This window comes from Mustela lutreola, chromosome 1 (genome assembly GCF_030435805.1).
Source record: "Mustela lutreola isolate mMusLut2 chromosome 1, mMusLut2.pri, whole genome shotgun sequence".
Taxonomy (NCBI): Eukaryota; Metazoa; Chordata; class Mammalia; order Carnivora; family Mustelidae; genus Mustela; species Mustela lutreola.
The window spans coordinates 234,180,346-234,237,396 of NC_081290.1; the positions used below are offsets into that span (position 1 = coordinate 234,180,346).

A 57,051-nucleotide genomic window follows, 5' to 3' on the forward strand; every position below is an offset into this window, starting at 1 on the left:
CAGTGTAATTGTCTCCTGCAAACCCCCCTTACCACTGACCAACCTCTAGAAGAGTAACACGCATGATCAGATTGGAGCCATTGGAAGTTCATGGTGACTGACTTTACCTGAGCTTTCAAAACAGCTCCAACTATTTTCACATTTCTCTCACTTTCATTATTGTGCTGAGACATGGTGTTAGGAAACTATAATAAGGACCTCCCTGACTAAGTATACTGTTCAGATGCTGTCCCCTAATTATAGTGAAAATCTTTTATTACTTTCTGCATTTCTTCAGGAAGCAGAACTTCCTGCTGTGATGCTGAAGAGGAAACTTCTTCTATTTGACTTTAGAAGGTGTAACACCAGATGGCTTTTTCCTGCCTCATTTCTTACTCACCTGAACAAGGTGCTCTCACTGCCAGTCCCTCCACCATGCAGGGTTCATTACCACATTCAAATAAGAAAATCAAATCTGTGTGAAGGGAAAATAATTAGGTCTATGCTGTGCTTCCTCAAACTTCAGGGAGAACCTTGCTGATATCAACATTGTAGTGAAGATCCTAGATACTCCAAAAAGCAAGACAATGTTTATGTGCACTGACTGGTCAATTGTTAAGAGTTGAATAGTTCTCCCCCCTCCAAAATCATATGTTGAAGTTGTAATCCTCAGTACCTCTGAATATGACCTTATTTGGAAATAGGGTCATTAAAGATGTAGTTAGTTAAGATGTAGTCATGGTGGAGTAGGGTCCTAGAGTGGATCTTACTCCAATATGACTGGTGTCTATATAAAAAGGGCAAATTTGGACATGGGGATATAAACAGAAATGGAGTACCATGAGGATATGAAGACAGAGCTCTAGATGATGTGCCTACAAGACACAGTTTCCAGTAAACCAGCAGAAGGCAGGAGAGAGGCACTGAGTAGATTCACCTTCATAGCCAAGAGAAGAAACCAACCTGGCTGATATTTCAATCCTGGCCTCCTAAGCTCCAGAACTATGATACAGTATATTTCTGTTGTTTAAGCTTTTCAGTTTGTGGTACTTTGTTATGGCAGCCTTAGCAACCTAATACAACAATAAATATATTTTTATCCCTTATTTTAAATGTTCATCTATAAATAATTGTATCCACATGAGCCATGGATTTTTAAGTATAATTTTAATAAGTTTTTTTTAATCTAGACAGGGATCCTACAGTGTCTTGCATATCTTAGGGGTGGTCTTGTATTTATGTAAGGATAGATCAATACATTATTCAAGAAATGATAATAAAGCAGAATAGCTCCAAGTACAGTAAATTTCCAATGGAGATCATTGCAGTTCAGCGACAGAAAAATGTCCTGGTGCTAAACTAATTATCTGTATAAAATAGAATGAATCTGAACTCTTACTTCCATGTGAAAAATCATTATTTTGAGCTATAATATTAGCCTAAATTTGAGCGCTGAAAGTATAAAGATTCTAAAAGAAGAAATAGAATAATATTGTCATGAACTTGAGGAATGCAAAGATTTCTTAGTCTACAAAAATCATAGGTATAAAAGAAGAAAATCAATGATGAACTTCATCAAAGTAAAAAAATCAATTTGAAAAGATAGCATTATAAATTTGAAAAGGTGAGTCAGAGGGGGAGAGAGTATTCATAATACATATAACTGAAAAATAAAGTTCCACAATCAATTAACTGAAAGACAAGTAACTCATTAAAATTTTATGCAAATGATTTAAACAAGCACTTCACAAAAGGCAGTAGATGAATGGTAATATAAACAGGAAAAGTGCTCTACATTTATTGCATGAGGAAATAAAAAATCAAATCAGAATGAGATACCAATACCAACTTATTAATATAACAAAAATCAAATACTTTAATAGCAGTAAGTAGTGTTGAAATTGGGGCACCTGGGTGACTCAGATGGTTAAACGTCTGCCTTTGGCTCAGGTCATGATCTCAGGGTCCTGGGATCAAGCCCTGTGTTGGCTTCCCTGCTCATCGGGGTCTGCTTCTCTCTCCCCACTCCTGTTCTCTCTCTCTTTCTCTCTCTCTCTCAAATACATAAATAAAGTCTTTTTTTAAAAAGTATTGGCAGAATTGTGGGTCAATTAGAACATTCAGACACTGAGTACAACCACTTCAGGAACCTTTGGCAATTTCTAAGAAAGGTGAGCATGAGCATCTCTTTGGCCGAGCAACCCCATTTCTACTTCATACCACAAATGTTTTGTTTTTATTTACACACCAAGAATGTCAGAGGGTGTAGTAGCTGTCTACATAATAGCTAAGATGTGAAAACAACTCAAATCTGTCAATTGGAGGTTAAACAAATTTGCTGCCTCTATCCATTTAAACACTACTGAGTGAAGAAGGAAAAAGAATGAACAACAAAAAGGTATATATAGACACAACATTGTAGAATTTCAAGGTACCAAGAATTAAAAAGTAGAGCTTAAAAGCATTAGAGTAGAGAAAAGATGACCTACAAAAAAGGCAAGAAAGTTCAGTTTTGGTTTACAGAGGCCTATCTGTGAATAGGTGAGATGGGTTTGTTTCTGTATGCTAAATTGTATTCTAATGGTTTTAAAACTACTGAATTACTGATTCTATACAACAACCCAATGAAATAGGTATCAACATTTTACAGGTAGAGAAAGCAAGACACTGTGGAGTTAAGTTTTTACAGTGTAGGCATACAGAACCAAAATCTTATCTCCAGTTTTATTCACTGTATTAAACTAAACCTTAAAAATGTTTAGAGAAAATTATTACAGCCTGACAATTTTACATACAACCAATCCATTAATAAAATGTAAAAGTAAAAAGTAATTTTTTTTAGAAAGGGAGGAGCAAAGAAAATTTATAATTTTCCCCTTCCTTTTTTTTTCTTTTCTTCTTCAGAGATTTTATTTATTTGAGAGCAGCAGCAGCAGAGGGAGAGGGAAAAGCAGACTCCCCACTGAGCAGGGAGCCTAATGCAGAACTGGATCCCAGGGTCCTGGGATCATGACATGAGCAAAAGTCAGAAGCTTAACTGGCTGAGCCACCCAGGTGCCCCTGCATTCTTTTCTTTTCTTTTTTTCCTTCCTTTTTTTTTTTTTTTTTTAGTAAAACCAGAGTGTGTCCTTCAGCAAAATAAAGTAAATATCCAATTGCCAACCAAGTACAAGTGAAAATGATTCAGGGGTGCCGTGTAACTTAATCCAAGGAAAGCAGCAATCTGATATGCCTTTAAAAAGTGCAGAATGTATTAAAGCCTTGCAAAATGGAAGGTGATTTGAATTTCAGAGAAACAGAAAGATGTCCTAGAAAACCGTGGTACAGTGTGAAGTCAAGGGAAATTTGACATAATTATGGGCAACTGAATCAGTGGAAAAGGAAAGAATTGATTTTAATGTTGATGAATATGTGCTGGTGACGTAAGATGCTACGTCATTCTTTTTTAGTCACACCCTGTAGTCTAGATTCTGTGTTGAATAATGTGTATTTAATCTTTTCAAACAGAATTTTTTTAAATTTTTTCAACTTATTTATTTTCAGAAAAACAGTATTCATTATTTTTGCACCACACCCAGTGCTCCATGCAATCCGTGCCCTCTATAATACCCACCACTGGTACCCTGACCTCCCATCCCCCGCCACTTCAAACCCCTCAGATTGTTTTTGAGAGTCCATAGTCTCTCATGATTCACCTCCCCAGAATTTATTTGTTTTAAGGTTCAAACAACTGAAATATATGTAATATTTATTCACAGCTCTAAGACTGTATAAATGTATAAATGTAAATTTATATAGCTTATCCAGGCAAGGATTATGCTGTAGGTGACTGAATTCAGGAATGGAGAAGGGATAGAAGGAGGAAGTGTGCGAGTGTATTTCTTGCCCTCAGCCTACATCGCGGTAAAAGGATCTGAAGTAATGCTTACGCTAAGTGAAATAAGTCAAGCAGAGAAAGACAAGTATCAGATGGCTTCACTCATATGTGGAAAATAAGGAACAGTGTAGAGAACCATAGGGGAAGGGAGGGGAAACTGCACGGGAAGAAATCAGAGAGGGAGACAAACCGTGAGAGACTCTGGACTCTGGGAAAGGAACTGGGGGTAACAGAGGGAGGGGGTGGGGAATGGGGTCACTGGCTGATGGTGTAAGGAGGACACATGGTGTGATGAGCACTTGGTGTTATGAATTGTTGAACACTGCATCGAAAACGAATGATGTACTATATGTTGGCCAATTGAGCATAGTAGCAAAAAATAAAATACAGGTAATGGAGAAAAAATGTTTATGTTTATTGAAAAATATTTAAATGATTAAAAGTTAACAAATAATTTTAAAAATAATTACAAGAGACAGTAAACATATTATTTCGACCTGCTTCAGTCTAGTGTGAGGAGCCTCCTAGGACAGCCTAGTCTGCACAGCTGGAATCATGCTGCTCATCTGATTACAGTATCTCAAAGCCCCAGGGGTCTCCTGGCAGCAGGGCTGGCTTACATGCTGAGCTCCTTATAGAAGCCCAGGTCCATGAGCAATCCACATGCATGCATGGCTGGGCAGTGAGGGAGAAGGGCAACTCTCCCTCTGCTGGGAGCCAGGTAAGATGCCAGGAGCAGAAAGAGCAGCCCAGAGAGAGGGAGGGACTGTTGAGAGCTAATCTGGAGGGTCAGGAGGGAAAGGGGCAGTGGGAGGCATGGGCTAGGCAGGTACTGAGAAGAATAGGACTGCAAATCAGAGGCACAAGAGTACAGAAAATGGGAAGAGCAGTGTGGAGATGCAGCTGCAAGCTGAATGTTGAGGGAATTAAGTGAGATATCAGCAGCAAGTTTGCAAACAAATAGTTACTCCCTGGAGAAAAACACTCAGTTAGGTCAAGGAAATGGAGTGAATTGTGATTCTGTGTGTCCCCAATTTGACATTTATTATAAATTTTATTGTTTCAGTCAGCTTTTGCATTTGACTGATTTCTATATCCCCATTTGCTAGAAAATAAGCTTTTTGAGTTATTTCACTTAACATCATCTCCTCCCTTTTACAGGACCCTGGTAGTCTGAGGTTTCTAATGGCTGTCTTCACAGAAGCCATTTATTTTGAGAAAGAAGCACTTCAGATACAATTTGACCAATCATCACGGACAGATGAAAATAGGCAGATTAGGGTTTAGCTTTAAATAAAGGTCAAGGTTTACAGATGAGGGATCTTAAATGGGAATGGGTCACCAAGGTCTTACCTCCCATCAATACTGGAGTCAGGACACCTAGTTTCACCTTTATGCTACTGCGCCAGAATAACACATCCTCATGTCCACCATGTCCTTCATGACTGAAACCTCTGGACACAGAAATCTACTTAATGTTATGTTTGCTATTCCCAACTCCCACACCATTGATCAAACCACAGACTGTCATCAGACAAGCAACAGACACACAATCTAGTTTGATGAGCAGGCAGCAGCATTCTTTGGTTTTGGCTTTCTAATGCATGTATGATATGCCGTACTTTTCATTTTGTTCACGGGCATCTTTTGCAATCAATAGCATTAAAATCCGATGCAGTGTTCCTTGTTAATATTTTACTTAATGCTTTGATTTTTTCTCTTATTTATTTTCATATTATTGTAAGGTTTTTGTCTTTCCTTGAAGTTCTTAATCTAAATGCAGAAATCTGGGGCGCCTGGGTGGCTCAGTGGGTTAAGCCGCTGCCTTCGGCTCGGGTCATGATCTCAGGGTCCTGGGATCGAGTCCCACATCAGGCTCTCTGCTCAGCAGGGAGCCTGCTTCCTCCTCTCTCTCTCTGCCTGCCTCTCTGCCTACTTGTGATCTCTCTCTGTCGAATAAATAAATAAAATCTTTAAAAAAAAAATCTAAATGCAGAAATCTGTGTGCGATAGGGATATTTTAATATTTTTATAATTTGTTAGCCAATTGACCAATCATCATGTATCACATATCAGTTCTTTTTTCTAGTGATGTAGGAGGCCCTTGTCATCATATTTTTTATCCTCATTCACACATTTTTTTTGAAATGCTATTTTTTTCTGGGGATATATATTTTTAAACCTTTGGCCATATTATGTTTTGCTATTATAATTACTTTATAATACATTTTAACGTATCAAAGAACAAGTCACCTCTCTTTGTCATTTTCAATATTATACTGAATTTATTTGCATATTTATTGTACCTAATACATTTAGGATGCATTTGTCCCTATGCATTAAAAACTCTTGTGATTGAGAATGGTTTAATTTATGAGAATATTCATGGGAGAATTCACATCTTTTCACTACTGAACATTCCTATCTTCAAGAAAGAAACAAAGGACTTTCTGTATGTTCTTCAATAAATTTTAGAGACCTCTTCTGTCTCTGCCAGACAAAGAAATTTGTTATACCAGTATGGTTATAGTTTCATGGCTATTGTAAATAAACCCTTATTTTTACAAAATTTCCTCAGTAGTTAATTCTTTGAACAGGAATAGCTATTAATTTCTGATATTAATCTATATAGTCACTTGGGCGAACTCTATTTTTAGAGTTTTTGGTCCATTCTTTTAGATTTTTGAGGTAAAGAGTCAATGAAAAATTAAATAAAGTCTTTGAAAAATTTCTTTTCAAAAGTAACATTCGGCTTTACTTGTCTTTTCTCATTTACTAAGACTTTTTTGTAGAATGTTGAATAGTGGTTGTGATAGTAGAAATGTTTATCTTTTACTGATTTTCATAGAAATGTTTTTAATAGGTCACCAGTAAATATGTTTGCTCCAAATTTCTAGAAGGTGTCTTTCATTCAGGAACACATTTCCTTTCTAAATATTAAGATGTTTATCTTGTATTGCCATTGAATTTTCTAGTGTTTTCCTCATTTCTTGATCGGGTTTTTCCCTGCATTAATCTTTTGTATAGCCATACCATTAATAGTTTTCTTAAGTTGAATAATTCTTTCATTCCTAAGACAAAGTCCACTGTTTCAAAGTGCAGTATTCTTTAAAAGCACAGTTACATCTGGCCTGCTAAAAAGTTATTTATAATGTGTACATGTGTCATCCTAAGTAATTAGATGACTAGCTTTCCATCTGTTTATGTGTTCGAGAATAGGGCTTTTGAACCTCAGCCCTGTTAACATCGTGGGCTGGGTAGTTCTTTGTCGTCTTGTGTATTTTAGGATGTAGGCATCAACCCACTAGATGCTAGTGGCACTGGCTCCCCAGTTGTGCAACCAAAACTGTCTGCCGTCATTGCCAAATGCTCCTTGCTGGAGGACCAGAATTCCCTTTTTTTTACTCTACTAGAATTTGTTGAAGGATAGAAATACTCTACTTCTTTTTTCCTCATTTTACTTAAAATTTGGTTGTGGGAGTTTTCCTCATCATTGACACTTCCTCTCTGTTGGCTTTGCTTTCTTGAACTAGTTTGGTGATTGATGTTTTTCTATAAAGTTGTCCATTTTGTATCTGTTGCCAAATATATTGTTTTACTTATGAATACCATGCTTTTATATTTGAAGTTTTGTTTCTCCATACTTTTGTTTTCCTTTTCATTTCTCATGCAGTTAATCACACTTTTTCTAAAATTTTCTTGACTGCTCTTGAAACAAGTTTGCATATTTTCTCTTTAAGTAATCAAGTTTGGTATCACTGTTAACTCATTCATTTGTGCTCTTAATCTTTGTTAACTGCTTCTCATATTTATTTACATATTTTCTGAGCATCTTACATTGAAAACAGAAACATTTACCTCTTTGTTTTCTAATAAACATATATTCTTCAGAGTACACATGCACTCTGATATCTTGCCCTAGAGATTCTCATATGTGGTTATCTCATTTTTATACAGTTTCAAGAATTGTTTTTCTCATTTTTATTTTTCTGGCATAGAGAAGATGCTTAGTAATAGGAAGTTGTTATTGCTTTGAAGCCCTTTTCATTTTGTATTTATAATACATTATTATTATCTGTAGGTTAATTAATAGACTAGGTTATACAGTATGATGATATGAAAGAGATTAGTTTGTGCTTAAATACAGAAGAGGTGGAAGAAGAAAGTCAGTAGAGTTTGAGTAGGAGGGACTTGATGATTGATTGGGAAAAATGTAAATGTACAGGACAAGTCCCAGAGTTCGGATTTAGAGAATTGGTTAATTTTTATAAAAATTATAAGCTTTATTCAGAATATGTAGGAGTAAGAACACTTATAGGAGGAAATGTTAAATTTGGTTTTGAAATACTGAATTTGATTTACTCATGAGAAACACGTATGGCAAAGTTTGGAAGGAAGTTCTAATCTTTAAGAACCTGGAAACAATAGCTGCCTTTAAATACCTATTTGAATTTTTTGATTAGATAAGTGAAAGATGAAACTGTGAAAATGGGCAAGATAGGTTTTTAAATGACTCAAGAATGGGCAAAGGGCAGATGCCTGAAGGATTCCAAAGTTAAGGTTCTTTGGGTGCGGGGTGGGAAGCCAGAGAGAGAAATTGCTGAGTGGTGGGAGACGAGTAATAGAGACTAGTGCCAATACGTGAGGAGAGAAAGTTTCCAGGAAGAAAGTACCCTCAGCATAATATGTGAATGTGTCACATAAATGAGTCAACCGAATCTGGCAATTCTATTTTGTTGTTATTTCCATAGAATCGGCAACTGACTCTCTGGCCCTCGGCACACAGCGACGATCAGTGATAAAATTCCTTGCTCCAGAAGCCTAAGGAGATTTGTGTCTACATAATTCATAGGGAATTACCCTGAAACTTAAGACTGTACTCCAGAGATGCCGCACTGACCAAAATGTGTCTCTGGAAGGCACAAATCTGAAAAATATTTGGCAGGGACATTTTGTCAGACTAATGTAGAGGTTCCTCCTCGGTTTCTTCAGCATTACTGAATGAATGCCTTGGAGTCATATATGCAGGTTCCGACTGCAGCTTTTCTGATTATTGAGGAAAATTACTTAATTCCTTTGACCATCAGTTTCCTCATAAAAATATTAGGGATAACAACTTTTTGTATTTCATTGGATGATTGTGATGATTTGATGAGGTTACTTATGCATATGAAGATGGTTGTATCTGGCACATGGCATGTGTTCAAGAAGTGATGGCTGTTAGGTATGGTTCTTTGTGTTTGAGGAACAACCTATACCATACATCAAAATGCAGTGCTTACTGCGCTACTTTAAAATAATGGTAATGTTTGCATTTCTATCTCTTTCTTCCTTCCTTTCCTCCTTTCCTCTCCTCACTGTCTCTCAACTTCTCCCCCCACCCTTCATGCCTGCCTTCCTTCCTCTATCTTTTCTTTCCCTCTCTCTTTTTTTTCTTTCTGCACCTTTGTGTTATATATGGTTTCTCTCAACGATTAGGTAGTGCTTTATAAAGTTAACCTTGGGCAATTAATTTTTGGTTCTGTGTTCTCATATGCAAAATATACCACTATCTACCTCCTAGAGTTGGTGTTTGGATGAAATTACATAATGCATATAAAATGCCAAAAGGACAGAGAACTTTCAACAAATGGATGTTATAATTATTTTTGTTAGGGTGGTAGTTTGGATCACCTTGCCTTCACATTTATAAATGTGTGTGTTGGGGATGTTTTTGGCATTCTTCTGAGTGCTCAGAAAAAACTAATAATATTCACATTTCAAATGTGACTTGATTTTTCAGAGCTTTATTTCAGGATTAATAATTTATTTTAAAAAATTGGTGAAAATCATTGTTGTTATTTGTAATCTGAAACTAATACAACACTGTAGGTTATTTATACTTTAGTAAAAAAGTACTGGAAACCAATTTTCTCATATTGTTTAAGTATTCTACTATGAACTTTTACATGCAGGGATGACTTAATTGTGATGTTTATGGTCACCAAATAGAATTACAGACTTAAGAACATCTGATCTCTGGGATGCCTGGGTGGCTCAGTGCGTTAAACCTCTGCCTTTAGCTCAGGTCATTATCTCAGGGTCCTGGGATCAAGTCCTGCATTGGGCTCTCTGCTTGGCAGGAAGTCTGCTTCCCCCTCTCTCTGCCTGTCTCTCTGTCTACTTGTGATCTCTGTCTGTCAAATAAATAAATAAAATCTTAAAAAAAAAAAAAAAGAACATCTGATGAGGCATCACTTGGGGAATCTTCTCTTTTCAATGCATGATGAGAGGCATGGAGAGAAGCATCCAGTACTGGAAATCTCAGAAAAAAATAAAATTCTTAGAGAATCAGCAGTAGTAATTCATTGAATGTAAGGAGGCCAGGAAGATATTCTAAATGATAGCTATGAATTTCTTACATGTTATGTTTGATTATTCAAATATCCCTGTCTTCTCAGTCCCTCAATATGTTGGCCCTTAATAATACCAATGTTCAACCTCTGACCTTCTTCCTGACGGGCATCCCAGGCCTGAAAGCAGCCCAGGTTTGGATCTCCATCCCTTTTTGTCTCCTGTATGTCATCGCCCTCTCTGGGAACAGCATGATCCTATTTGTGGTCCTCCGTGAGCAAAACCTCCATGAACCCATGTATTATTTCCTCTCTATGCTTTCAGCCACGGACCTGAGCTTATCCCTGTGCACCCTTTCCACTACCCTTGGTGTCTTCTGGTTTGAAGCTCGAGAAATCACCTTAAACGCCTGCATTGCCCAGATGTTCTTTCTCCATGGATTTACTTTCATGGAGTCTGGGGTTCTGCTGGCCATGGCCTTTGATCGTTTTGTAGCCATCTGTAATCCACTGAGATACACCACCGTTCTCACCAATGCCAGGATTGCCCAGATTGGGATGAGCATATTGATAAGAAACATTGCTGTCATGTTACCCGTGGTGCTCTTTGTTAAAAAGCTGTCTTTCTGCAGTGCTGTGGTCCTTTCACATTCTTACTGCTACCATGTTGATCTCATTCAGCTGTCTTGTACAGACAACAGAATCAACAGCATCCTTGGTCTGTTTGCAATTTTCTCCACAACAGGGTTTGACTGCCCTTGCATCTTGCTGTCCTATGTACTGATCATCCGATCTGTTCTCAGCATTGCCTCCTCAGAGGGGCGGCTAAAAGCCTTCAACACCTGCATATCCCACATCAGTGCTGTTGCCATCTTCTACATCCCCCTCATCAGCTTGTCTCTTGTCCATCGCTATGGCCATTCAGCACCTGCATTTGTCCACACCATCATGGCGAATGTCTTCCTTCTCATTCCTCCTGTGCTCAACCCTATCATCTACAGTGTGAAGACTAAGCAGATTCGAAAGGCTATTACCAAGGTCTTAATTCAGAAGCAGCAACAAATCTAATCACTAGTTATCTCAGAATAGAGAGAATGCCATTTGTAAATGAGTGCTTCCATAGACTGGGGTAATTTTCCCTATTCTGTACCTTGATGTTCTTCTAACAACCTTAAGCTAAGTAACTTACAGAATGCATGGTATTTGCTTATGTTCCTTCTCAATAAGTCCCCATTAATATCACCTAAATTATGCTTTGTTTTCAAGGCAAAGTGAGATAATGTATGTAAACAACTCTTCATATGTGCAAATAGTATGAACCTGAATAAATATTCATTCAGACTGCATGCAATTTAAAAAGTCGAAATTTAATGTAGGAAAGTTTGTTATTAAACTGTTCTTTTCTGAATTATATCCAAAGGGCACTTTAATTAAATTTCTTTTCTTATAGTTCTTGGTTAACTCTAAAAATAGTCATTCGATAGAGTGTATCTTACTAGCATATTAATGTAGTTCTACACTGGATTGTATACAGGTAGTTATTTTGCCCTTTCTATGTGTAGGATCATACATGATGTCATACAAAATGCCATATCAAATGCTCAGGGTCAGTCCTGCTGCTGTTAGCAGAATGTTAAAAGCGGATAATAACATTACTAACAACCCAGAAATAAAGATTACACAATTTTTCCTAAAATTAACCTTGATAAATGGGAATTTATACTTTTGGCTCATATTTTATCTCCCTCTCTTCCATTTTGACTTCATCTGTGAGCCCACTGGATCAGGAATAGTATAACAAAGCCTGCTGATATTTACATGTATTCTTTCCATCTTATTATTGTTTCTCCTCTGAGGTGGGTACAGTTTTGTGGATGTTAGCATGAGATACAAGGACTTTCACCCTCTGTGTCCACTTTAGTATGTATTTTGCATACATCTTCTACAGACTTTTTTATCTCTCTTCTTTTGAGTTTGCTAGTTCCATTCACTGAGCAACTAGCCAAGCCTTTTAGCAAAGTACAAAAGTCCACGTATAATCACATACCTTAGACAACCTCTCTTTCTACACAAAGTCTACAACCACTGTCCATCATGAGAACTGTCCTTCATCACTTTTTCTTTTCTTTTTTTTCTCTTTATGGTCATTCATGTATGAGGCTGTTGTGCCACTGTATTCTACGTCTGGTACCAACGCTTAGTACCAACTTGTCCACCAATCCATCCATAAACAAAGCCTGAATATTTTCCTTCTCTTCCAGTAACTTATCAGAACCTTCAGTGAGGCCATGAATGTGAATTAATGGAGACACATCTATAAGACATTGATAAACGTCATGGAATTCTGGGACAACTGTTCACAAACTTAATTTGGGCTTACATGGACTTTGTACTTTATCTTTCCTACCGTAATGGTTTCAACTTCACTGATATGCTAACATGAAAATTTTCCCAGCACATAAGTGTGATATAACCAATTTTATACTTAGGGCTCTGCAGACTAGCCACAGGTGAAAAATCATTGTGTTCACTGTGACATAAAATTTGTCCATAATTCCATTAATCATCTTGCCCCAATAATCTCATACTTTAATCAAAAAAGAACATGATGGAAAGTTTGGTAGCCTATTATCAGTGAGAGATGATATCCCATGTCTAACAGTCCTCAAGGAATTTGGGTATTCTCCTTTCCTCAATGAAAAAGTACATTTATAAGTGGGCACATTTAATTTTGTAAGTACATTTTAAACCTGTGAATTTACTAAGGTTTTTCTTGGTGAAGCTTGCAAAACCTAGTCTATCCTCTGGGAGTGCCAAGAAAGGTGCCAAGACTCTGAGCTCTGGGTGCCAGACAAGCTTATGATCGCTGGGCACTGCTGGAACTGGGATATAGACACAGTGCCTTTTGTAGGACTATAACATATTTCCATGTGAGGCTCAGGTGGGGATAGCTCCAGGCTGCCCTTTTGAGATGCAGGTTGGGTGGCCAATTCACTAGATAGCTAGCCCTGTGCTGCCTTGATTTGTATACACATGCCCAAGGCTAAGGAGAAGAGGTAGGAGATGTTCCCTCAGCTGGAAGCCTGTTACATACTGTCTGGGCCTCTGGTTATGTCCCTGTTGCTCCAGTGAAAAACAGAGAACTTGCCCAGTGGCTATACTGGAGGAAGTTGTGAACTGCTGGAACTGAGCACTGAAGAAACACACAGTGCCAAGCAATGGAAAAATAGCATGTTCTGTGGTAGTCTGGCCAACACAGCACACAGAAACCAAGAAGAGAAAACTCCTTCTCCCTCCAGTGTTCCTTCACTGCCTTCCACTGATGCATCTTAATACTGTGTCAGCTGACAAAAGACAAGTATGTACAGAGTCCCAACACCATCATCATAGAACAGGTAAAAAGGAAGTTGGAGCTGAGAGATAGTAAATCAATAATGAGCCAGTCACCTTTATGGGTGACTATGGACCATACCTGCAGACCCAAGGCTGAAACCTTATCAAATACATCTCATGATAGTCCTTCCAGGAAAACAAGGAGGGAACCATTCATCCATTGGATCTCATTTACCATTGATCAGTATTTATCCTATGAGTTGTTCATTTCCCCCATACTTCCTCACATGTATGAATGCCAAGTGAATACCTGAGAATGTGTCATTCCTCAGTGTCTGCCCTGGGGCAAGAAGCAGGAGGAGCACAGTGCAGGTCTAAGGCAAGAGGTTACCATGTTCTCCCTTTGTGGAGCCAACCAATGAGTGATGCGTCTGTTTGTTGCCACCTTGACTGGACAATAAGCCCACAAGATTTGGTGTGGTACACTTAAAATGAAGTTGAATCATGACATAACTCAAACCCTGATGTTCTCATCAGGAGAGGCTATAGGTTGATAGAAGGCTGGTGCCTCCAAGTAAGGTTTGGGCCTTCTCTCCTGTTGAACTGAAAAGTCACCTTTGTTCTTTTCTGGTGCAAATGTTACTTCCCCCATTTAATTCCATAAATCAATTAGGGTGGTTTACTTACCAACTTATATTTCTTCATTTTTTTTTTAAATGTCATAGAGGAGAAATGGTTCAGAAAAGCTTTCCATGAGCCATGTGTTTTAGAAAAGATGGAGGTAGTTCCAGGACAAGGAGAAATGTTCAATAAGCAGGTAAAGCCCATAGACGTGTTCTCAGAGAGGGCTGCTGAGAGCAACTCCTTTTATAAGGAATATTTGTCATTGTGAAATTCAGTACTTTTTACATTAAAATTATAATATTAACAATAGATTAAAAAAATTAAAAAAGTGAAGAAATGGAGGAGGAGGAGCTGGGGCAGCAATTTAAACAGGAAGAGGATAATGCATTTTATTTGATTTTTTACCTAAATTTTCTTAGGTGAATTTGCCTTTTACCTATATTTAGCCCTTCTAGAGGGAGAGTTGTCACTGCCTTGCTCCCTGAAAATACAAAACAGAACAAAACACCAGTGTGTGTGTGTGTGTGTGTGTGTGTGTGTGTGTGTGTGTAGTTGGTTGCTTTTCCTCCTGATGACATTAAAGCCATTTCTGGATTTAGGGATGAAGGAATGTTCAATTCAGAATGATGCAGATATATGTCAAGGAATGCTGGGAGGATGTAACATAGACATAATTGAGCCATATAATTCCATTATGATCCTAGACAGATGCTGGATTAAATATATCCAGATTAAGAATTTTTAATTCTTTATTTAATGCTCTGATTATAATATGTTTATATACTAGAATATGGAAAATCACTTTTCACAATCAAATTATAAGCCTCTTTTTTCCAGTTTTCTGCCTGACCAATGCTGATGACCAGCTCTCACCTCTAGCACATCTCCTTTTATATTAACCTGAGGACCAAGTGATCATTGTAGGCTTATGTAAATTGGTTCAGTTATTTCTTGTTTCTTTTTTTCATGCTGATGGTGTTTAACTAGATCTTATTTTCTATTCTGTCTTTGAAAATCATATGGAATTCTGAATGTACCACTGGAATTATACTTTTTATTTCCAATTTTCAAAGTTGAGGGCTGAATAAGAATTGGTAATTCTGACATCAACGGTCTAAGATACCATAATGTTTGTGATTCTGGCTTGCTTTCTGTTTTATGAGATGAAATGTCTTCACTGGGCAAAAAATGTGAAGGGACTAGATATAAGACAACAAAGAAGAGGAGTCAATGGTAAATCTGAAAGCTTGTGACCTACCTAAATTCACTCACATTTAAAAATAGACGTTGTGATGACAAAACAGAACCTATCATCTGTGGGGAGAATTCCACATAAGGTCTGTGATAGTCTTAGACTGAGACTATTAAGGCATACACTTATTGTTGGAGACATAGCTGGGTATAGTCCACCTTACCAGTGTCTGAGATAGGCTCTCCTCAAAGCCTGTACCTAATGTAGGAACAGAATCTCAAGAGTTAATTAAATCTATGTGAGTCAGAGCCTGCTTTCTGCATTTCTTAGGTGAGCCTGTTATTGACAGACGGTGATGAAGTTAGATAGTTGTTTTGTTTTGTTTTGTTGTCAGGGGATTAAGTGCCTGTTAATTCCCAGGAGGATATGCCTATGCTAGGAAAGAGTATGAGGGTCTATTTAAGAATATGGATTCCCAACATGGTGCTGGAGCAGAGAAGTTACCGAACCTGGCGAGTCTGAAGCCTTTTCACCCTTGTTCTTGGTTAAAGAACCCAGGAGCCTGGTAGGTGTCTTAGAGACTCAAAGTAAATTTCCCCAAGATTATTTTATGTTTCCTAGAGAAAATTCTGCAATTTATAGAGATCAACCTTATGCCTTTGAGAAAGCTAGAGGTAAAAATGCTTCATAGTTTGTTCAGCCTAAGGGACCAAACTATATTTGGGACAGCACTGAGAGCTGAAAAGTTAGGGAACATATGTGGGATGGGGTACATCTTTGTATTTGCATGATGAACACAGGTGAAAAGACAATGTTGCTAATAGTAAGTCATTCCTTTAGTACCTGAGTTAGGCTGGTAGCTTGTCAGGAAGACCTCAAACATGGAATCTTAGAAATCACCATTTTTTAAAAGATTTTATTTATTTATTTGAGAGACAGAGTGAGAGAGAGCATAAGCAGGGTGAGTGGCAGAAGGAGAAGCAGATCCTCCACTGAAAAGGAAGCCCAACATGGGGCTTGATCCCAGGACACTGGGATCATGACCTGAACCAAAGACAGACAGTTAACAAGCTGAGGCATCCAGGCTCCCCTGAAATGACCATTTTGAGGAAACTTTTGACTAAGAATGGATAAAAAGTATATTATCACTTTTCTCGCTGTGAATCCCACTCCCCTGACAAAGACAGTGTCAGCTGCATTATGGGGGCTTTTTTGGTGTAGAGCTATTAAAAAGAAAGCTACCTGAGGTGTGAGTAATGCTGGCACCAAGAACATGAGCAGGATCAAGCCCAAAAACCAGAGATAAGAACCTGAATTGGTCACCAGTCTGAAATGCAGACATTGAACAGCCAAGAGCAATGGCAGAGGATGCAAGAACAGGGAAAGGAGGGCAAGAACCATGGCCATCCTGAGCTGGGCCAATAGCAACTGCATGGAAACAATGTATTTAAAGCACCTACAAATTGCAACTGTGGTATGTGCAACTGGGGTATGTGCTTCTTGCCAAGGAAATACTCCCTCGATGCTGCGTATGAGAGGGGAGACAAAATAGACGCACAGTACTGAAATATGTTCTCCTCATTTAGCCTCTTCACTTCTCCTTATGACACACCCTACATGCCACAAATTGTCATCGTCTCTATCTTGAGTCAATTTGAGGCAAATGTCCTTCAAAATTTTGGCAGCCGAGAGTAGAGCTAGAAACTGTTCTCCCCTTCACTGTTTTCTAGTTTCACCCTTCACCCTGTAATTTGTTCCTTCTGGATGTACTCCCTCTTTCTCCATCCTTGACAAGAAATACTTCTTAACTCCCCACAAAAGAATCAATGCTTGTGCCTGGCCATTCCCTTCTCACCACTTATTCTGAGGTACTAGGTGGCAGCTCACCACCTAGAGTATGACAGCTGGTGTCAGAAGAGTCCTTCCTCAGCTCCCTGAGGTGCTTGCTCACTCAGACTGCCTCAGGCTACAGTAATGTGCTGGTGAATAGTGTTTGGCCCTGGAGATCTCCGGGTGGTTTATGGTTCTGGGAGTGGTGTTGTGTAAGACAATTTGGAGGTGAGAAGAATTAAAAGAATATAGAAAAGTATAGAGCATTGTCCTGTGTTTTTGCAATTCTTTTGGGAATTTTGGGAAAATTTAAAATACTTGTGTATTTGCTTTATGTGTTATTGGCTTTTTCAAAAATGAAAACTAAGACATTACTCTTAAATTTGGAGTTCTCTTTGACCATTGCTCCATTCCCAGCACACTCATTCTACTGTGATTGTTTGTGTCTGTGTGCTTGTGCCTGGATGCATAATTTTCTAGCACGTGGGTCAAGAAACTATTTCCTGTAAATAGCCAGAAAGTAAATATTTTAGACTTTTCAGGCCACATACCTGTCTCTGTCATATATCCTTTTTCTTTTCCTCTTTAAAAACACTTTTTAAAAATATTTTTAAAACTCTCACAGATTGTACAAAAACAAGGCATAGGTTGAATTTGGCTCAGCATATTAGTTTGTCAAACTCTGTGGTAGATCCATTTTATATTTTCACACACATGTATCATGAACAATAATATAAGAGGTATCCTTTAACTACTATTGCTATAGCATCTGTGATTTGCTTGAGTATGTGACCAATGACCACATTCAGGATGTTATAGTTTTTCCAGATTCAATGTACCCCAACTTAGTTTACTTGATGCATAAATCTCAAAAATGATAGTTTTAATAAAAAAGGTTATCAGAACACCTCGTTGCTTCCAAGCTATCAAGTTGTTCAGAAGGATATCAAGGAATGAAGATATAGTTGAATAGTATGAAAGTCTCAAGTGAATATCATGAAGAACCCATTTAAATCTACTCTGTGTTCTTCTTTATATAAAAAAAGTTATATTATATTATTGTTTGATACCTAAAGATGAGCTATATGTAATTTACCTGGCAACTGAACTTAATTGTATTCAGTAAATACAACTAAGAGAATTTCTGTTTATTGTTGATGTTATTTATCTACCAGGAGCATATAAATGAAAGACCTGTTTGTGATGTTTGCTCTCAATACCTCAGAAGTTGAAATATCCACCTTCCTGTTGATTGGGATCCCAGGGCTTGAGCATATGCACATTTGGATCTCCATCCCCATCTGTTTTATGTACCTCCTGGCCATCCTGGGCAACTGCACCATCCTCTTTGTCATCAAGACAGAGCCTTCCCTGCATGAGCCAATGTACTATTTTCTCTCCATGTTGGCCCTATCTGACCTGGGCTTGTCTTTCTCTTCTCTTCCCTCCATGCTGAAGATCTTCTTGTTCAATGCTTTGGAGATTTCTGCTGATGCATGTATTGCCCAGGAATTTTTCATCCATGGATTCACAGACATGGAATCTTCGGTGCTTCTAATCATGTCCTTTGATCGCTTTCTAGCTATTCGCACCCCCCTGAGGTATAGCTCCATTCTTACCAGCTCCAGAGTTTTGCATATCGGACTGACATTTGCTATCAAAAGCATGTTACTAGTTCTTCCTCTTCCTTTCACTTTAAAGAGACTCAGGTACTGTAATAAACGCCTGCTCTCACACTCCTATTGCCTCCACCAGGATGTCATGAAACTGGCCTGCTCTGACAATAGGGTTAACTTTTACTATGGTCTGTTTGTTGCACTCTGCATGATGTCAGACAGCATGTTCATTGCAGTTTCCTACGTCTTCATCCTGAAGACCGTATTGGGTATTGCATCCCATGGGGAGCGACTTAAAGCTCTTAATACCTGTGTGTCCCACATCTGTGCTGTGCTTATCTTCTATGTGCCCATCATCACTTTGGCTACCATGCACCGCTTCGCCAAGCATAAATCCCCGTTGGCTATGATTCTGATAGCTGATGCATTCTTGTTGGTACCACCTTTGATGAACCCCATTGTGTATTGTGTAAAAACTCGGCAGATTAGAGTAAAAGTCTTGGAAAAACTGAGTCTAAAGTCTAAATGATGGGGCAGACATGGAAGTTCCATTTTTTCTACAATACATTATCTTAGGAGCAGGGCAATATTTCTTTCAAAGAGGAGGTGTTTCCTTTTACTTCATAGTTCTAAAGTTATATTGATTAATTAGCCAAACAATCATTTAATCCCTAAAGGGGATCTAATATACCACAGCATATCTGATTTTGAGGAAGAGGAGGCCTCTGTTTCAGAGAGTAGATAAGAATCCTTTTGTTACTGTTTGGGGGATTGATGGCCTCTATGTTGAAGTGTAATGAACAGCAAGAAACAGAAGCTTCTAAGGAAGAACTACGATAAGCAGCCCTAAACAGTGACTGGGCAAGCGCTGCAAGGTTCTGGAGCCATTTAGCATCTTTGTATTTGCTTTCCTTATTTGATCCTTTTTTGTGTGTGATTTACATTAAGCCCTTAATATATCTAAGTTGTTTTAAATATGTTCTCTTCCTTGCTACTCAAAGTGTGGTACACTGCTCAGAAGCATAAGCATCGCCTGGAACGTAACTAGAATTGCAGAATCTCATGCTCTGTTTCAAGCCCATTAAGTGATAACCTGCATTTTACCATGACCTTAGATGATTGGTATGCACATTAATGTTTGGGAAAGAAAACTTGTGGGGGGCAATGTGAAAGGGGAACCTAGAGAGTGTGTTTTTGACTGAAGCCAGATTGGGAGGAAATTATAGGAGGAAATTACAGGTGACCATTGGCATTTGGCAGCATTTCTAGTAACAGCAAGGGGCTGAGTCCTTGGGGCACAATCAATGGAGACCCAGAGGCATCTTTCATATCATACATATGTCTCTCTCAGTGACTACAAAATGAATTTCCAGAGAAAAGAGTTGTGAATTATTCAACTTTGAAAGTTTTCTCACGATAAAATACCTTGGTAGATGTCTATCAGTTTGAACTAAAAGAATAGTCTGAAGTTTTGCTGGTGTAGAGATTCAGGGGTCAACCTAGACTCAACTCACCTCTGCACTCTCTGCACCTCTTACCAGAAGCTGACATTGACAGGAAATGTAAGGGCTCTTTGTGAGAGCCAGAGAATACCATTAGGTACCGATAACTGTCAAGACACAACACAGAATCTGTACCACTGTGGTGAAACAGACATCCAAACAACTTTCTTATCTGAGCCTCCCTGGACCCACCTGTCACTTCCTGACATTGTAAATGGAGCCAGATCTGAGTACTCCAAGGACACCTAATAAGAAAGTGTCAACAGAGAAGATTTAGGAGCTATGAAGCTATGATCCCTTTATTTAAAGGATCAGAGTCCAGGATTACTGGTAATCAATAGGATATAAAGTAGCTCCAGATGGGGGGATTTAGAAGTCAACTTATAAAAGAAAGACTAAAAAGGCCCTATCAGGGATAACATGTCCTCTAAACCTTTTATCTTGATAACTTAGTCCTGCCAGGGGGCTGGCCAGAGGAGTAAAAAGGCTAAAGACTCAGCCAGGAAACCAGTTTTCTGGTTTTGGCTATGCCATTTTCTGGCTATGTGTTCTTGAGAAAATTCCTTCCTTCCTTCCTTCCCTCCCTCCTTCCTTCTTTCCTGCCTTCTTTCAGATTTTTATTTATTTATTTGTCAGAGAGAAAGAGAGAGAGAACAAGCAGTGGGGAGGGACAGAGGCAAAGGGAGAAGCAGGCTCCCTGCTGAGCAAGGAGCCTGATGCAGGACTCGATCCCAGGACCCTGGGATCATTGACCTGAGCCGAAGGCAGCCACTTAACTGACTGAGCCATTCTGGTGTCCTCTCAAAATTACTTTCTCTGTGTTGTGTATTATGATAGATTTCATATATACTTTGTAATTAAAAAATAATTCCTTCTTTCCACATTGTATGGATTACTATGTTAATCTTTTTAAAAGCCATAAAATCCAAAAATAATCTTCAGACAAATGTGTTTAGACAAGATAACACTCTATCTCTAAAAATAGAGATTTACAAGTTATCTTAAAAGTAGGAAGATAGGGTAGTACGAGGTCTACATTCCCATGTGGAAACAGTAGGAACCCACTGAGAGGTCCCCACCATTATAGTCTGAAGATGGGTTTCCTCCACTTAGTGCTATTATTACCTAGTTCTTCTAGGTATTTAAGCCTATGATCCCTGTTATGAATTCTTGCTTGCTTTCTCATTCTCTTTCTTGTTCTCTTTCTTACACACACACACACACACACACACACACACACACGTATTCTGGCTATAGGTCTGAAGTCTTTGTTTAGCTTTGTTTAGCAATGGAGCCAGCCCAGAGACCTGAATTTTGCAATGCTTTTCCTGGTTTTCAGTTTCCACCAACTGCCCTGTATCACTGTTACATTTTGTTTGTCATTGTAAACATTCCTGCTAATACATTCCTCTATTCCCCTGTGTAAGCACTTTTCCTCAAACCTGTCAGGTGATTTGCAGAAAGAACAGTGTCCCCTGACTGGCCAAGATGGTACTACCAACTACTGGACACTTGAAGACTGACATGATTAAGTGGTTGTGTCCCTGAACAGGAGACAACATGAAAAAGAAAAGTTCTATGTTGCCCTGCACTAATAAACAGATGGGTAGGTTTAGTTTGTCTCCTGCTGAATTACTAAGGTCCATGCAAAAATTCTTTCAGCTGACCCCAAGTTGTGGTTTTCCTTCAATAAAATGAGGTGGTATAAGCTGAAAGAATCTTCTAGCTGTAAAGTTCTTTTTTCACACTGAGTATGCATAGAAGGTTTAAATATGGTTATTTTTAATTTCATCCAGTCCAAACAACTACCATTTATTGAATATCTCTTATGTTCAGACACCTTGATAAAGTGACTTGACTTTGGGGCACCTGGATGGCTCAGACAGTTAAGCATCTGCCTCTGGCTCAGGTCATGGTCCAGGGGTCCTGGGATGGAGCTCCCACTCAGGTTCCCTGCTCACTGGGGAGCCTGCTTTTCCCTCTCCTTCTGCCTCTCCCCCTGCTTGTGCTCACACTCTCTCTCTGTTAAATAAATTAATAATTTTTTTTTTTTAAAGGGACATGATTTCATGCAGTCCTTACTATGCCTATTTTGTTAACATAAGAACAACTGCGGACAAAGTGCACAGGAAGTCATGAAGTGAGAATTCAAAACTAGGCCTGTGCGACTTCCAACCCTTTACATGACTGCACTCTCAGTAAATAAATGAGAAGCTGGAGGTGGGAAGAAAGCGTAACTTTGGGAAAAGCAGGGTTTCTCAGAGACCACATTCCTGTTAGCTCAAGACCAGGCTGGCATAAGTTGTATGAATAGTAGGGAAAAATTACCAGTCACATGTTTTTACTTATATATGCTATATACAAATACAATCCAAAAATAAAACCTATAATTCATATGCCAATTTGGTAAAGTAGACATTAAAGCAAGATAAAAATGTTATTTCTCAATCTAACATTATGTGTGTGGAAATAGAAATAGCGAAATATTTTCTTTATAAGAGCAACAGAATACATTTTAAAACTATAGAAATAAATTTAACACAAATAATTTTATTGAAAATTTTTAAAAAGTTAATAAATGAAACATCTATCATATATTCTTGGATGTGAATGTTTATCATCATAAATGTTGATTCTCTTACATTTAATCTATAAAAATAATGTAATTCTTGTTAAGATTCCAAAACTCTTGTTGTTTTACGAGAGGGAGATCAGTCAGACTAAGAGGCTACACTAATAGATCAATGATATGTGATTATATACATGACACATATATATCAAAATCCATGATAAGGTCTGTAAAATAATGTATATACGTATGAAGAGGGCATCAAATATTTCTGTCTTCTGGTTTCTCTGCTGTGTAACTGTTTAACTCCTCCAGTTTCCTCAGCTGTTGGGATATAGATGTGGTGGGGAAAATTAACAACAACAAAACAACAACAGACACACATTTGAGTGGCTGTGGCAAGACCTAGATCCTGGCCGCTTTGTGCCATGGGTCTGTAGTGTAACAGTGGGTAGACCACTGCCATTCTCTGGAGCTTGTAAGTTTTCCTTAATATACACATGTACACTTGCAAGGACAGGGAGGGCATCCATGTATATGAGCTTATGTGTGCCTGAGTGACCATTTCAGGCACAGTGAGCTGAGTTCTTATCATGGAAACCTTTGCACTAGGTAGTCTTGAGCCACCAAATGTGGAGGGGCACCCTCCTCATTGAGCACAAGCGACCTTCTTGGGCTGTAACCTCTTGAGTATTCTCTCTCTAATCTCCTTCATCTTGACACTGTAGAGAATAGGGTTTATCAGTGGAGGAAGCAGGAAGTGGACATAGGAGAGGAGAGTATGGGCAGGCTGAGGTACTGGCACCTGGAGACGGTCAATGAGGGCCAGGAGGATCATGGGCACGTAGAAGAGGAGCACAGCAGAGAGGTGGGCTGCACAGGTTTGACCAGCCTTCCAGCGATCCTCGCTGGATCCCAAACCTTGCAACACCCTGCCAATTAGGCCATAGGAGAAGAAAATAAGCAGGGGATCTAATCCCATGGCTGACAGAACCACAAAGAGGCTGTAGACTGCACTCCAAGCTCCTGGGCAGGCCAAATGGACTATATCTGGGTGCAAGCAGTAAGAATGGGTCAGAACCTGTGGGTGGCAGTAGGGCATGTGGGCCAGGAGGAATGGCAGGGGCAGATGGAGACCCAGGCATCGGAAAGCAATAGCCAGGCCAATCTTGCTAACGACATCATTGGTGAGGAGCGTTGGATAGTGGAGAGGGCGGCAGATGGCTAGTGCTCGATCTAAGGCCATAGCGAGCAAAACAGAGGACTCCATGACAGAAAAGACATGGACAAAGAACATCTGTAGAAGGCACGCTGATGCAGGGACAGCATGGACACCAGCAAAGGCAAGACCCAGCAGGGTGGGCATCAGGGCTGTGGCCAAGCCAACGTCAGACACACTCAGCAGGAAGAGGAAGAAGTACATTGGGCGGTGCAAGGTGGAATCCAGGGCAATGACCCAGAGGATAGTACTGTTGCCCAGGGCAGAGAGAAGGTAGATGGTGATGAGTGGTATCGTCCACCAGGAGGGTACAGCTGACAGACCTGGCATGCCCACCAACAAGAAGGTGGGGGCCATTGAAGTGTTATTAGGGGCTGTATGGTTGGGGAATGTTGACATAGTTCTGGATCCACTTTGAACTCTGGAATCTGGAAAGAGATTGGAAAGATTTAATTAATATTTTGACACATTTGCATGATACTATCTAAAACAGTCTGCCTCCTCCTTCCCCAGGCCCCAGCACACACATGCTTTCATGTTCCCTCCCTTCCCTGCATACACATATATTCTAATATCTATACCATACTCATCTCTTACCTTGGCAGTTTTTCTAAAGCTGTCCTTAAATCTGTTTCTCTCGGTAGACTGTTTCCCGACTTTCCTTTAACCCTGCCTTTTCTTGTAGCTTTTCCCTAACTCATGTTCTGTCATCAATGGCAAACACCTGCAAGGGGGTCTGTATTCCTATAAATACCTTTTTGGCTCCCCTCAACTCTAGACATTCTGACTTCTGTGTTGCCTTAACACACTCACATTTCAGTGGACTTTCATGCTCTCATTAAAGTCATCTTTAATGTTGGGAGCCATGAGGCCTGGTCAAGGGCATTGCCCCACAAAGTTAAGTTTTGAACTGTTGAAGAAGGCCTAATCCTGCCGAGGGCCAGATAGCCCCACAGATAAGCATGGTCTGACAATCTCTTGCCTTTTTCTCTGATCCCCGTGTCTCTCTCAAATTAAGAACCCCTTGCTCATCTGCTGCAAACATCTCTCAGTCTTGTGGGCCAGAGTAACTTCAAGGAGGTAAATTATTCTGTACCTAGGACCATGGAGAACTTTAGATGTGTACCGCAGTAGACAGTTTCCTCCCCAGGTTGTTGTTTGTCCCAGGATTTCACAGCTGAGCCATTGATATAATACCCTGCCTCCTGCAAAGGTAACGCCTTCTCATTCCTACTTCTCTTCTATATACTTAGTTTCTCTAGATAGCTTCTCGTTTTCTATTAACCTATATCTTGTTTTCCTGAAGACCCCAGAATAAGTTACCAAAAAGCTCATATCTGTGCTACCTCCCATGGCTTTCAAGAAGCAAGACCCTGTCCCCCATCCCTGGCTCCAGTCTATACCATCGTAGCTTAACTAGAATAACGTGTGCTGAAAAAAGAGAAATTGTCTGATGAGTACTTGAGTCCTTTGATGTCCTTTGCACAAATGTAACCCCCAAGTAAACTGCCTATATAAGAAGCTCTAAAATCAGAATAAAGTGGAGATGCCTGACTACTGACCAGAACTCGCTGTGTGGTTCTCTCATTCCTCTCGCCGACATGGCCCTTCCTTCAGGGACACCTGGAACTGCCGAGGCTGGACCCGCCGAGGCTGGACCCCGGTACTTTAATTACTCCTTTAGTACTAAATCAAGGGGCACTCATATTTTCTAAACTAATGTATTTCTCAATGACCTTTGGCTGTTATGAATCCAGTTTCTCCTTTTTTTTTTTTTTTAAAATTCTACCTCTCAGAAGTTAACTGCTCAGTTCACCTTGCTGTGTTCTATCCATGGTATATCTTGGCATTTTTGAGAGGTTTTTATTTGGGTCTCTTCTTTTTCTTCAGTGGTCTTATCTACACTCAATGACTTTATACCTGAACTCTGTAGCCTGATGAATCACAAATATATCCCCTTAGATCATTGTATTTTCTCTTTACCCTGGAAATCTCTACCCTTATAGAGATATAAAAATAAATATATTTTTATATAAAAAAATATATATATTTTTATATAAAAATATAATAAATATATTTTTATATAAAAATATAAAAATAAATATATCCCATTTATTTTTATTTTATTTTATTTTAGAGAGAGAGCAGATCTGGGGAGGGAGAGAGGAAGAGGGATAGACAGAGGGAGCGGGAGAAGCAGACGCCCTGCTCAGCAGGGAGTCCTAAGTGGGGCTCTATCCCAGGACCCCGGATCATGATCTGAGCCAAAGGAAGATGCTTAACCAACTGAGCTGCTCAGGTGCCCCTGTCCCATTTATTTTAAACTCAAATAACGCAAAACAGATCTTCACAAATGAATCTTAAAATCTCTTACAGTTTCCTCAGGAGACAGTGGTAAGGAAATTGCAACAATGACAAAGGAAAAAAGAAAAAAGGGAACATATCTTGATTTTCTAAGTCAGCTGTGATACTGCCACTCCCCAATTTCCCAAAATAAAGGCCCCACAATTAACCTCACTTCACATATAATGTCCAAATATTTTGTCTAATTTCAGCAAGAAGGACTGAGCACACACAGTCTTATCTCCTTCCTTCAGTCAAATGCCCCGAAAAGTTAGAACTGAAATTCCAGACAAAGGACCACGAAATTGTGATGTGGGGAAAAGAAAAACAAAAACATGCTAAGTTATGTTCTTAGGGGAATAATATGAATTAAATTAATGCAATGTATAATTATAATAATTATAAAACATAAATATAATACATAATACATAAATATAGTTACATTTATGTATTATAATCATAATTATAAATTAAATTAATAATTAAATAAAATATGTAAATCCATTAATTTTAATAATCTTAACATTTTAACATTGATTTAAAATTTAATTAATTATATTAATAGTGATTCAATTGATGTCAATTTGATTAATATTAATTTAATTCAATAATTTAATATTTAATGATTAATTTAATATTATTAATAACTTAATATTAAATAATTTTAATAATTCTAATAAATTGATTAAAATTAACAAATTGATGATGTATAAATTGTATTATATAAATTATATTAATTATGTGAATTATATATTTATATATACATAATTATATAGATATAAATGATTTATAATAATATATTATATATATTAAACATGCATTATATATTATATATATAATATAATCTGAAAATACAATCTGAATACAATACAATCTGAAAATAAAATTAAGAAAATTTTATTCACAATAACATCAAAAATTTTAAAATAGGAATAAATTTCACAAATAATATACTGTTGTACACAGAAAACTATGAAACAATGCTGAGAAATTAAAGAACCTCCAAAATGGAAAGACATTCTGTATTTATGGATTGGAAGACTCGATATAGTCAATATAGTTAAAATATTTATAAATATGGAATATTTAGGTATCTCTCAATTATCTCCCAAATCACCTATAGTTTCAACAATACACCTAACAAAGGGCCAGAGGTTTTTTGTAAAAACTGCTCAGCTTATCTTAAAGTTTATATGGAAATGGTATGGAATTAGAGGAGCCAAAATTATTTGGGAAGAGAAAAAACAAAGTTGGGAAAGTTATACTACCTAACTTCAAAATTTATACTCAAGACAGTGCGTAAAGACAAATATACAGACCTATGGAATAGAATAGAGAGCCTGGAAGTGAGCTCAGGTATATATGTCTACTGATCTTCAAAGATGTCAAGAATATGCAATGGAGAGGAAGATCTCCTTAAAAATTGGTGTTGGGGGACACCTGGGTGGCTCAGTTGGTTAAGCAGCTGCCTTTGGCTCAGGTCATGATCCCAGCATCCTGGGATCGAGTCCCACATCGGGCTCCTTGCTCAGCAGGGAGCCTGCTTCTCCCTCTGCCTCTGCCTGCCATTCTGTCTGCCTGTGCTGGCTCTCTCTCCCTCTCTCTCTGATAAATAAATAAAATCTTAAAAAAAAAAATTGGTGTTGGCAGAACTGATATCTATATGCAAAATAATTAAATCGTACTTGTATCTTATACCATACATAAAAATCAATTAAAAATAGCTTAAAGATTTAAACATAAAATCTTTAAATCTTTAAATCTTTATGTTTAAATTTAAACATAAAGTCTGAAACTGTGGAAGAAAACATAAGGGAAAAGCTTTATGACATTGGAATTGGCAGTAATTTCTTTTTATTTTTTTAAGATTTGTTTGCTTATTTTAGAGAGTGAGTGCATGAGCAGAGGGAGAGGCAGAGGGAGAAGAAGTGGGAGAGAGAGAGGGTAGCAGACTCCCTGCTGAGTCGGAAGCCCACTGTGGGACTGGGTCTCAGGACCCCAAGATCATAACCTGAGCAGAAACCAAGAGTCTTACTTAACAACTGAGCCACCCAGGCACCCCTTGCAGTAATTTCTTCTATATGACACCAAAACACAAATAGCAAAAGCAAAATTAGACAAATGAAACTACATCAAACTTAAAACTTCTGCACAGCAAAAGAAACAGTCAACAGAGTGAGAAGTCAGCCTAAATAAAAGGGAAAATGTTTGCAGACTGTATCTGATAAGGGTTTAATATCTAAAATACATAAGAAACTCCTACAACTTAATTACAAAAAACAAATCAATTTTTAAAAGACAAAAGAACTGAACAGACATTTTTCTAAAGAATACATGGAAATGGCAAACAGGTATATAGAAAGATGCTCAACATCACTAATCATCAGGGAAATGCAAATTAAAACCATAATTAGAGATCAATTCACACCTGTTAGGATGTCTGTTAGAAAAAAAAAATAATGATGATGAGTTGGTCACAATAGAGTAATTGGAACCCTTATAACTTCATATGCCTAGTTATGTAAAACGGTGCAGCCAGTATAGAAAATGGTATGGTCCTTCCTCAAAAAAATTAAAAACAGGATTATCATATGATCCAACCCTCCTGCTTTTGGTTGTATATTCAAAAGAATTGAAATCAGAATCTTAAAGAATATCTGCTCTCCTGTCTGCACTGCAGCATTCTTCACAATAGCTAATCTATGGAAATGACCTAAATGTCCATCAGTGGATGGATGAATGGATAAAGAGAAAGTGGTGTATACATACAATGGAATATTATTCTGCCTTAAAAATGCAGGAAATCCTGCCATATGCTGCAATGGGGATGGCTCTGGAGGACTTTATGCTGAGTGAAATAAGCCTTGTTGTTACAGAAGGACCAATCCTGCATGATTCACTTGTATGAAGTATAGTCAAACTTAGAGAAGAAAATGGTGGCTTCCAGAATCTGAGGTGGAGGGAGATCAGGAATGAATGTTCAATGAGTATAAAGTTTCAGTTATGTAAGATGAATAAATTCTAGAGATCTTCTTACAACACTGTGTTTATAGTTAACTTAAAATTTTTTCAAGAGGTTAGATCTCATGTTAAGTGTTCTAACAACAACAACAACAACAAAAAGAATCACAACAACAACAAAATCTCATAACAATGGTACCATATAGGGGTTGAAAAATAAGGGAAAGAATGGGACAGAGTGTCCCAGAATGGGACAACATTTGCCACTTAAATTACTAAAAAGTTTAAATTTGGAATATTTAAGGAACTACAAATAAGACAGAGATGGGCAATCTGATGTAAAAATCTAGCAAAATATGAGATGTTATTTTATATAGGAATATATATTGGGAGTGCTTGGGTGGCTCAGTTGGTTCAGTCTGCCTTCAGCTCAGGTCACCATTCCAGTGGCTCTCTGCACAGTGGGGTTCCGCTTCTCCCTCTCCCTCTGCTCCTCCCCCTCCTTGTGCTCTCCTTGTGCACTCTCTCTCTCAAATAAATTAAAAAAAAAATCTTACAAAAAAATGGAATATATTTAAATATTAAAGAAATGTGTAATTCTCTTAGTGGTTACTAAGAGAATACATATTTACAAAATGATAAAACATTTTTTACCTGTCGTGTGAGATAAAATAATAAAATTTGATAAAATTATATGCTAGAAAAGATATTAAAAGACTGCTCTTAACCAAGGCTGTCAACTATAAAATTTTATACCTCTTTTGGGAGCAATTTGGTACATTTCATCAAAATAAAAAATTTACTTAACCTACAATTCTAGTTCTTGTTCTATCTGAGAGAAAGACCCATATGCATGAAGAGACAAAGTATTTTTTGTTTGCAAGAGGAGAACATAAGTAGAATAGAGTTCTTCATAATTCTCATATTCTGATAACTAATCAGAGAAATGGTCATGGTGCATAGTAGTTTTAATGGTTAAGAGTGAAAATATATTGTTGAGTTAAAACATATGCATGATGATTTATTCATTATGGTATCATCTATGTTTTAAAAGGCCCCTAATGCTATCCCCCAGAGAGCTACATTTGTGTCTAAGTGCCTAGAAGTCCTGGACAGATTTGCATTACTTGATTTGATTAAAGAAGTAATGGGGGAAATAAGAGGACTAATACTTAATTGAAGATAGGATTCAAAGATGACTTTGGCCTTAACCTCAACACATTAATTTTTCTTGGAAAGGTATATTCTCATACCAAATGAGTAACTATAAATTACTTAGAATAACTCCATTGTCTCATCTCAATCTTTTCTTCTGTAACCACTTTTACTCATAAACAGTGTTTTGGGTTTTGCTAAGGTTTCCTGCTGCCAGTTCTTCTGCCTTCCAAACCTTCCTCCACATAGATATCACAGTGTTCTTTCTAATTTGCAGTCTGGTAATGTGGCTGTGGCTTCTTTCCTTTAAGCCCTCTGATTTTGTACTGCTTTAAAATAAAAACCACACTTTTTTTTGGTCATAGAAACCTCTTCACCATCTGGCCCCAAACAACCTTTTACTGCTTAACTCATTTCTGTTCTACTTCTACACATGCATTTTAGCCTTCCAGGGCTATTACGATTCCTCAGAGATACCGTTAATTTTCACAAGTACAAAAAAAATACATTTTGTAAGTAGAAGGTCCTCCTCTCTCATATGTATCAAGTTCCAACTCAGACAACCCCTGCTGACCGCCTTTTCTCAAACAGGCTCTGGGCTAGATTATTTACCCTCTCTTATCACAGGGTAGCACATTCTCTGATACAGTCCTTAATTATTCTCAATTACTAATATTTCTTTCTATGCCTTCTTCAATGGAACAAATAAAGAGATGGTTGATTATTTCATTCATTGTTGTGAATCCAGTTCTTGGTTTGTATTAAACTACACATAAATATGCTTCATAAACCTTTTATACTTCCATTTTACACATTTGCAATTCTTTTTCTCTAAATTTTCTCGTGGATTTGATCCCTCTTTCCGAAATGCCCACTTAGTTTTATTCTTCTATAAACTGTCAACTTTCTCAAAGTCTTCCCATACACCCCTCATGTACGTACACCTCATATTAGTTTCTCCAAAATATTATTCTTTTCTTCAGTGGTGTCCTTTCTTCTCAGTGTGCTTCTAGTCCCCACCCTCTTGGAGTCTCTACCTCTGCCTGATGGAACCCCTCGATGGAGCCGCTTCAAAGTGGCTAGGCTTGCAATGCGGAGCACAGAGGTGGCTCCTGAATCCTACCCATTTCACAGAACATTCCTGCTCATGAGAAACAAGCTAGGCAAGCTAGGTAGTGGATAGACTTGATAAAGGCAAAGCAGGAAGAAGTCTGGGACAGATGTGTTTTGGAAAAAACCTCTGAGGCTTTTATGGGAATATTTAAAGCTCCGTGTGGGACCTTCATATTTGACAGGTTTACTCCTTCCCAGAATTTTGAAAGTGCTCTCATGTACACCTAACGAGCATACAAGAAGCACCTGTGCTTTCTGCCATTTACACTATTCAAACACAAAAAGGTGCTTACATTTGGTAGTTGATGTGTATTCCCACACGTAACAGACATATATGCACACACTCACACACATGCACACCCACGCAAACACACACTTAATCACTTTGATACCAGAAACACTCATGTAAAGAAGGTTTATATTCACTGACAGAAATATTTTCGAGGCCAATGCATATCAAACTAACAGGTATTCAAATAAAAATGTAACTTACACATACATTCAAGGGGGCAGAAATGTGTATATGCTCATTCCCTGAGATAGAAGCACTTCTGAATACCTCCTGATAGAAATGCGTGTCTCAGGGAAAAGGCGTGTGGAAGCAGAAGTGCCTGTAAGTGCGTGTATGTTGTCATCTACGCACTCATCTCCACCAACTGTGGATGCCAAATGCTCTTCACCAATCTTTTGCCACCACACCCAGTCAAAAATAGGTAAATTTAAAGATTCAGTCATTCTCCAAAACAGCAAATGAGTAACCTTTCTCTCCTCACAGACACACATATTCACCAAAAGTTCACAAACGTCCCTTCAATATGCAACCGCATGCCTCCATCATGCATATATATGGTGTGTATGTGTGTGTGTGTGTGTGTATATATACATCTGTATGTATCAGAAATATATATCATACATTTCATATATATGTGATATATATAGATATATATCTATATATATCAGAAATGCAGAGAACCGTAAACATACATCTTGAGTCCCATCTCACATCACACAATTAGGCAACTTTATTTTACTTCATGTATCTGATATATTGCTACAAAGGTAAGTAAACTCCCTTTTTCTCAAACGGAAATCTTGCTCTCTATAGATTTAATTCTATGACTCAAACCTTAAAGTGCAGGCATTGTCACCAAAATGTGTATAAACACCGAATGCTGTTTTGGGGGAGAGAAGAAAGGTTTTATTCATTACCAGATTCACTGCCTTCTATCTGAAAGACAGATGGAAATAGGATATTTGGTTATAGAGCAGGTTTCATGCTGGTGTCATGGAGAGATCTGAGCAGCCACACAGGGATAAGAGTATTATGGGCAAATTTGCTCACTTTACATATGTGTCCTACATCTAGTCCTGGCAATTGGGGCCCTCACCATAATTCTCTCGCTATTTACCAGCATTGAAGATTGTATGTCAGATAGAGTCTGTGGTTGCTGATGAATGCTGCAGTATTCGATGGCTTCAAGAAGTGGCCAATGTGTGATGATTTAGAGCATCAGCTCTCTAGCAGTTGGCCCTTAGGGGGTAAAATAGAGTAGGAAGAAATGGCTAAGACAGTGGATTTGTCTCCAAGGCAATAATTGCCCCTCCATATCCTGAGAGGCCCCCTGGGGGCCTCTGGACTGTACTGAAGGAGATCTCTTTAGTGCTGAGCACCAAGCAATCCACTGGAAACTGGTGGTATATCCCATGGATAACCACTTAACAAAGTATGAGATCAAATCAGGTACATTATTGAATACTGATATGCTAAGAGACCTATGCACATCAGGAGCACAAGAAAAACAAACATAGATGTGGGAGGGAGGAATAAAACAATCTAGGGAAGAGGAATGATTAGATAAGTTGGCCTAAATTTAGAAAATAACCTTCCATGTTCTTAGTCTCAAATCTTGGTGGATAGTTGGAATATAAGGCAACGATCAGTTCTCCTGATCCCTATAGCCAGGTGATTGCTCAGGCTGTGTCTTTACTGGACAGATAGAGCTTTGCCCTGAAGAATATGGAAACAAAAGACCTTGGCAGGTTATTATTGGGCAAGGTAAGCAAAAAATCAGGCCATATGTGGGGGACAGCAGATACCACCACTGAATTTTTGAGGTCCCCCAATTCCACCATCCAGAGTTTTGGTCACCAGTAAACTTAAAACTTCACTATGCAGTTTGGAAACATCCTTCCGTGATCTATTTGGTCAGCAACGTCTGTTCCATATGACCTCCTCATTCTAAAGCATGATGTTAAATACTCAGTCCCAATTCCAAATAGACCGCACGCTTGGTCATGTCCTTGACTTTGCACCGACAGTTACCGTCCCTTCTCTCCAGTTTTCCATCTCAGGAAACGAATTTTCCTTACTAGAACTCAGATGCTACCAGCTCCCACAGGCCTTCTATTGTATTGCTCCCTCCCAGTGAATCACTCTCTCTTCTATTACTCTGTGCACCCCTCTCCCATAAGCAAGTGCACTACTGGAACTCTTCCCCTGCCTTCCTACTGCTCTGTGAGCTAACTGAAGACAAGTACGATCTTTTGCATTTTCATCCCTGTAATAACATCTTTCCATTAGACATGAAATCAGTTTGTTGAATTCCATGAATGTTTTAAAGAGTCATCTTAGGTAAAAAATGTGTTTCACTGCCCAGATTCTGAGCGCCATGGTTCCCTCCCTTCTATAGAGGGCACCATGATTTTCTGATCTCTCCACCGGTTCCATCCCAATCCTTTAGCCCCCGACTACCTACCGGCTCTTCAAAAATTGAAGAAACTTTCTGAGAATGGTCAAATTCTTTGCCCTATTTCCTTTCTATCCTTTCAGGCTCAGAAACAGAAACTGCCACACCTATTTCTCCCTCCTCCTCCCTCTTTCTTGTTTCACCTCCACTCACTGTGCACGCCTCATTTATTTTATCACTCTCACCCTGAGTCTTTTTGTCCCTCCCCAAACCTGCTTCTCCCTTTTTGCAGTTCACTCACCACACTTGGTTCTCCCAGTGACCCTCACACACTTTGATGTTCTAGTAGACTGACTCAGGTGTACTCTTTCTGCAACTCTTATTGTAGCCCATCTGGGCGAGTGGGTGGGGTGTGGGTTACAAGAAAGGTGAGCCCAGGTGTCCAACCTCTTATTGCCTGAGCCCCATGGGGAGCCTCAGTGAGAATGCTGTGGTTATTAAGGGCCAGTTGTTCTGCCCAGAGGAAGTACCATGATGACCTTTGAACTGCAGCGGGAATGGAAGAGTCCCATCATCCTTAACATCCAGTCCTGTCATCATAGCCTGTGAAGCAGGTTCCCCTCTACCCCATACTAATCCTGAGCATCTTGTCCTTATAGGTCCTGGTGTTGTGTCTCACTCTGGCCTGTCTGCTCTTTGACCATTACCACAACCTCTCCCCAGCCTTTTTTTCAGAGAGCAGATAATGAGCCCTAGAGAGTGCCCCAGGCTCAGTCCACAGGGACACCTTCTGGTTTTGTTGCTTGTTTCTGTTTTAACTAATTGTCCTTAGCTCAGTGGGGTACCACATGGTGCTAATGGCTCTAAGGTCACAGGTTCTATCTCTGCAGAGCTCATTTAGTCATTTTGCTTTGCATCCTCAGGCTAAGCCCTAAATCAATTCAAAGACTACAGGGGTAGAGAATGGTCTCTTATCTTTGTGACAGTTTCGTCCCCATCCCTGGCCACATGCACACTGCTATCCATAAAGTCAACTCTCTCTGAAATACAACAGCTAGCTGACTGGACCCCCTCATTCCTCTGACCCAGTCATTTTGGCTCACTCTCTTTCTCTCTCTTTCCTTCTCTCTTTCTTTTCTGTACTTCGCATTTTCTCATTCTCCCTGCCATTTCTTGTTCTTTATAGATGCCGTGTTTTCTCATAGATCAGATATCACCAGGCAACCTGCTCCCCATGCCAGCTTGTAGCTTTTCCTTCACACCCTGGACATAATCAGCCCAAATCTCCATAAATGCTCATTGTGTGCCATGCTGTCCGCTGCTCCTCCCCTCCCAGAGAACTTCCAGGGTGCTTTTGTTCCTGTAATCCCTGCAGCAGACCTGGGTAACCAGATCCCAGCTCTTGGGTTTACCCAGCGCATCCCTGTTACTTCTACTCCCTTTCAGGAGATGCTGCCTTAATCTCCTATCCCCAGGGCACAGCTACACTTCTCCTGGACTCAGGTTACCCTCCTCAGAACTCCTTCCAGCAATTCCAGCAGGTGTGATCTGTTGGACCTAAAGCTGCCCTCAAACTCTGCAGCCCAAGTTTAACCCCATGGTGAATGGATCTGAAGACATGGACAAAGTCAGTCTTAGCACCTCAAACACCTGCAACTCCATAACCAGGTCCTGTCTCAGGCTCCCTGATTGGTTCAGTGAATGATTTTATATCTTTCTGTCATCCTGGGATCCAGGGCTGCCTCTTCTCTGACCTCTAAATCATAGGAAGAGCCTCATATCTATCTGTACTCTGGTTTCCCGGATCTTCAGGATAGCCATTTATTCATGTGATAAATGAACAGATGGCTTACTAGGCTGGAGGAAGGGACAAAATTAAACCATCCTTGGGTCCCTCCTTTTCTTAGATCAACATGTGTGTCATTGGATTTTATGTTTTAGGAGCCCACAGTATGGTGCTGTGTCTTTCTGATTTAGACTGTCTTGGTAAAAATCCTCACTTTGCCGCTTTCTAGCTGTAAGGCTGTGGACAAGCTACTTCACACATCTCTGGGCTTCCGTTTCCTCATCAAGAAAAAGAATTAGGATGAAATGTGAGTGAGGTATCCAGTTAAAGATAGCTGGGAGATACTGGGAGATACTGGGAGATAGCTTAAACAAGTGCTGGAGATTAAGGAGTGCACTTGCTCTGATGAACACTGGGTGTTGTTTGTAAATGTTGAATCACTACATTGTACACCTGAAACTAATATTACACGGTGTGTTAACTAACTGGAATTTAAATAAAACCTGAAAAAAAGATTCAGCAAATACCATTTTTGCTCACTGTCAATGTTGCCACAGAAATGTAGCAATTAGAACAAGAATCCATGCTAAATTTCATGACAAATTCTCAGATTGGATATCCACCAGTACAAGCTGACTACACGGCAACTATTTAACATTTGCTGGGAGGGAAGGAGTAAGCAAATGCTATGCTAGTGTTTGTAGGGGCCAGCAGCAGGCTGCCAAAATGTACCACAATGGCATCCTGGATATTTTGAAGTGAAACTACCTGGGTAACAGCCAGTGCAGGGACACTCAGACACTTTTCTGTCACTCCTAAAAGCAGGAAATATATTTCCCAACTGAAGAACAGGACATCCCTATCACCAAAGATAGAAACTTTAAAGCTGAGAAAGCTTCAAAAATAAACCTTGCTACTTTTTTACTACTAATAAAGTAAATTTCACTTACTGAAAATTTCACTTCCTTAAACTCCAAAATATCTGTTTTGTTTATTCTGCTAACTTCTCACACATTTATTTTCTCTCTGTATGAAATGTATAAAAACTGCCTACCTTGGTCATTTGTTTGGATCTCAATTTCATTATTATGCCTGTGTGCTCTTAATGAAATGTAGGGGTTTTCTTCTGTCAATCTGTTTCATGTAAATTTAACTCTTAAGTCTAGCAAGAAGAACCTTGGACAAAGGAAAATTTGTTCCTCCTCTTCATAATCTATCTAGGTAACCTCATTGCTCCCAAATAAGCTAGTATTCCCAAAAATATATGTGACAATGGAATTCAACATCTTTGCTAGGAAAAGAACATATCTACAGCCCAAGTGAGTGGACTAATAGAAAAAACAAACCAGACTTAGTCTGTAGGCTCTCTAACTCATTGGCTGTTGACTGGCTATCACTTTCCTGTATTAGAAGCTGCTCTTATGTGTGTGGTCTACTCCTCTTTCAAAGCCCATAATGGCATGTTGAATCCAACACATTTTCATGGGCAAAACTCTCAGTATATTGAAAATACAAGGTGAATTTCCATACTCTCATAAAGGACATCTATAACTAACATTATAATTAATGATGAAAGACTTAATATTTTCTCCCCAAGATTGGGGGAAAAGGCAGGAGCATATGCTGTCATCATTCTTGTACAACATTTTGCTGGAAGTCCTATTCAGTACAATGAGGGTATATAGAATGCATACAGAAACATAGATTGGAAGGGATAAATACATAACTGTGTATTCACAGATAGCATGACAGTCTATATTTAAAACCCCCCAAGAAATCTGTGAGAAGGTTCTAGAAACTTAAAGGCAAGTTTAGCAAGATGACAGGATATAAGGTAATATAAACAAATCAGTGATATTTCTACATGCTAGCAATGAGTAATGAAAAGTGGATTTTGTTAAAGTACCATTTATAATAGCACCAAAACGACACACCAGGGTATGTAGCTAATGAAATTTGTGCAGGGTTGTTATGCTGAAACTATAAAACATTGCTATTAAAAAAAAAATGAGATGACCTAAATAAATGGTGAAAATGAACACTTTTTAAGGTACCATTTCTATACAGATTGTTCTAAAGATTTAATGTAATGCCAATCTAAATCCCAGCCATGTTTTTGTAGACCTGTGTAAGCTGATTCTAATTTGTTTACCTTGGGTACCTGGGTGGTTCTTTATTTCTGCTCAAGTCATGACCTCAGAGTTGTGGGATTGAGCCCCACGTTCCACACTCAATACAGAGTCTGTTGGAGATTCTCTCCCCCTTCTTCTCCTTGTCCCTCCCCCTGCTCACACACACTCTCTCTCAATAAATAAATAATCTTATAAATAAATAAATAATGAATAATAAATTTACATACAAAATCAAAGGAACTAATATAGACAAAACAATTTTGAAAAAGATGAGAAAGTTTGAAGACTCTTAATACCTGACTTCTAGACTTCCTGTAAATCTACAATAATTGGAAGGATTTGGTTTTGGCAAAGGGATAGACACATAAATCAGTGAAACAGTATAGAGAATATACAAGACCTACAGAAATAAATCAATTTACTTTTGAACAAAATAATCATAAACCTAAGTGTAAATCATTATACTATAAAACTTTTAGAAGAGGAAGTATGAGAAAATCTTTGAGACTTTTTGGTATGCCAATAATTCCTAAATTAGACACAAAAAGCACAACTCAAAGCAAAAAACATATATAGATATCTCATCAAAATATTTTTATAAGATATCTTTTTATAAAAATGTTTCATGAAAGACACTGCTAAGAGAATTAAAAAACAAGAAAGACTAGGGATACAAGTCACAAATCACATAAACAACAACATTTTTTAATCAAATTATATATTTTTTAAAAACTATAAATTCAAAAAAATAGTAACCCAATCAGAAATAATAGGCCAAATATTTGAACAGATATTTCACCAGAGAAGATATATATGGCAATAAACACATAAAAAGAGGCTCAACATTATTAATCATTAAGAAAATATAAATTAAAACCACCATAATGAGATGTCAATATATACCTGTAAGAATGACAAAAAAAATTGATAATTGAAGTTGCTGGTTGGAACAAAAGCAACTAGGATTTTCATACACTGGTGATGGGAATACAAAACTGTACAACCACTTTGAAAAGCAATATGGTAATTTTTAGAAAGCTAGACACATACTTAAGATATACCTGGGGTATTGTATTGCATGGAAGACCGGGTGATATATGCAAACAGTGAGTCTTGGAACACCACATCAAAGACTAATGATGTACTGTATGGTGATTAACATAATAAAAATAACAAAAATTAAAACATCTATAAAAAAAGAGATATGCCTGGGATATCCACTTCTAGGTATTTAAACCAGAGAAATAAAAACTTACATACATATAAAAACCTATGTGTGAATGCTTATAAGAGCTTTATTTATAAACAAATGTCTTTCAACCACCAAGTGGATAAACAGAATATCACCTATACCCATTCAATGAAATACTGTTTAGCAATAACATGGATAAATCTCAATGCTTATGTTAAATGTAAAAAGTCAGGTTTGAAAGATTATTACTATTTAATGAACCAAAGTTATAGGGTCAGACAACAGATTAGTAGTTATCAAGGGCTTGGGGTATCAACTATAAGGGATATCAACTATAAGGGATCAAATATAAGGTGTAACATAAGGGTCTGTTTTGGGTTGATGGAACTTTTCAGTATTTGGATTAAAGAGGTGGTTACATGACTCTATGCATTTAACAAAATTAATAGAATTGCACAAAAAGAAGTAAATTTCATTGGATATAAATTTTAAAACCATTGAAAAATGGAAACTCTCGTAAGAGCAGTTGTCAGTTTCTTTGAAATTTACCTTTCAAGGCTTATCCATCATTTTTATGTCCTTCCTCTCTCCCATTTTCTCATTGTATTATCTTCTCTTGGTTTCCTCTTTTTTTCCCTTTCTTCCTTTCTTCTGTCCTTCTCAACTTCCATTTTTTTAATACAACAAATATTTTTTTTTAAGACTTTATTTATTTATTTGACAGAGAGAGACAGAGACAGAGACCACAAGTAGGCAGAGAGGCAGGCGGCAGGGGGGTGGGAAAGCAGACTTCCTGCTGAGACAAGACCCAATGTGGGGCTCGATCCTAGGACACTGGGATCATGACCTGAGCCAAAGGCTGAGGCTTAACCCACTGAGCCAACCAGATGCCCCCACCACAAATATGTTTTGATCACCTTTGCCAAACAATAAGTAGCCATGGATCATGAACTGAAGCATTTGTTTTTGACAAATTCTAGTAATTCAGTTTTTTTAAATGCTTCAGAAATGTATTAAGAATGAGTCAATAAGAAAGAATATGTTTTGGAGAAAATTTAGACTTGCATGAATGTTAAAAATTATCTTGATGTTGTGAAAACTGCTTAAGGAAAAACAAGATACATAGACTTACAAATTATTTATAAATGCATTTTCAGCTTCTCATGGTTTTTCATAAGACTTTCATAAAAAATCAAATTTACGTGGCAATGAAATAATTTAACTACATGTAATAAGACATCTGTCCAGTTCGAATTTGGTTAGTGCCAAATATTAGAATAATATTTTCTAAAGAAATTGACAATAAGAGAAACCTCATTTCCTCATGCATAACTAAAAGAAAGAAGGAACAGGGAAGAACAAGAATAAGCAAAGCAGTTTATTTTTATGTGAATAAAAAAAAAATACCTTAGAATGTAATTGAAGAAGTCTATGTGGGAGAAATAGAGGGTGTGGAATTGTAAACATTGTTCAATATAGAAAGAAAGGAACAATACTAGAAACATTTAAGGTATTTAATATATAATATTATATTTAATATATGTGTCAGGACTCTCTATTGAATGACTTACAGTTTTGTATTTACATGACTAGATGGATTGAACTATCAACTGAGATAAAAAAGTAAAGAAATAGGGGCTCCTGGGTAATTCAGTTGGTTGAGTGTTTGCCTTCAGCTCAGGTCATGATCCCAGGGTTCCGGGATAGAGCCCTGCATCAGGCTCCCTGCTCAGTGGGGAAACTGTTTCTCCCTCTCCCTCCTCCTGCTGGTGCTCGCTCTCTCTCTCTCTCTCTGTCAAATAAATCAATAAAATCTTAAAAAAAAAAAAAAAGGTAAAGAAATAGCCAGTTAAAGTATGGAGGAGAAAGCATAAAGTTGCTTTTAAAAATTATCGATTTCTACCGTTACATTGTTATGTATAGGAAAGCAACTGATTTCTGTGCATTGATTTTATATCCTGCCACATTACTGAGTTGCTATATGAGCTCTAATAATTTAGTGGTGGAGTCTTTGGGTTTTCCTTAAGTATCATGTCATCTGTGAAGAGAGAAAGTTGGAATATTACTCAGACATCAGAAAGGATGAATACTCAACTTTTGATGGATGGAACTGGGGGGGATTATGCTAAATGAAATAAGTCAAGAAGAGAAAGTCAATTATCATATGGTTTCACTTACTTGTGGAACATAAGGAATAGCATGGAAGACATTGGGAGAAGGAAGGGAAAAAATGAAAGGGGGAAATCAGAGTGGGAGACAAACCATGAGAGACTATGGACTCTGGGAAACAAACTGAGGGTTTGTGGGGGGTCAGTTAGCATGGTGTTGAGTAGTAAGGAGGGCGCATATTGCATGGAGCACTGGGTGTTATATACAAACAATGAACCATGGAACACTACTGCAGAAACTAATGATGTATTGTATGGTGACTAACATAACATAATAAAAAAATAGTTTTGGATTTGTTCATTTTGATGAATATGAGTGATGTATAGGTAAAGATGATGACCATCAGACAGATACATGTAAGTGTCTGAAACTCAACACAAAGATGAGGATCGGAGATACAGATTTGGAAGGAATCTGCTAATACATACAATTGAATGAGAAAAGCAAGAATTAAAGTAGGAAATGGAGTCAAAGACTCTAGCACTGAGGTAGGGTTAATATTGAACCTGGAAAGAGGCAATTTACTTGAACTCTGGGAAGAAAAGGATGGGTGTGGATATGTTTCAAGAAGTAGCTAAGAGAGGTAAGGTACTGAGAAAGACTAGATTAAATCATCACAATTCTTTTGAATGAGTAGGGGAACGGTTTTGCTATAGAATGTGGTTGGAAATGTGAATATTTGAGAGAAGGTGGGGTGGTTGGAAATGTGAATATTTGAAACTGCTTTTGATAGGAATGGTATTAATATCCAATTAAAGTGAATTGAAATAATTAATGGAAGATAGATTCTCTAAATCTATAAGACCATATAGTCTTATATGGTCTGACTATTGCATAGTCAGTGTCCTCCATCTTTGATGAGGTTGAAATTTAAAAGGAGAGATAGTAATTGTTTAGTTTTATATTTGTTCTGACGAATAGACAGAAAGTGAAAAGAAATCAGAGTCCAGGGACGCTTGGGTGGCTCAGTAGTTTAAGTGTCTGACTTGATCTTGGCTCAGGTCATGAGATCGAACCCTGTGTAGGGCTCCGCACTGAGAGCAGAGCCTGGTTGAGATTCTCTTAAAACATTTTGGTTGAGAGATTGGAATAAAATTAGAGTGATCCAATTACACAAAACTCCTATTTGTCAGCATAGATGAAAAATAGGAGCAAGAGTGGATTAAGTTGCAAAATGCACCTTTGTAATGAGCAGTGAAATATAGAGGTTAAATTATTTTAAGTAGAGCAATTCCACAGCTTAATTACTCCAATTAAAAGAATGATCATATGATGTAGAAATGAATTTTATTTTATTAAGGAACTGAACACTTTAAGAGTCTGTGGTATTGAAGAGTAATCTGTATTAATGTTAAATTACTGTGGGACTATTGTATAGATAATGGCAATTGATTAAGAAAGCTTAGTCTATGAAGCTCTTTCTATATGAGCATTTCTTCCTTATCTAGTCAGGTTTTTCACAGTGCATAGCTAGATTTATCAGGTTGATACTGAAAACTGAAAAATGCAGATAAAACATCAGGAAAAATTCATTCACTGGGGGAGTCATTTCGACTGTAGATTTCACGGGAAAATCTTGGAGTCACTTTTCTTAGAGATATTTTTGTTTGTTATTTTTGCTATGTTTTGAGAAAAATAAAGGCAACTATCATCAGTTTAGAGTGTGGAAAGAGCGAGGTGGCTAAGATGGCCTTGAGAGACCATGACTAAGCAATAAGCAGTCTCTTGAAACTGAACCCCTCCACACATATACACAAAAACAAACACCTTTTTCTATTAGGCTCCTTAATACTATCTCATATCCCAGACATGAATATCTAAGAGGTAATTTTATTGCCCTGGGGAGACTTCCTCAATCTCAGAAGCTCCAGGGAATAACCCTGCTCATTGACCCATGAAACTCTCCATGGTGTAGTAGTAGGAGGAGTTTTGGAGCAGTGCAAGAAATAAAAGTCCTCATGTGGGTAGTGGCAATGGTTTTGCCAGGCGAGTCTTAGACTGCTCAAGATCTCTTCCAGTTAGGGACATTCTCAGCAACGAGGTAAGTTTTAGAGAAAAAGCAAAGGATAAAGTTGGCCTATCAACAGACTATTTTAAGATACCATCACGGAAGTTTCTAATTGTTTCCCAACCTCTTCTCTTCTGTCCCTTTATCTTTCCTTTGTCCTCTTTTCTCCAACCCAAGCACTCCATAACCTATGTTCTGGCCCTCTTTCTCATTCACACCTTTAAGGGAAAGATGTGAAGATAACTTCTTTAACTTCATTGTAATAGGTCACCTTTTTCTATGAGGTGGATAGATAGCTGATTCTCTTATAAATGCCATTGCCTTAAAGTGTAGGGAACTCCCAGTTGATGGAACTAATGTAGGCAGAAGATACACGTCACCTGTAGAATACTGGATACTGTTTCTATATTGGTTAGACACTGGACTTTTAAAATTACTTCCATTTAGAACACTAGAATGATTGCAGTTTTGAAATTTCCCCCTTGATAAGAGAGTTTGTGGCTCTACTGTCAAGTGAGGTGTGCTTATAATTAATTTCTACATCAGGAGGGTTTTTTTGTTTCCCTGTTTCCTCAGATTCTCTGTAGCTATCATTCATCCTGGTATAATGAAGAGTCAGCCTTTCCTTTGAAGGCCGTCCTAATCTTATTCTATCATCTACAAATATCCTGCATTGCCTAGATAACTTGGAAGTTTCCCTAGACTGGTGGAAGTGTGTTTTTTGTTTGCTTGCTGTTACTCACGTAAGAGAGAATTTTTTTTAGTTTTATTTTATCGTTCACCTGCTCCTACAATTTAGGATCTATGACAAGACCATTAGCTTATGGTAGCTTGGGGGCAGATACAGAACACTTAGTCTGTTTTCCCATATATGTGGCAGTATGAACCGTGGAGGGTCAGGCTTAGATTAACTTTCAAAGGAAGAACTTGGGATCTAAAAGACTAATCTTTAGGAGATAAGCTTGAACTCCTGTTTTCTAGATCTTGGGCAACATAGGTAAAGAACAAAATCTAAGGACCAATATTAGGGAGTAAGCACCTTGGCCAAGAGATCTAACTTTGACTTGGTCTTCTCTACTTGAACACTCAAACTCCCATGGCACTTAACTGTAATATTCCTCAGCAAGGCTGTGCCTTTCCCTCTCTCTTATCCGCTTTGCTACTAACTAGGTATTTGACGGAGGGTAAGCTGCTTCTTTAGGCTTCAGTTTTTTTATTAGTAAAATGTGAAATAGATAAACTTTTACTTCTGATGCTCTTTGCATCTCTGTTTTCTCTATTTTATTCTTTTTCTCTTCTCTCCTTCCCTCCCTCTACCTTATTTTATTTTCCCCTCTATTTGTCTACCTCTTAAACGTTTCTCTCCTTTCCAATTTTTATTCCAGTTATTTGAGAAATATAACATTTTATTTCTCAAAAATCACAAAAACAGACAAAAACTAAAATAACAGTTTTTGGAAAGAAATGTATACTGACAATCTAATAGGCCAGATTTTTGAACCAACAGCTAGCCCTTTTTCATAAGAGCAGTGTGGATAAATGGATGTTTGATAGAAAGAGAGAAAATGTCCTGGCTAAGGCTGGAAATATGAATCAGAAATCTTTCAAAAGGGATCTTGTAGGAGACTTCAGTACAATGTGATTTTTGATTCACCATGAGCGTGGGTCAGCCAGAGTTAAAAACAGCCTGGATGTAAAATATTCACGAATTGAGGAGCAGAAGACAAATTATTCAAAAATGATAAGAGATGTGAAAGTAAATGTGAATGTGACTTATTTGTAGTTGGGTGAGTCTTTTTCCCCTCAGCCAGTAGAATTTTCCTCAACAGGATACACCGTGGAATAGTAATTTTGGGATTCAGTCCTCTCTTATACCCTCCCCACCCGTGTGAAAATAAAATTGTTTGACTCCCAGGAGTCAGATTCTAACATATTGTTATATCACTGTATTTTTAGGAAGTCACCCATCAGGACCCCACAAGCACCCTCCTCATGCCTGTGTCACACTGGCTTCATGGCAGATAATAACCACTCTTACTTCCAACACCCTTACTTTGTCTTAACTGGAATTCCAGGGCTTGAACAAAAGTATTATTGGATGGCATTCCCATTGGGTGCTATATATGTCATTGCTCTCTTTGGCAATGGTGTCATCATCTCTACCATCAAGTCTGAATCATCCCTGCATATCCCCATGTACTATTTTCTGTGCATGCTGGCATTGGCAGACATGGGGCTTGCCCTTTGTACTTTGCCCTCTATGCTAGGCATATTCTGGTTTAACCACAAGTCCATTGCCTTTGATGCCTGCCTTGTTCAGATGTACTTCATTCACACCTTCTCCGCCATTGAATCTGGAGTCCTGGTGGCCATGGCCCTTGATCGGGTTGTTGCCATCTGGAACCCGCTCAGGTATGGTACCATCCTAACCAATGGTGTGGTCTGCAGAACAGGGACAGTCATCTTGATAAGGGCAGTGTGTGTGGTCTTTCCTGTGCCTTTCCTCATCAAACGACTTCCCTTCTATCGCTCCAATATTCTCTCCCACTCCTTCTGCCTCCACCAAGATGTCATGCGCCTTGCCTGTGCCAGCACCCGGGTCAACAGTCTCTATGGCCTCATTGCTGTCGTCTTCACCAAGGGTTCTGACTCCCTCTCCATCCTCCTCTCCTATGTGTTCATACTCCGAACAGTAATGGCCATTGCCTCAGGGGAGGGCCGGCTGAAGGCACTCAACACCTGTGTTTCACACATCTGTGCTGTACTCATCTTCTATGTTCCACTTATTGGGGTGTCTGTCATTCATCGTTTTGGAAAGCACCTTTCACCACTGACTCATGCCCTTATGGCTAATGCCTACCTTCTTGTACCCCCTGTGCTGAACCCTATAGTCTATACTGTGAAGACCAAGGAGATACGAAAGAAAATCATCCAAATATTTGTTCAAAGCAAGATTACTGCAGAGGGTTAAGTTCTGCCAGTTTGAGAGAGAAGGAAATCTATTCTGTAAAGGTTCAATTATGAGTATGAGAAATAAAGGTTATCTTTTTCATGTTTTCTGTGTGATTTGAATTAGACAAAAAGAGATTTCTCTGCTGGGGTGCCTGGGAGGATCAGTGGGTTAAGACTGTGCCTTTGGCTCAGGTCATGATCTCAGGGTCCTGAGATAGAGCTCTCTGCTCAGTGGGGAGTCTGCTCCCCGCCCCCCACCCGCCTACTTGTGATCTCTCTCTCTGTCAAATAAATAAATAAAATCTTAAAAAAAGAGACATTTCCCTGCTTTCAGAGCATATTTTCCTTTTCCTGTGCCAAGTTGTTCTTTGCTTAGTATAGGAAGAGTGACATTTATAGGAACTGTTCAGTGTACTGTCCTATAGCCCTGCATTTTTGGCATATAACACCTGAAGGCAGGGAATATTATTAATTCAATTTTTAAATAACTCTCCTGAACTCAAATAGGCCATGAGTTCAACACCTTTTAAATTAAAGCTCACTAAATTAATTTAACATTCTCACTCAAGAATTAGGAATGACCTCCATTTGCTTAAAAGGGGAGAAATGAACTATACTCATTAAATAATAAGAGAACACCTGGGGATGATACTTTATTAAGACATGAATCAGAAAAATGATCAAATTTTAGGATTACGAATATTAATGTGTACAATGGAGCAGGGGCCAACTTTGTTGTATAACTTGAGATCAAAAGATTAAGGGTAAAGTTTAGCTTTTCTGTGTGTGACACTAGGTATTCTCTTACCTGGAAATCCAGTGTGGTTATGAAATTAAGTTTAATCATATGAGTACAACTACTGGTAAACATGAGGTTCTGTTCAATTATAAAGAGTGTCTAAGAATATTGAAGATAAGGGAATAAGAGAACTTATAGTTGTAGACTGCCCACTAAGCAAAAAGACACACTGCCGGAGCCTTTTACATGTTATTTTATTTGGTATTACAGCATCCCTTTGAGGAAAAGTGTCATGCCCAGTCTGTTACTTGCCTGTGATGGGCAAGTAAGGAAAGGGAGAAAATTTGAAAATTTTTATAACAATTTGACTTTGCAGTGTCACCAAAGCACATGGTTTTGTATACAATACAATAAAATTGTATGGGTGCAATTTCTTTTTCCTGATCTGAGTGGGTAGAATTTGGGGTTTCCCAGGAAGGCAAACAGGGTGTACTTGGAGTGTGATTGTGGCTTCTGGTGTGACAAGGGGAGGAAGAGCAGGACCAGTTAGAGGGGCAGGGAGAGAATGGGCTGGCTTGAACTGAATTAAGAAAAAAAAAGCTCAAAATTAATTTACCACATACAATTTGCAAAATACTGATTTAGTAGAAAAAAAATAAGATTCATCTTTTATTCTTAAGTAAAACATCTATTCTATGTGTTTGAATTAGACATAGGGCTACATGATAATTCAAATTAAATTTTTCTATGGCAGCTTATTTTAAGATGTAGTTAAACATGTAGTTTGACATATTGTCTTCTGTGCTATTTTCTTCCTCCTTAGAAAGGCTCTCTCCTCATTCTACTCCTTAATTTGACTAAAAAACTGCATCCTACTTTTGCAAGAGGACCAAACCAGATTGATTATTGTGGGTGTTGATGACACATGCAAATCAAAGAAAGAATCAAGTACTGAGTTTCTGAATATGTGTCTGTAATTTTTGAATGTAATATAAATAGAGCATGTTTATACCTTTAAAGAAAGAACTAGGACATGATTACTGTAGGAAAGAGCAAGTGTTAAAGATTCTACGGTTAAAAAAAAAAAAAAAGATTCTACGGTAATTGAGGTATATAAAAAAACTCCACAAGAGCGGGGACACCTGGATGGTTCAGTTGGTTAAATGTCCAACTCTTGATTTCAGGTCAGGTCATGATCTCAGGGTTGTGAGATGGAGTCCTACACTGAGCTCCATGTTCTGCTTGAGATCTCTTTCTCCTTCTGCCCCTCCCCCTCTATGTGCTGTCTCTCTCTCTCTCTCTCTCTCTGAAATAAATAAATAAATCTTTAAAAAAGGACTCCACATAGAGATTATGCAAGGGCAATTAATAATGAACAATTAGGGGCATCTGGGTGGCTCAGTGGGTTGAAGCCTCTGCCTTCAGCTTGGGTCATGATCCCAGGATCCTGGGATCAAACCCCACATCAGGCTCTCTGCTCACCTGGGAGCCTGCTTCCTTCTCTCTCTCTGCCTGCCTCTCTGCCTGCTTGTGACCTTTGTCAAATAAATAAATAAAATTTAAAAAAGAATGAGCAATTAGATCACGAGGGAGAGAAGAGAGAGAGAGAGAGAGATCCATTGGGTTGTATTTTAAAGCCATTAACGTGAATGTCATCTTAGCAGAAGAGATTTACTGAGGTAGTAGAGTGACATGGGGGAAACTGAGAAATACCCACATCCTGTTGGAGACGAAGAAGTGAAAGCAGGTGAAGAAACAGGAGGTAGCAGTAGGACATGTGAGATGTCATGAAATCAGCGAAGAGATTAAAAAGCAGGGGATGGTAAATATTTGTAATTTGCCCAAATAATTTAAACTGAGGGAGGGTTGAGGTGGAAAGTACTTGATTTGTTAGAAAGAGATTGGAGCCATGGAAAACATACCTTCCATATATTAATGGGCACAAAAGCCAGACTCTAGGAATCAGAGGTGGGATTGCACAGTGAACGTGTGGAGTATGTGAGTCGATTGCTGGTAAAGAATTTAGACTTTTGATCTTGCCACTTCATGGTCCCACCAAAGAATCAAAGACTAATGGTATTCAAAGGGCACTTTCAGCTACTTCCCTCTTAAATCACAGTATATGAACTTTGTAAAGACCTCTTATGGTAGTTCTCTTTTATCCTTAGTCTGGAGTGGTAGTTTTCAAGTTTTTGGTTGTATATCTGTATAAGGAAAAAAGAAAAAAGGACACTCTCTAACATATTTATATTTTATATTTATTTATTGAATAATTATATATGGTAACACATTAATAAAAATAAACGTTTTTGAAGACTGAGATAAATTTACATACAAATCAAAGTTATATATTTTTTTTCTCCTTGTAGGCTAACTGATTATAAAGTGTCCTTTATGGGATTCATGTTTTTCATTTAGATGGTATCGATACTGAAGCCTTGGCTGATATTTGCCTTCTATACCAACCAACCATTTTGAAGTAATTCCCATTGTTTACTTCCGTCTTGGCAAGATGAACTTCTTCCATAAGGTTTTGACAATATTGATTACTAGTTTATCTCTCATGCAGCTGTGTCTTAGAATCACTCCTTCATTCCCTCTTCATGGAATTTGCTTGCAAGCCTAGGAAACCCTGAGACATGGATTAAGTTTCACTTTACAGGCTTTAAAATCAACAGATCCAAATTTAAATCTAGTTCTGACACTTAAAAAAACTATTTAACTTGAGCAAGTTACTTAACTACTCTAAAACTTATTTCCCCGTGTGTAAAATGTTGCTAACACCTACTCTCAAAGATTGTTGCAAGGATATTAAGATATATAAAGGCAGGGGCACCTAGGTAGCTCAGTTAGCTCAGTGTCCAGCTCTTGATTTTGGCTCAGGTCATGATCTCAGTGTTGAGAGCTTGAACCTTGTGTGGGGATCCTCAGTGTGGAGTCTTCCTTGGGATTCTTTCTCTCACTCTTTCCCCCTGCCCCATCCCCCTGCTTGCTCTTGCTCTCTTAATAAATAAAATCTTTTTTTAAAAAAGGTATTTAAAGGAAAATAGCATTATCCATTACTATTAATAAATGTGATACTGAAGTGTAATACCTACTTGACTTGTATATATATTTCTTTTCCGAGAACTGTGCCAAGGATTAAGCAGTAAATTAGTACATTTTCCTCTGTATTTCCAGGTCTAGCATCATGACTGGTTATGATTTCATTAGGTTTAAATGCATATTCATTGAAGGAACAAGTAATTCTCCCAGCAAATTCATTGTTTCATGATTAATAAAATACTTAAAACAGGAACCAGCATCAATGCAAAGACACATTGCATTTGACATACTCATCCTCAACACATGTGTTTACTGCTTTCTTTTCTTTTCTTTTCTTTTCTTTTTTTTAAGATTTTATTTATTTATTTGACAGAGAGAGATTACAAGTAGGCAAAGAGGCAGGCAGAGAGAGAGGAGGAAGCAGGCTCCCCGCTGAGCAGAGAGCCCGATGCGGGACTCGATCCCAGGACCCTGAGATCATGACCTGAGCCGAAGGCAGCGGCTTAATCCATTGAGCCACCCAGGCGCCCCTACTGCTTTCTTTTAAAAAAAAAATTATTTAAATTCAATTTAATTAACATAGAGTATACTATTAATTTCAGGGGTAACATTTACATATTCATCACTAGCATAAAACACCCAGTGCTCATTACATCCAGTACCCTCCTTAATGTCTATCACCCAGTTACCCCATCTCCCTACCCTCCACCCTCACTGTTTTCTTAAACTTTTTCTCAGTGCTGAAAGTTTTTACTAGTCCTCATAAAATGCCCAGGAGTAATTTTACTTGGTCAAGTTTTGTTGGATCCTCTAGTACACAGCAAAATATACCTTACTCATACTGGGTCAAAAGAGTAAAGACAAAACACCCATTATTCTACTAAGCATGTGGCAGAAAACTAGGACTACTACAAATCTGTAAAGAAGTGATATTCCTTAAAAGAAAAGGAGTAAATTAAATAATCACAGATGTGTCTGTTTTAATTTTGTCATTTACTTTACTCCATAAATACCAAAACTTAAATGCTATTTGATTTTGTAACAGTTTCCTTTGCTCTATTTTAAAGAAAAAACAAAACAAAACAATATCTGAGAGACCCAACCCTTCAGTAGTGCTATTGGGCTTCCAGAATCCTTCTCTATGTAAATATTATTTAACTGATAATTAAAGAAAGAATATTACTTCATGTTATATGAGTAAATACCCATAAGTGTTATCTAGATAAGCAGGTGATAATTTATCATTACTGATGCTCATCTCTAGTTTAAAAGAAGAAAATTATAGTTTAATTAAATTAGATTTTGTATGTGATACCAGATATCGAAATGTGTACATTTCAAAATGGAGTATATACAGAACAAGAATGACTAGTGTTGTATCATCACCCACAAGCCTTTTACTAGCCTTTTACCCACCCTTGCATTTTACTAGATGTACATAATTTGGCTGCATTGAAACTGCTGAAACTGTTGCACCTTATACTTGACTCCATTTTCCTAGGTCCTGTTCATTTTCCTCTGGAACATGTTTATGATCCGCCTTCGTATCTGCTTGGTCTTCACACTATAGACAATGGGATTGAGTACGGGGGGAGTAACAGATAGATATTGGCCATGAGTGTGTGGACTACTGGTGACAAATGCTTCCCAAATCTGGATCATGGTGACACCAATGAGAGGAATATAGAAGAGGAGCACAGCACAGATGTGAGAGAGGCAGGTGTTGAGGGCTTTGAGCCTTTCATCTCTGGAAGCAATGCCCAGCACAGTCTTTAAGATGAGCACATAAGAAAAGAGAATGATGAGGGCATCCAGCCCCAATGTGAAGATGACTATGATGAGTCCATAGAGACTGTTAATGCGGGTGCTGGCACAGGCTAGCCGCATTGCATCTTGGTGGAGACAGTATGAATGAGACAAGACATTGGAACGGCAAAACAGTAGCCGCTTTATAAGGAAGGGAACAGGGAAGACTACACAGATTGCCTGGATGAGGACAGTTATTCCAATCTTTCCAATGATGCCATGGGTGAGGACAGAAGCATAGCGTAATGGGTCTCAGATGGCCACAAATCTGTCAAAGGCCATGGACACTAAAACTCCTGATTCTACCACTCCAAATCCATGGATGAAAAACATCTATGTAATGCACGCATCAAAGGGAATTTCAGGGGCATTAAACCAGAAGATGCTGAGCATGGAGGGCAAGGTGGACATGGAGAGACTAATATCAGTGAGAGCCAAGATGGAGAGGAAGTAGTACATAGGCTCATGGAGACTCTCATCTACCTTGATGACAACCAAAATGGTACCATTTCCCAGGAGAGTTAGTGTGTAGAGAAATCCCAAGGGAAAGGCCATCCATGCATTTTTATCTGGCATCCCAGGGATACCTGTTAAAATGAAACTGTGATGGTTGGCCTGTGATGCATTTGAGTTCATTGTCATGTTGTCGCTGTTGGGGGAAGCTGGACTCTCCCACTTGGCTTGTAGCTCCTAAATTGAAAATATATTTTCATAGAAGATAGGTAAATGGTTTTATGAATATAGAAGAGAAATAGCCGGGGGAGGTAGTTATGTTGAAAACAGAGTCTAGGAGGTTTTTTTTAATCACTTTGTCCCTTTGCTTCCTAGATAATCACATAAGATGAAGCAGCGGGACCCAAGGGCTTAATAGTGTAAAGCATTTTGCTAAATAATCAAAAAACCCACTAAACTCACATCACTACTACCACACAAATACCTACACACAATTCCACTGCCATCACAAACCCATATTCAGACAAATCTATGTGTGTATATTCACACACATATAGTCTTACATGCTCACATATATATAGTATACATATATGTGTGTGTATTTTTCCACATGCCTTTGCATCTGTGTCACTGTATTTATAATGGCCAACATTTTTAAATAACACATTAGTGATAAAACTCTTCAAATTAATATTTAATCTTCATAAATTTTAATAATTTATAATTTTCCATAACCTCATTTTATTATTTTTTATTTTTTTAAATTTTATTTTTTCAGTGTTCCAAGATTCATTGCATAACTTCATTTTAAAGTAGCAAGGAACCCGTAATAAAGGTGGCCCAGAAAGAACCACACATAGGTTATGAGAGTAGCCCCTTACAGGATTTTTAATTTGAGAGTCACCTAATGCACTGGAAGCTTGAGGTAATTCTTAAAACCTCTTCCTTCATCAAACCAACGTTTAACCAATTTCACACTTGCCTCCAAAACATACAAAATAAGTATCCCCTCTCTGTCTTTGGTACAGTCAATACATAGTATAACCCGTTTCTCCCAGGCTCCCTGATTATCCTCCATCTTGTAGTGCCCATGCCAGTAATTCTTCATTCTGAAGCCTGAATAAATTCTTTAGATTTGGAGTATGATTTATTCATCACAAGCAAAGTGTCATTTAAGGGTTTATATTGTACCTAGAACAGAGTCTCAAATCCTTACCTTAGCCCTCAAGATAACAGCACAATTCAGCTCCTACTCCTATCTACTGCTCCTGCACCAACTCACATCCTATCTCTCCCCTTTGGTCTCTTCAGTCCAGCCAGAGTTGCAGTGTTTAAGTGCCTGGATCCCACTGAGATACTTTCTGAAACAGGATTTCCACATATTTTTTTTATACCTTTCTTCACCGCTCAAACAATTCCTCTTTGCCTATCAAAGCCTTTCTGTCCTTCCCAAGTGACCCTTTTCCAAGTTCTCAGAGTGATTTAAGAGTCCTTAAGTCATAACTATGTTGTTTTCACATTCTGGGCTTTTCCTTCTCCTAAGTAGAAATAGTTAAATATTGCATGAGTATTTGTTTAATTACCCACTTGCCTGCTAGAAGTTAAACTCCCCAAAAGAAAGGAAGAGTTGTATGCTCATCACTTAATAGACCACATATTAGGCATATATTAGTATCTGCTTAAATGAAGGAATAAAATAGTATGTGTTGTTGTGTTAATATGTTAAATGAGGGAATGAAAAAAAATTAATTAATGAGAGTGATTGAATATCATTTTGTTTTTTAGAAGTCTTACAAATCCTCAAACTCCTCCCTGATTTTTTGCATGTGGGTTGGGAATTATTAACCAAGAGAAAAATATCTTTTTCTAAAATAGCACAGATTTAAAAAAAAAAAAAAAACCTTAAATGAGGAGCCTTTGAAAGATATCATGGTGTCTTTATTCTCTCCTAGGTGCCTCTTATGGGAAAGGAGAAAGAAAAATCTCAAGAACTTGCCATATACACATGACCAGGTAGTCTTCTCTGCTCCTTTCTCCTGTGTTGCTGTGAGTTGAGGAATTGCTGTTTGGGAGACAGCACTATGAAAAAGGTTGTTTTTTTTTTTTTTTTTTTCAGATTCTGATCTCTTGGACATCAAGGAATCCTTGAGAGATAGTATCGTCCACTTACAAAGGTTGTGTTATGTTCTGCAAACAAACTCCACGTCTCTCTCACAATATATTAGAATGCTCAAATCTAAACAAAGCACTTTGTGTTGTCTGTCTAACCCTTCAGCTGCTCCTTGAGCAAGGGGCTTTTTAAATTCTTTCTGTGTTAAGGGAGAGTCCTTCACATGTTTGGGTCTGCTGACCCCTCATCTCAGGCAATTCTGATGGTTTTCACTTGGGAAGAACCGGTTCACTCATTCCACACGGATGTTTTTCTGGGAAAGACTTGAAAAATCTTTGATATTGTTGAAGTCCCCAGGGCCTGTAGAAGTACAGTTGTTCTATGGACATAATGATTCTTGTTTTCCCGATTCTTGTTTCCAGTGATTTTGACTGTTTTTCTTAATCCAAATGTGTTTTACCTCATCTTCTTTTTTTCTCATTCCTATCTCTTCTCCCCTTTCTCTTTTTCATTGTCTCTAATGTTCAGCACCCTCTTTTTCTAGCCCCCAGTTCCTGTACTTCCATCCGATCTTCTTTTTATTCTTTCCATGCACTAGGTCCTCCCCTGCGATATATGTCTTCTTCTGTCCCTAATAACAACATGTATACTTATTTTTTCCACCTTTTCTTACCTAGACTCTTGTCATCTGCTATTATCATTTCCCTCACTAGAATTTCAATGATGATCTAATGAAATAATGTACATAAATAATTCCACACAGTGCTTGCCATGTAGAAGGCATGTAAAAATATTTTAAGATTAATTTATTACCTGTATCAACCTCTGTGCTTCAGTTCAGAATTAATCTGGCTTCCTTCCTTTTACTGAGGTTAGCAAACAGAGCACTTATGAAGACTTCTCAAACCTCTGGGGGTGTCTGGAACTATCACAACTCTATAACAATTTCACAACTCCTCTGAAAACATCCCTCAGGGGTGTTGTTAGCCTCTGGGCTATTCTGTCATGATTTCCTGAAGGAGTCTAAACCCTTCCTTCATCTGTCAAACTGTCCTTTCTTTTGCCAACAAATCTCAAAAAATTTTTTCATTTTATTTGCATTCTGTCAGCCAAGTTTGAAGAAGAAGCTTCTTCTCTCTTACACACACATGCATACATATTATATAAAAAAAACCCTCTTATGTAATAAATACATATTAAATATGTAAATAAATATAAATATATAAAAAACAATTTGTCTCATGTTGAACCACTAAATAAGTTCTAGGCTTCCAGCCGGATGTTGATCCAGGTCTTCTAACTCCAAAACCAGTCTCAGTTTCAATGATGACTTAGTGTTGTGATTTACCCTGAAATAGGGCTGGAGTCTACTGTTGTTCTGGAATGGAGAGAAGGGTTGCCTGACTCTCCATCAGCAACATAGAGAACAAAGTTCTCTGAATTTGTTGTACTCTTTGATTTCCTGAGCTGTTATTTAAATCTATTAAATATAACTTCTTTAATTTGTTTTAATGAATTTTTCTGTAATGAAGTTTTTCGTCATTGAGGTAATTCTCAAAATTATAGAAACAGCTAGTTATTCCATCAACGTGTGCTTTTGTGTGTTGGGTCCTTAAATTATCCACAGACCCTATCCATCACCTCTTCATGCCCCTTTTGATCTCATTTATTTTCCTTCATAGGCATATTTACATATAACAACAGAAAGCAAAAGCCAGATATAATTAATTCTTATGATGATGCTTTTTTCCCAGGCACATTAGAGAATGTATTAGAGAAGTTTGTTTTATTGTATTTTTTATTTTATTGCATTTTTGATTTCTAAACCCATTTCTTTCCCAATATGTTTTACAACCTATAGGAGACCACCTATTCAAAAAACAGAACCAGTACTTTATGATAAGTGTTTCTGTATATTATTACATAAGAGTTTGTGACTATGTTTAGAAATCTATGATGTATATATATATTTATTAGTTTTACATGATCCTACATGTGATATGTGTGTATGTATAATTTCTATAGATGAGTTTTTATTCTTTTTAAACTATCTTTAAACATCCCAAACCATTAAGGGTAAGGAGTTAAAAGACAAAGTAAGTCTTTGCCCTTAAGCATTTTCAAGTTTGTGAGAGTGCTAATGCTTTCCAGTCTCTTACAAGTACTTTTATAAACAGAAATACACACACACAAAGTGCTTGTTGCAAACTTTCTGAGTCTTTTAAATGGTGGCCTAACTCCTCTGAGGACATTATGATTTGCCTCATTCATATCTATAGAAACTGATGCTGCTTGTAGCCTAACCTCTTCCAGATGGACTTCCAGAT

General features: G+C 38.0%; 4 protein-coding genes and 1 pseudogene across 4 annotated transcripts; 3 read left to right on the forward strand and 2 right to left on the reverse strand.

The window, feature by feature from the left end:
* Positions 1 to 10,305: 10,305 nt before the first annotated feature.
* On the forward strand, positions 10,306 to 11,256 carry LOC131820911 (olfactory receptor 51F2). The gene has a single exon (XM_059156785.1). It carries the CDS (start codon positions 10,306 to 10,308, stop codon positions 11,254 to 11,256), a length of 951 nt encoding a protein of 316 aa, XP_059012768.1.
* A 7,114-nt stretch (positions 11,257 to 18,370) lies between these two features.
* LOC131820922 (olfactory receptor 51A7-like) lies at positions 18,371 to 19,312 on the forward strand. Its single transcript, XM_059156787.1, has one exon. It carries the CDS (start codon positions 18,371 to 18,373, stop codon positions 19,310 to 19,312), a length of 942 nt encoding a protein of 313 aa, XP_059012770.1.
* Positions 19,313 to 23,503: 4,191 nt separating this feature from the next.
* On the reverse strand, positions 23,504 to 24,472 carry LOC131820933 (olfactory receptor 51S1). The gene has a single exon (XM_059156789.1). It carries the CDS (start codon positions 24,470 to 24,472, stop codon positions 23,504 to 23,506), a length of 969 nt encoding a protein of 322 aa, XP_059012772.1.
* Positions 24,473 to 45,633: 21,161 nt separating this feature from the next.
* LOC131820944 (olfactory receptor 51H1-like) lies at positions 45,634 to 46,590 on the forward strand. The gene has a single exon (XM_059156794.1). The coding sequence runs from the start codon at positions 45,634 to 45,636 to the stop codon at positions 46,588 to 46,590; it is 957 nt and encodes a 318-aa protein (XP_059012777.1).
* A 5,262-nt stretch (positions 46,591 to 51,852) lies between these two features.
* Positions 51,853 to 52,803, reverse strand: LOC131820955 (olfactory receptor 51H1-like; annotated as a pseudogene).
* Positions 52,804 to 57,051: the final 4,248 nt, after the last annotated feature.

Excerpts from the sequence above, each read along its gene's own strand:
- LOC131820922 (XM_059156787.1), top strand. The coding sequence starts at position 18,371 with ATGTTTGCTCTCAATACCTCAGAAGTTGAAATATCCACCTTCCTGTTG.
- LOC131820911 (XM_059156785.1), top strand. The coding sequence starts at position 10,306 with ATGTTGGCCCTTAATAATACCAATGTTCAACCTCTGACCTTCTTCCTG.
- LOC131820933 (XM_059156789.1), bottom strand. The coding sequence starts at position 24,472 with ATGTCAACATTCCCCAACCATACAGCCCCTAATAACACTTCAATGGCC.
- LOC131820944 (XM_059156794.1), top strand. The coding sequence starts at position 45,634 with ATGGCAGATAATAACCACTCTTACTTCCAACACCCTTACTTTGTCTTA.